The sequence below is a fragment of the Sarcophilus harrisii genome, chromosome 5 (assembly GCF_902635505.1).
Source record: "Sarcophilus harrisii chromosome 5, mSarHar1.11, whole genome shotgun sequence".
Taxonomy (NCBI): Eukaryota; Metazoa; Chordata; class Mammalia; order Dasyuromorphia; family Dasyuridae; genus Sarcophilus; species Sarcophilus harrisii.
In genome coordinates, this window is record NC_045430.1 from 171,994,464 (window position 1) to 172,066,552 (window position 72,089).

General features: G+C 32.3%; 1 pseudogene; it reads left to right on the top strand.

Moving 5' to 3' along the window:
• The first annotated feature begins 36,517 nt into the window (after positions 1 to 36,517).
• LOC100927185 lies at positions 36,518 to 43,621 on the top strand (annotated as a pseudogene).
• Positions 43,622 to 72,089: the final 28,468 nt, after the last annotated feature.

Below are 72,089 nucleotides of genomic sequence, written 5' to 3' on the forward strand. Positions count from 1 at the left end.
TAAGACTCTTGGGTGCAATTTTCACATGAAAGAAAATGGTCAAAGAAAAATGATCTATACAACATATTATACCTCAAAAAATGTTCCATTGGCTAGATAGCATAAGGGCTACAGCAGTGGGTCAGAAATTAGGAACACTTGAGTTCAAGTCCAGCCTCAGACACTTATTAGCTGTGTGATTCTCGTTAAGTCATTTAACCTCTATTTGCCTCAGTTCCTTTATGTATAAAATGGGGACTATAACAAGACATATCTCTAAGAGTTGTTGTGAGAATTAAGTGAGATAAATCTATAAAGCATTTAGTGCCATACTACTTAGTTCCCTCATTGTAGATGTGTTAGTTGACCTCATTCATCCCCAAATCCCATCTAGCTTTAATTCTAAAGTAGGATCTTATAGTATATTATTTGTTTCCACATGCTAGATTCTAAGAATTCTAAAGAGGAAAAAAGGAAATTCTTAAATAGTCAGTTAATTATTCACTTATATTTCTTCAACTTCAATATTATATAAAATCAAGTAAATATTAATGAATTTATGTGTTTTACCCACAAAAGAAAAGTAATGGAAATTGAAGAGTAGTCCTAAATTATTAAAACATTGTAGATAACTAGAAAGAATAATAATAATATGAATTAGTTCAGGGAAGAGGGTGGGGAGGACAGGAGAGAAAAATATTTGCAAAGCTCTCAGTGTCATTAAAAAGAGGATAGTCTTAATACTTTGGATTATTTAAATGAAATTTGGAAAGATCCCCAGATAAGCTGCCTCTAGCTTTAGGGGTTATTGCATTAAAAAGAGATGTTTTCATTTTCATACTTTTAATCTAATAGCTCCCTATGTAACTTTGATTTAATTATACTGCTTCAAAGTATGTGTAGGTTTTCCATTTTAGGTTATCCATTTTTTTAAATAATAGGGATGATTTAAAATGATAGATAAACCTGACCAATCATTTAACTCTTGCTTCTTTTCTTTTAAAAGTTCTATGATTATTAGTTTAAAATGATTCACTGACTTCTCTGAAGAAACAGGAATAATACTAAGATGTCCACATGGGCACATTGGAGGTATTCATTGGTGCTTGGTTAATTACTAACTTATTATAAAAAAAAAAATTTAATGGCATTTTTCAGTGCCATATTGTGTAAAAAATATAGTTAGAACTAATTAGTTAAAATAATGAAAGTACAGTATTCAACCAATTATCAGATTTTAAAGATAATTATAACTTCAGTAGAGCAAATTCAAATCTGTGTGACCATTTCACTGTATTCATTAGTTGCACTAATTGAAACTTTTATGTACTTTGAAATAGGTCTGTGTAAAGACATTTAGGAAATATATTCATAATTATTGTCCCCTATATCTTACCATTTTTATGCACTGCAATAATATCTGTTACTTTGTGTATATGTTGTGGGTACTTGAATGAATCTGTGTGTGTGTGTGTGTGTGTGTGTGTGTGTGTGTACATGCGGAAAATATTGTTAGCTTAACTGAACAAAGTGTTTTAGGAATACATTTTGTTTTATAGAGTTAAATTATTTTATAATAAACAAGCAAAAATATATGTACAATATAATTTGTACTTTTAAATTAATTATTGTAGTGTAAAAATGTGGTCTGCTGTGGAGATATTTTCAAAAGTTTTTAGTGAACTTTTCCCATTTTTATTAAAAATACTTTCAAAACAAATTATATACCTCTCATAAATATTTTATTACTATAAGCAAACATTATATATATATATATAGTTACTAGAATTGTCTTGATCACTTTTTTGTAAATTAATATTATCTTCAATTTTTTTCTACTATGAGGAACTATGAGGAAGTAGATAATTTTTGGTGACAAGTACAGCTACGGTACAAAATAGAAAATTTACTAGGTCTCCTATCTGGCAAGACTATGGAAGGCTTAAACAATTGTTTCCCTGTGTTGTACTACAAACATCATAATTAGATCTTAGTTTCAAATCACAGGAAAAAATTGTCATTGGATTGCATTTGCATAACTCAGGAACTGCTCACAATACTATCTAGCTATATTCTTTGAATGTCACATTCTAACACTTCCAGACACCATAACATATTAAAAATTGTTCTAGCCTAAACATATCTGTTGCCTGTCTTTCCTGATTCCACATAACAACAACTATTTAAGGACCAAAGTTCCTATAATTGGCATGAAATCTGTCATTCCCAGGGATAAAGCTACAAAGACCAGACTCAGTCAACAAGCATTTAAGGAATGTCCATAATGTTCTAAGCATATGGGACTTATATTCAAGAGTAGACAATCTCCCTATTAATTATGAAAATAGATGAGACAGGGACACACTTAGTCACAAGAAATATATAAATACAATAACAATAAACATACTTTGAGGGAGAAGGGTGGGTCCAGATTTGAAAAGTCTGAGGATCATCGGCTAAATAAGAATATTCTCAGGGAGATAGGTTTATGGAAGGAGAGCAGGCATATAATGTGGGGTTTATAAGAAAGAAAGTTGTTTATGGCATAGCTTTAAAAAAGGACTGGAGGTAGAAGTGTGAAAACTCAGCTGGCACAATAGGTTGAGACAAGATACAAAGAAGATTGTTATGGTTAGGTTAGAAAATATTAATTGAGATATAAATGGACATGACAGACTTCAGGGAGAAGCTTTTAAAATTAGATAAGAATTTTCCATTTCTTCAAAAGGACAATGGAAAACAATTTTAGAGCGAAAAGGAATGGGTTAATATATAGTTAGAAGAGACCATAAAGAAATTGGCTGGGATTCAGAAAATGATGGATTAACAAGTAGTACTTCATAGCATCAATGGATCATAGAAAACTAAGTCATTAACTAGAGAGAATGAGTTTTTAATCTGGAAGTCCATAAACTTTTAAATAGATAAGTAGATAGATAGACAGACAGACATATCTACATACACATTTATATATTTCAACAAAATTGGTTTCTCTTATAATCCTGGGTGATTTTGTTTTATGCATTTTAAAATACTGTTCTGAGAAGTCCATAGACTTCATCAAACTTGTAAAGAGGCCTATGACGCACATAAAAATGGTTAAAAACCCTGAGAAAAAGCAAAATTCAAAATCAACATCAATTAGAAAAAAGGTCAAGGATAAAGAAGAACCTCAAACAATTACATTAACATGACCTATTCAAACAAGACATTGATGCTGAAAAATGGAAAACAGGTAAAAGAAATATATTAATTTCAATATTCTTACATTTTTCCTTACAAATGTTTAATTGATATAAAAAGATTCTACATTCAAAGGGCAAAAAGAACTCAGAAATATCCTTAATTCTAAGCCCTTTATCCCCTTGGCAAATGAAGAGAGATGGTAGCGAAGAAAAGTAATCCTATTGAGATTACAAACAGATCTTGAAAGCACGTTGGAGAAAAATAGAGAATTGCCATTAAAACAGCAAAACTCAGTGGAAATGAAAAAAAAAATTCATGGAAATCTTGGCATGAGGTTTTGGGGAAGAAATGAGGATGGTGGTTAGATGTGAAAGGGAACAAATGTATCAATATTTCTATAACAATTTTCATCAGCAGTGACAGGGAATGCCAAGTCCCTAATGTGCCCCATGAAAAAATAAAAATGGCATTATGAAGTCAAGAGTAGTTGATCAAAGACAAGTTTATACCCTAAGGAAATCCAGGTAAGAAGAGACATACTTTTAAAAGTTAAGGGATGATTTCTACAAGACATTTCAAGAAGACAATAAAATGAGGGGAAAAATTGAAGGTAATACTAATTTACAAAAAGGCGAACAAGAGAATTCCAATAGAACATATTAATAAAATATTTATGAGAAGTTTCTAATTTGTTCTGAAAGTATTATTGGTAAAAATATGAAATGCTCACTAGAAAACTTTCACAAAATATTTTCTACAGCAGATTATATTTTTACACTAAAATAATTAACTTAAAATACAAATTATATTGCATATTTGTTGCTTGTTTACTGCAAAAATAATTTGGCTCAGAGCAAAATGTATTCCTAAAACACCTATCCAGTTAGACTAACAATATCTCCTTCATTGTGTTAATATAGGATTCCCTGATAAATTCAGGTATAGAGCTGACTTTGTAAAACAAGTCTCTGATTACTAACAACATATAAGGTATAATACAGTGAGAGGTATGCTGACCAGAAGTATTCACCATCCTTATGGAAGTCTATTCCAAAATCTAAATGAAAAAGGTATTGATTGCCCTTAGGTTGTGAAGTGTTTGTCGGTGACATCAGTCTGTCTGGCTTCATCAAGACAAGTGTTAGGGTCTCTTCAATGAGATCCATGCCAAAATGATGCATCCTTATAATCTATACAGGAAACACAAAGTAAAGAAAAAATGCCTTTGATAGGCAGCTGTATGGTCAATTCACTGAGTTTGTATGTAAGTAGCTATAGACTTAGAAAAACACTATAGATAGTCAATGTGTTGGGCTCAGAATTGAAGAAAAAGAAGAGAGAAATTGGAACTGCATCTAGAATTACAAGTTTCTAGTCAATAGTGCAAAAAATATGAGCATTCTTTTAATGATTCTCTAGACTATGACTCTTAAATCCCATAATATCCAAGGAATAACAGTAATAGGCAATAGAAAGATGCATTTTAGGTATGAGTGCAATATTATATATTTCCACTGATTGACCTATATTGAGGAAGTTAAGTTGATAGTTTAAACTTGAAATTAGGAAGACCTGAATTTTAATCATGATCCAGTTACTTACTATTTATATTCTGTAAGTCACTGTACTGTCTGTAACCATCTGTAAGTCACTTCACCTCTCTCAGTCTCAGTTTTCTCATCTATAAAATGGAAGTAATAATACCTCATAGGGAATTTGCAAGGATCAAATCAAAGGAAGTAATCCATAAGACACTTTACAAAACATATTATGTTTATATGTGTATCTAGCTATCTATATATTATGCTATTTGTATATATATATATATATATATGCAATACATATTACATATTATTATTATGGCATATAACTATTATTATTATATGCAGAAAGTGACATAAGAAATACCATGGAAAACATATAATGGGAAATGGAATTGATGTAGTCATATTGTGAGAGTAAGATATGAAAGAATTTCAGATTGTTTATTCAACTACGGCCCACAGATCTAGAGGAAGACTTTCTACAGAAGATCTAAGGAACAATGTGATTTGGAACCCCAAAGGAGATAGATAGCAAGTTATGCTAATGAAAGCAGTAAACTCAATCAATGAGATCATGGATTCCCTGAAGTAATAACTTCCTGACCAAATGTTAATTAATAGGATAATAAATAGTTTTCTATTTAAAAAATAATTCTTCAATAAACAAGACTTGACTATATCCACCCAGCACCAGAAGGAAACCAGCAGTGTGAAATCTCAGTCTCCTGTAGGGGAAGCTTGGGACAATCTCCCCTTTGTCCTAAGAGTAGATCTCAGTCTTTAAAAAAAGAGCAAACAAAGCAAAAAGAGCCCTGACAAAAGATAGCTGTCATGGAGACAGAGAATAGACTTCAAACCCTGGGGACACTAAAGGCAAACATTTTCAAAGGAAGGTTCAAAGAGTGATATAAGTTGCTTTCCAACTCAAAAGGGTATCTTGGAAAAATCCAAAAGGGATCTCAAAAGAAAATTAGAAGAAAAATGGGGAAAGAGATTGAGAGCTTTGGAAAAGGAAACAGAAATTGTCTGAAGAAAATTACTCTTTAAAAATAGATTTCATGAAATGGAAAAAGGAAACAACTCCTTAAAAAATAGATGACAAAATGAAAAAAAGAAAACAACTCCTTGAAAAACAGAATTGATAAAAGAGAAACTGAGAACAATTCCCTGAAATAGAATTGGTGAAATGGGAAAACATCCAATGGACAAAACAAGTCATTTAAAAATTCAATTGGCTAAATGCAAAACGAGGTAAGAAAGCTAACTGAAGAAAATCATTAAAAATTAGAATTGAACAAAGGGAAGTGAATGTCTCAATAAGGCATCAAGAATCAGTTAACAAAACCAAAGAAATGAAAAAAAAATAATAAAAAATGTAAAATAACTCATTGAAAAAACAACTAACCTGGAAAATAGATCCAGAGAGACAATCTAAAAATTATTGGATTACCTGAAAACCAAAATGAAAAAAGAGCCTAGACATCATCTTTAAAGAAATCATCAAGGAACTCTTCCTTGATGTCCTAGAACCAGAGGGTAAAATAATCATTGAAAGAATTCATGGATCATCTCCTGAAAGAGACACCAAAATGAAAACTACAAGGAATATGTAGCTAAATTACAGAAATATCAGATCAAAGAAAAAAATACTGCAAGCAGTCAGAAAGAAACAATGCAAATATCAAAGAACCATAATCAGGAATACCCAAGGCCTAGCAGTTTCCACTTTTTAAAAAAAGGAAGGGCCTGGAATATGATATTCTGGAGGGTAAAGGAGCTTGGAGTGTACCCGAGCATTAGCTATCCAGCAAAATTAAACATTATCTTTCAGGGGAAAAATGGACATTCCATGAAATAAAGGATTTTCATTTATTTTTGATGAAAAGACCAGAGCTGAATGGAAAATTTGATCATCAAATACAGAATTCAAGAGATGTGTAAAAAGATAAAAAGAGAAGAAAAAAACTTTTTTTAAAGGTTAAAATGTAACATCCTTATATGAAAAGACGATATGTTTAATTCTTGAGAACTATGTCTTTGTTAGGAGTTTAATTAGAGAGTATAGGTATAATTTGGCTTTATTATGATGATATAAAAAAGAAACTAATGGTAGAAAATGAATTGTACTGGAAGAAGGGGGAAGGAGAGTTAAAATGAGGTAAATTATGTCACATGAAGAAAAGAGATCAGATATATTTAGTTTGATAGAGAAACTTGTCTCATCTAATAGGGAAGTAGAAGGGGAAAATGAAAGGAAAGGGGAAGGCTATTAGAAGGGAGAACAGTAGTAGAAGAAGGAGATAAAAAGGAAGGAGGATCCATAAAAGGCCAGAGCAGATTGAGGGAGGTGATGGTCAAAAGCAAAATACTGGGAAGAATGGAAAGTGGGAAAGGAAGTAGAAACATATAACTTGGGGAAAATGAGTTGGCAGGAAACACAGAGTTAGCAATTTAAACTATGAATGTGAATGGGATGAATTCTACCATAAAATGGAAGCAGATAGCAGATTGAATTAAAAACCAGATTTCTACAATATGTTGTTTGCAAGAAACATTTAAAGCAGAGTGATATATACAGAGTAAAAGTAAAAGGCTGGAGCAGAATCTATTATGCTTCAGATGAATTTTCAAAAGGCAGGAGTAGTGATCATGATCTCAAATCAAGCAAAAGCAAAAATAGATCTAATTAAAAAAAGATATGGAAGGAAACTACATTTTGCTAAAAGATACCATAGATAATGAAATAATATCAAAACTAAATATATATACTCTAAGGGGTATAGTATCCAAATACCTAGAGGAGAAGTTAAGAGAGCTTCCAGAAAAAATAGACAACAAAACTATACTAGTGAGGGATCTCAACCTTGATCTATTAAAACTAGATAAATTGAATCACAAAATAAACAAAAAACAAGTTAAGGAGGTAAATAGAATTTTAGCTAAGTTAGATATGATAGACCTTTGTAGAAAATTGAATGGGAACAAAAATAAATATACTTTTTCTACTTGACAATACATGGAACCTACACAAAAATTGGCTATGTATTAGGGTATAAAAACCTCAAAATCAAATTCAAAAAGGCAGCAATAGTAAATGCATCTTTTGCAGATTGTGATGCAATAAAAATTATTACACATAGTAAAGGGCCAAGGGAACATACCAAAAATTAATTGGAAACTAAATAATCGCATCTTAAATAATGAATGGGTGAAACAACAAATCATAAATACAATCAATAATTTCATCTAAGAGAATGACAATAATGAGACAACATACCACAATTTTTGAGATGCAGTCAAGGCAATTGTTAGGCGAAATTTTATATCTCTGGATGCTTAATTGCATAAAATAGATAAAGAAAAGACCAATATATTGATGCAACTGAAAAAGCTATAAAAAGAAAAATTAAAAAACCTCAATTAAATAACCAAATTTGAAATTCCGAAAATAAAAGGAGAGGGTGAAGTTTCCACCAATGAAGAGGAAATTACAGCAATAATTAGGAGTGATTTTTTCCATTTGTGTGCCAATAAATCTAATAATCTAAGTGAAATGGATGAATACTTACAAAAATGCAGATTGCACTGATTACCAGAGGGGGAAATAAATTACTTAAATGGTCCCATTTTAGAATAAGAAATTTAACAAGGTATTAATCAACTCCCTAAGAAAAAAAATCTCCAGGTCTAGATGGATTTACAAGTGAATTCTACCAAATATTTAAAGAACAATTAATTACAATACTATACAAACTATTTGGAAAGAAGGAGTCCTACCAAATTCCTTTTATGACACAGATATGGTGCTGATACCTAAACTATGTGGGACTGAGCCAGAGAAAAAAATTACAAACCAATTTCCCTAATGAATATTGATGCAAAAACTTAAATAAAATATTATCAAAGAAAAAAATTAAAGCAAATTATCACCAGGACCAATTAGGATTTATACAAGGAATGAAGAGCTGGTCCAATATGAGGAAAAGTATTATGATAATTGAGAATATCAATAACCAAACTAAAAAAATCATTTTGCAGGAAAAAACATTTGACAAAATCCAGCACCCATTCCTATTAAAAACCACTAAAGAGTATAGGAATAAATGGAGTTTTCTTTAAGATGATCAGTAGCATCTACCTAAAACCATCAGCAAGCATAATATGCAAGAGGAATAAAATGGAAGAATTCCCAATAAGATCAGGGATGAAACAAAATTGTCCATTATTTGCCCACTGATTACTATTCAATATTGTTTTAAGTGTTAGTTTTGACAATAAGAGAAGAAAAGGATTAAAGGAATTAGAATAGGCATGGAGGAAACCAAATTATCACTTTTGCAGATGATATGATGGTATACTTAGAGAATCTTAGAGAATCAACTAAAAAACTTCTCGAAACAATTCACTGCTTTAGCAAAATTGAAGGATACAAAATAAATTCACATAAATAGTCAGCATTTTTACATATTACTAACAAAGTCCAACAGCAAGAGATACAAAGAGAAATTCCATTTAAAATAACTGTAGGAAATATGAAATATTTGGGAGTCAGGAACTATATGAACACAATTACAAAACACTTTTCACATAAAGAAAGTGAGATCTAAACAATAGGGAGAATATTATATGCTCATGGGTAAGTGGAGCTAATATAATTAAAATTATAATTCTACCTAAATAATCTACTTAGTGCCATACCAATCAAACTGGAAATAAATTATTTGATACAATAGAAAAAAATAATAAAATTCATCTGGAAAAACTAAAGATCAAGAATTTCAGGGGAATTAATGAAAAAAAAGGAAATGGAGGTCACCTAACTGTTGTGAGCCAAAACTATATTATATAGTTTTATCAGACCTAAAACTATATTATAAAGCAATGGTAATCAAAACCATTTGGCAGCAGCTAAGAAAAAGAATAGTCAATCAGTGGAATAAGTTAGGTTCACAAGACAAAAAAATCAATGACTGTAGTAATTTAGTGTTTGATAAACCCAAAGACCCCAATTTCTAGGATAAAAACTCACTATTTGACAAAAACTGCTGGAAAGTCAATAATTAGCATTGCAGAAACTAGATATTGACCCATGCCTAACAACACTTTATACCAAGATAAGGTCAAAATGGATTCATGATTTAGTCATAAAGAGTGATATTATAAGCAAATTAGAAGAACAAGGATAGTCTATCTTTCATATCTATAGAGAAGGAAGGAATTTATGGCAAAAGAAGAACTAGAGTTCATTATGAAATACAAAATGCATAATTTCAATTATATTAAATTAAAAAGCTTTTGTATGGCAAAAATGTCAATCCATTGATAATTTAGCATAAGCCATTCCTACTCCATGTTCTTATTTTTCATAACATTTTTTCTGAAGCCCTATTTCTTAGAATGATTATCTATCTCATCATTTAATCTTGACTTCATTTCACATAAAATGTCATCATTATCTGATAATGAAGATATACTTAAAGAATCCTATAGGATCAACTAAAAACTTCAGAAAAGGCTGATTTCAAAAAAACCTGGAAAGACTCACATAAAGTGAGCAGACTCAGTAGAACATTGTAACTAGTATCAACAACACTGTTTGATAATCAACTTTGATAGGCTTAGCTCTTCTCAATAATTCAGTGATCCAACAGACTTGAGTTGGAAAATGCTATGTACCTCCAGAGAACTATTGAAACAATGCAGATGGAAGCATATGATTTTCCACTTCTTTTTGTTTTATCTCGTTTTTTTCCCTTTTCTATTGTTTTTGTTCTGATTTTTCTTTCCCAACATGAATATGAAATATGTCAAAAATGATTGTGTATATATAACCTTGTTTGCTGTCTCGGGGAAGGATAAAGAGAGATGGAAGGAGAAAAAAAATTGGAACTCAAAATTTTACAAAAATTCATGTTGGAAACTATTTTTATTTGTAACTAGAAAAATAAAATACCATTAAAATGAAAAATAAAATTAAAAAGTCATCATTAAAAAAAACTTTAAAAATAAAAAGGTTTTGTACAAACAAAATCAATGCAGACAAGATTAGAAGGAACTGGGGAAAAGTTTTTTACAGCCAAGCTTTCTGATAAAGGGTTCATTTCTAAAATATATAGAGAATTGACTCAAATTTATAAGAGTCAAAGCCATTCTCCAATTTATAACTGGTCAAAGGATATGAACATTTTTCAGATGAAGATGTTAAAATTATTTTAGTCACATAAAATGTTATAAATCAATATTGATCAGAGAAATGCAAATTAAGACAACTGAAGTAGCACTACACATCTAAGATGACAGCAAAGGATAATGATAGGAGCATCTGGGTGGCTTAGTAAATAGAGCACCAGTCCTGGAGTCAGGAGGACTTGAGTTCAAATATGTCCTCAAACACTTAATACTTCTTAGCTGTGTGACCCTGGGCAAGTCATTTAAACCCAGTTGCCTGAGGGGGAAAAAAGGATAATGATAAATGTTGGAGGAGATGTGGGGAAAACTGGTACATATACATTGTTGGTGGAGTTGTGAATTGACCCAATCATTCTGAAGAGAAATTTGAAACTATGCCCAAAGGACTATCAAACTATGTATATCCTTTGAGAATAGTGTCTCTACTGAGTCTGTATCCCAAAGCAAAAGGGAAAAAGTATCTATGTGTGCAAGCAAAAATGTTTGTAGCAGCCATTTTTGTAATGGCAAAGAACTGGAAACTGAATGGATGCCCAGTTTGAGGAATGACTGAATAAGTTATGGTATATGAATATTATGGAATAATATTATTCTACAAGAAAAGACCTGGTGATATTTGCATGAACTGAAATGGAGTGAATAGAGAGAACATTGTACAGAGTAATAACAAGATTATATAATAATCAATTCTGATGGACATAACCCTTTTCAACAATAGTTATTCAGGCCAATTCCAATAAATTTGTGATGGAGAGAGCCATCTGAACCCAGAAAAAGGACTGGGGGGGACTGAATGTGCATCACTACATAGTATTTTGACCTTTTTTGTTGTTTGCTTGATTTTTTTCTTTCTCATTTTTTCCCTTTTTGATTTGATTTTCCTTATGCAGCATGATAATTATGGAGATATGTACAGAAAAATTATATATATTTAACATATATTGTATTGCTTGCATTCTAGGGGATGGTATGGTGGAAAAGAGGGAGAAAAATTGGAACACAGTGTTTTCCAGAGGTGAATGTTGTAAACTATTTTACATTTATTTTGAAAATAAAAAGCTTTTATTTAAAATATTTTTTTAAATTAAAAATCATATACCACAAAAATGAATTCCCTCCTTTTATTCTTAAAATAATGACTTAAGGAATTTTACTAACACTCATAACTATTGCTTCACCTAGCATTAAATAGTTTTCAGTTAAATTAAATTCAACAAACATTGATTAAGCCTCAGTATGTTTAAGACACTATCCTAGACCAAAGTTTCTTAAACTGTGGGTTGTGTTTCCCTATGGGTTTCTCGTACCTGAAAGTGGGGATTGTGAAAAATTTGACAGCAGTAAAAGGTATCAAATGTTCTCCCAAAATTTATTCCTTTATGTAAAAATAAACAAATACAACAATTTCATTAATATGCAAATGTGCTTTTATCTTTAATAAATGGTAAAATTACATGTACATCAAAATTGTTTTACCATAAATTTCTTTATGATTTATTATCAGTAAATGTTTCATTTGTATACCTATTTTATATATCTATATACTCAGGGTTGAATAAAAATTTCTCAGGCAAAAAGGAGTCACAAATAGAAAAAGTTTAAGAGGCCCTGTTCTAGATAATGGAAACAGAAAAGGAGGAAGAAAACACGGATTTATTAAGCTATTGCAATATTCTAGGCACTCAGCTAGGTGCTTTACATATATTATTTAATCTAATCCTTACAACAATCCTGGAAGACAGGTGCTATTATTTATCCCTTTTTCCAAACTATGGCATACAGAATTAGGTGACTTGCTCATAGTCACTTAGCCAGTAATTGTCTGAGGCTGGCTTTAGAACTTAGCTTTTTTGACTCTAAGCTCAGTGTACTATTACTCTACCTAGGGGCCCTGAAAGAGGAGGAAGATTCGCCATCTTAATAACTATATCCATGTATGTACATATATATCATGAAAAGAAAAACAAATCGGGAGGGCAGAAAAAAAAATTTCTATTTGCTGAGATTTTAAGGAAGTTAAGGATTTCCTTAGGAAAGATACAAATAATTTAGTATCTTATGCATAATACAGTGGAATCTTTAGTAGATGTTGGTTGAACAAATGGATGCATGGATGAATTTGACCAGAGGCCTATGAAATATGATCTTCCTGTTTTATTTTTCCTCACAGTAAGAAAATATGAAGCTTTTGCAATACTTGTGCTGGTAGCTTTCATTTCCCAGATTCTTAGACTTAATTGGTTTGTTGTGGCCCAGGAGCAGAAAAGGTGAAACATTCTAAAGGCTTCTGAGGTATGTATGAAGGATTTTAATAATTGCTGCCTGCCAACATAGCAACCCATGGACTATACTTTTTTCCATTTGTTTGGTTGAGAAAAGCAAGCAAAATGTTAATTACGTAAATGTTAGTTTTCCCTTGCTTCCACCAAAGTTCAGAGAAAAGTTCCCACTGCCACTACATTCTGTCCCCATTAGTTTCTTTTCTTCCACAGTGCTTCAACTTTTCACTAAGGAAAGTCGGGTCTTGATAGATGACTTATTTGGCAAAATAAACAGCCCACTGTTTGCAGACTGCCTGTCTTTTATGTCTGGGTAAGCTGGCTTTGCATTAGTATCCCACCATAATTTAGTATGTAGTTTATAGTGCTTCTAAATGACCTGCTTTCTCACTATATTGATCAGCTAAGTGTATTCCCACTGGCACAATAGAGATTTGAGGGGTTTTATTTCAGTGCCTGTAGATTTACAGTTACAGCAAAGGCAAATATTCCTTTAGTCCAGTATGGTGTAGCTCTTAAATGACCTCATTCCTGCTTTATTGGACTTTTCTAGTATTAAAAATGGCACAAAGCCTATTTTTCCACACAGTAGATAAGAAATGGCATTTTTTCCAGTAGACACTGAACCTAAGATCTTTGTATCCCCTTAGTTTATACCTGATTTATGCTTTTTCAGAGCACTAAGAAGTGGTTACCAAATTAGCTCTTTAATAATAATAATAATTCATCTGTTAGTATCCTAAGGTTTACAGAGCATGTGCATGCATTAGCTCATTTGCAGCTCACAGTAACCCTTTGAGGTAGGTGCTATTATTGTCTCCATTTTACACATGATTCCTTAGGCTCAGTAAGTTTAAGTGTATAACTTTTAAATGACATTGGTTGAATCTGAATTCAAGTTTCTCTGATGCTAAGTCCAGAATTTATTCAAAAGTGTCAAACTTGATGCCTAAGTCAGGGCATGAGGCTTGCAAAAACCCTGAGTGTGCAATAAAAATACAATACAAAATGGATAATTTTAATTTGTGGTTATGTTAGTCAATAAATGGTCCCCTAGACATTCTTTTCTATTGGAGTTTGATACTATACTACTCTAGAGAGTAGAGGAACTAAGTAGTCGACAGATAGAGTGCCATAGCTGGAATCAGAGAAACCTAAAATCAAATAGAAGTTTCAGTTGTGTGACCCTGGGCAAGTTTGCTTCATTCCTCATCTATAAAATGAGCTGGAGAAGGAAATAGCAAATCACTCCAGTGTGAGTGGAGCACAACAATAATAAAAAAACATTAAATGAAGTCATAAAGAGTAAGCTATAACTGAAAACAACTAAACAACAATAATCTCTAGAGAACTGAGGAGTGCTCATGAAAATCTCTCTCCTGCTTTTACTCTAAAGTAAGCAGAGTCAAATCTAAATCACAGTGGAAGCCAGCATTTGTTTTGTTTTGTTTTGTTTTGTTTTTTGGTAATGGTGTGAAGGAATGACTATACTGCCAATAAAGGCAATTGGACATTTATTGATTTGCTAGCCTTTAAGATAACTTGCACTTTGAGGTAAAACTGCAAAAACAGTTCTGATAAAAGTCTCAAGTATACCTTTCAGTCAAATAAATGTGACTTAGTTACATGATGACATGACTCCCTCTTAGCATAGCATTTGGAAAACATGGCCTCTAGTCTCAGTTTTTGGCTTTCCTATTTGCATGATATTGAGTATCTCACTCACCTTTGAATCAGGTAATCTATAAAACAGAAGTGAGATGATCTCTAAGGTCTCAAAATAAACAAAAACAGGAAATAGCAATTGTTCTGCTGTTCATCGTAGTCTCATTAATAGGTCTGATAGAAAATTACTACCAAGAAGATTCTCAGAAATGAATTTGTCATCTTCCATAGCATTTAGAACTTTGCAGCAAAAATTCAAGTATACCCTTAGACTTTTATCAACTGGTTTTAATTTTATTTTTATAACAAAATGATAAATTCAATCTCTGTTTTATGGGGCAGCCTTTTGTGTATTTGAATATAGTAATCATATTTCAAATCTATCTAGTCTTACATACTCAGTTCTGTCAAGCTTTCTTCAATGGGTCTTAGTGAAATGTGTTGCATATTTAAGCTGGAAGTAATAATTGAGGCAATAAAATTTTCCCATTTTACTGGTGAGGAAATCAAGATTTATAGAATTAAAATCATTTGCCCCAACATCACAGAGGTAGTAATAACACACCTGCAATTCAAGTCCAGACTTTCTGTCTCTAAATTCAATACCTTTTTCACTAAACTACAAAATCCTATCCCAGCAATGAATACAAATTAATTTGAATCAGAGAATCTTAAATACTGAAGGCAAATGAGATGTCATATAGTCAAACCTTTTACTCAGAGATGTAATATTTTGTTTTTTCAGTCACCTCCAACTCTTTTGTGACTCCATTGTTTTCAATGCAAAGTTACTAGAGTGGTTTTCCATTTCCTTCTACAGATATTTTATTAATCAGGAAACTGAGGCAAACAGTTAAGTTACTTGTCCAGGGCCATACAGATAGTTAAGTGTCTGAGAGCAGATTTGAACTTGTAGAGATATCTCTTCCTTACTTGAAGCACAGCACTATATCCATTGTTCCATCTAGCTGCTACATTCCAACATAATGATGTAATTCTTACTTTGCTACTCCTGATAGATGATCACTTAATTTTTCTTTTTTTCATATCCTCATTGACATTGAATTCCCAACATCATGAGATAGTCCATTTCAATGCTGAATGCGTTTTCCCTTTTATTGAGTTAAATGTATCACCATTAGACTTTCATCAACTGGTCAATCTCATTTTTATAACAAAATGATAAATTCAATCTCTGTTTTATATATTTAAACAGTTATCAATATTTCAAATCTATCTAGTCTAACATACTGAGTTCTGTCAATCATTCTTCAATAGGTTTTAGTAAAATGTGGTGTATATAGAAGGCATTCATTAATCATTTTATAAATGGATGAGAATGAAAGTTGCATTGTTGCTAATACTAATCATTGTCTTCTGTATGTGTTACAAAGAATTCAACAGAATATAAATGGGGTTACTCAAATGTTATTTGGTAAAAGCAAATTAAAGGACTATTACATCTCTTGATTCAGATTCTGATATTTTCCCTTTTTAGCCTTTTTTTAAAAAGTAATCATGCCTTACTATTTTTCTTATTTAGCTTCTGATCTATCTCCTAAAATTTTTTATATGAACTCCTGTCCAATTAACAATTCCTTTTTATCACACAAATAGTTAATTATTTGAATATAAATGCAAAACTTCACAATTATGCCTTATTTTTTTCTTTCTTTTATTTTTTTAAAATCATTATAACTTTTTATTGACAGAACCCATGCCTGGGTAATTTTTTACAACATTATCCCTTGCACTCACTTCTGTTCCAACTTTTCCCCTCCCTTCCTCCACCCTCTCCCCCAGATGACAAGCAGTCCTATAAATGTTAAATATGTCACAGTATTTCCTAGATACAATATATATGTGCAGAACCGAACAGTTCTCTTGTTGTACAGGAAGAGTTGGATTCAGAAGATAAAAATAACCCGGGAAGAAAAACAAAAATGCAAACAGTTTACATTCATTTCCCAGTGTTCTTTCTTTGGGTGTAGCTGCTTCTGTCCATCATTGATCAATTGAAACTGAGTTAGATCTTCTCTTTGTCAAACAAATCCACTTCCATCAGAATACATCCTCATACAGTATTGTTATTGAAGTATATAATGATCCCCTGGTTCTGCTCATTTCACTCAGCATCATCAGTTCATGTAAATCTCTCTCCAAGCCTCTCTGTATTCATCCTGTTGGTCATTTCCTACAGAACAATAATATTCCATAACATTCATATACCACAATTTACTCAACCCATTCTCCAATTGATGGGCATCCATTCATTTTCCAGCTTCTAGCCACTAAAAACAGGGCTGCCACAAACATTTTGGCACATACAGGTCCCTTTCCCTTCTTTAGTATCTCTTTGGGATATAAGCCCAGTAGTAACATTGCTGGATCAAAGGGTATGCACAGTTTGATAACTTTTTGGGCATAATTCCAGATTGCTCTCCAGAATGGTTGGATTTGTTCACAACTCCACCAACAATGCATCAGTGTCCCAGTTTTCCCGCATCCCCTCCAACATGCCTTATTATCTTAAAAGAACACAAGTTACTCACCAACATAATGGTTTTAGCCAAGATAAATAACTTGTGTTCTTTTAAAATCTTATTTTTCATGCATACTAAAGCAATTCTGAGAGTCCACCTAGTGTCCACCATGTTCACAAAGAAGACAAAAGAGGAAAATGAAAAATGTTAAGGGATTGTAAGAAAATCCCTTACAACTTTTTTTTTCAGGCATATGCATGGGTGAAATCTGTCAAATTGGACAAAATAAGGTCAAGCGAAGTTAGCAGAACTAGAAGAACAATTTGTACAGTGACTATAACATTATAAAGAAAAATAATATTGAAAGGCTTCTAAACCCTGAGCAGTGAAATGATGTAACACAAGTGCAACAGTCTGAAGATAAAATATGCTACACACATCTTACACTTGTTGGAGCAGAAGTGATAGCCTTAAAACTGTGGAAGAGTTGTACAAAGGTAGACAATGGCCAATGTGGGAACTTGCTTTTCTAAACAAAATATAGTTGTTGTAAGCTCTTGTTTTTGTTTATTATGCAAGAGAACAGGCAATGGGAAAGAGATAAATGCCAAAAATTTACAAATAACATCTAAAAAAGAAAATAATAAGACTTGCTCTTATTATTCAATTAGCATTTATTATCTTCTATGTGCTTGACATTGTGCTAGGTACTAAGAATAAAAATTTTTAAAAAAGAGACGATCCTTACCATCAACTAATAGTATATAGCATGTTTATAAATAAATAAATGTAGCAAACATGCAAAATAAATATAGGTAGTGAGTAGGAGCACTAACATTCTGATTGGAACCTGACTCAAGCTTAAAAGTGATGTTGGAATGAAATGGCTCATTCAGTAGTTAATATGAGAACATTTACTTAGCCATAGCAAAGGTAAGATATTCAATAAAAATATTAATCAAGGATATCCCAAGCTAGTTCTGCTGAATAAAGCTTCTTTGCTTATTATAGTCTACCAGTCTAGCATCTAAGAACTCCTTACCTTAAGTTCCTTCTGGCTATTTTGTGTTCAACCAACAAGAAAGTGATGTCAATTGCTTAAGTTCTTAGTGCCAGTCAAGTGTTGAGGATACTTTCTAATACCTTTTAACAGAGCAATAAAACTAAAAACTAAAACTAATCAAATTGGTGAGGCTAGAAGGTTAGGATATTGCTTCCACAACAACTCTGTATATTAGAAAAGAGCTCATTTGCAATTAGGCTGAACCTTGAAGAGAACTAGAGTTTTCAACAGGTGAAAGTAGGAAGAGAAAGAATTCCAGGCATGGTGGACAGCCTGTGTCAAGATGTGGAAGGCAGAGTTGGAACATTGAGTAAACTAAAAAAAAAATCAACACAACAAAACAGAATTAGCTCAGTTTGCCTGGATAATGAAGTGAATAAGACATAGTAATGTGCAATTTTACATGTTGATAATAATTTTAATTCATTAACTAAACTAAATTGCCTTTTAATTCAGGTTTATAGGTTATAACTATATAGACTATATAAGAAACTCAATACCTGTCTTTATACAGATGCTGCTTCATCACCTATAGTCAACACCATCAAAATGTTAGTATTATCACATTCATGTTAGTTTCCCACTTTTTCATAAATTGTAGGAATTAATAGAATACTTATATTTTTAACTAGACATTTTTATATTTATAGCAAATAACAAAAATAGTACCTGATTCAAATGAAATGAAACATTCCCTCTTTTGGAAGTTGGGGTAGGGGGAGATATTTAAGGAGTTCATTTCTTACCCATCTGTCCCTCATCTTCCAGTCCCCCATTTAGCATTCTTACTAACTAGATGCTAAGTTAAGTTGTTTTTATACTGCTAAAATGATGCAAATGCTGTTCATACTCTCTAAATTTAGCACCTTAGGAAAATCCCTGGTCACTCAAATTATAGTTTTGAGATCATATCTAGTTGTTAATAAATACAAAAATACTAAATTCAGAAAAAAGTCATCTAACCAAAATGCCAATTCTCCCCTTTAGAAGTTAACAGAATCCTTTATCCTTTGCTATGGTCATCACCAGAAAAATTATCAACATTTGAACTTAAAGACTTCCATCCTTAGTTACTAGTACAAACACATAATTCTTCTCAAATCTGGGCCCAAGAAGTTCACTGGCACCATGTGGTTTTAACAAGTAGTTTTCCTAAACTTTTTAGAGAAATGTATTCTATTCTTGGAACACAGCTGTCTATACAGAGAAGACAATGCAGAGTTTGTTAACAACTGGCACTAAGTCATTATTTAGAATGCATCCAGGATTCAAATGACACTTAGCAGGGGAAAGGCCATTTAAACTTTAAGAATTGGGCACTTCTGCCTGCTAGATTATCTCTAGCAGATCATGATGAGATAAGATCAATCAAAAAAGATAAGGAAAAGTGGCATTTATAAAAATCACAAGATGACTGCAGTAAAAGGAAGTGTGTTTTTCAACAACTAGGAGCATAGAATAAAAAGTTAAAATGATGAGATGTATTATTTCTAAAAAAGAACACAATGTAATCCTTAATTTGAAAAATACCTACCTCTAAATGAGGGAAGGGAAAGGAAACAAAAGGGAAAAAATGTGACTACCTTGTACCAGGTACTATGCTAAGCATCTTACATATATAAAAAATACAATTAAATCAATCAATTGAATTAACTTAATCAGTTCAAACTCTTTCTGCCACTTCTAAGTATATCTATATGCATCAACAAATATGCATTGTCATTCACTACACATACAGCAAGCTTGAATACAATGATACCAAAGTAGATGGCTTCATATTCAAATGGTTTTAATAATTTCTGGTATCATTTTAAGCATACCCACATATGTGCAAATAGAAGTCTGTTTTTCAAAACTTCATATGTATGATGGTATCATAGTTCTTATTTTCTCAATGGGAATGTATGATGCTCAAATGAATCTACATACAATTCAATCTAGATATTTCAAATCACTATTTAGACTTAGCCTAAAGATCTCAGAGGAAATTCATAACTGTTAGAGTAAAACTCTTTCTTAAGATGGCTTGCTATGTAGAAAACAGGCCTATTTCATTGTTCAAAATATTTTTCCCAGAACATTATTTCATAAAGGAACAAAACCTCATATGATATTAGTAATTAATTATCAAGGTCAGTGGAAGGAGGAATGTTAAATTTTTGCTATTTAGCTACATGGATCCCCAAAATCAGTAAAAGAGGGTCTAAATTTTGTAAAAAAGGACAAAAGATTTTTTTTTCAGATGATCTAGGACAGAGAAGATTCCTATAACTGTTAGAGATGAAAGAAAGCAATAACAAGCTTGACTTTGGATATCCCAGATGACAATCTTAGAAATGAGGCCCAGAGTGACCTTAAGCAATAGTGACCACAGTTTAATGAGGTTTAGAGCCTTCAGGGCAGAGAATAGATTTTTTTCTTAGTGCCAAGTATACATTTATAGATCAACAAAATAATAAAACAAGATAGATTCACACTAGTGCTATTCAGTATATCTGAAACATAAAAATTATAGGAAAAAGAGAAACTATTCAAATGGGACAAATAAAATAACAAAATAATGAAAAGCAGAAACAAGAGTTTAAAAGGAAAACACCTTTGTCTCAGAAAGAAAATGTAGCATTTGTTAAATGATAGAATAAAAGGAATGAGATGATGTTCATTAAAATGGCAAAAAAATTAAACTTATGAAAAAAATTCAAGATTAAACAAACCCCGAGTACAGCACAAAAGACCTTCATGGGAAGGCTGAATTTAAAATTAAACTAATGAGACAGAAAGAGAGAGAGTAAGCCTGGTAGAATGAGTGGGAATAAAAGGTTCTTTAACTCCTAACATGGAGAATAGATTCCCAAAGGATAATAAAGAAGATCTAATTATCCAAGGACAAGGATGCTTTGTAACCACAAAAAGAAACATTCTTTTTCACGTTCAGGAAGGATATGAGGGGGCAGATGTCCAAAATGCAAAGTTTTCTCAAAGTAAAAAGTGAAAGAATATTAAGAGAAAAAAACACATTAGGAAAATGATTTAGACACTTTAATTCTAGATAAATTACTCCAGAGATACAAGCTGCTTAATTATAGAATGGAAAAAAGAAATAAATCATAGAGTAATAAGAGTTTTTGAAGTATTGATTAAGCAACTAAGCATTTAATTTATTAGATACCATAAGGGATTAAAATTTAGAATGCACATAGATCTGAATTTCAGAGTATCTATAATAAAGGAAGAAGAGTGAAAAAACAGGAACAATAGGAAAGAAATATAAACAAGTAAAAGATACTAATGTATAAATTGTACATGTCAAAAAAATATAAAATAAATGATCAATAGGAGGCAGTATGATACAGTAAAAAGAATACTGGATTTGAAAGCAGAGTACCAGGCTTGAAGTCTTGAGTCTTTCATTTATAGTAGTATTGCCTTGAACAGGTCATTTAAAACCTTTGAATCTCATTTGTTTTACTCTATAAATAAGAATAAATAATATGACTGCTAATGTGCCTCCCAATTCTAAATTAGTGATTTTACTGATGCTAAATTAGTCAGGGAAAACAAATCTTAATCTAGCGGGTTACTAGTAAAGTCTACAAAGAGTCTGGAATATGCAATATAGAGTTAGAATAATAAAGAAAACAACATCTACATCACAAAGAGTCATATATTTCTCAAGACAATCCTGAGAAGTAAGTATTATGATTAGTACAATTTTACAGATGGGGAAACTGAAGCAGAGAGAGTTTAGATGCATCATCTGGGGTGATACAGCTAGTAAATATCTGAGGTAAATTTGTATTCAAGTCTTTCTAACTTGAGGTTCAGTACTCCATCCATTATGCCATTGAGAATTGTTCTAGTCTTCTTGGTGATGTTATTCACTCATTGTTGATTTGTTGTAAGCTTATAATCTTGATAAAACCCCCAATTTTTTTTACACGAATTGTTTTTAAGTTATATAACTCCATGTTTTTATTCATGGAATTAATATTCTGAATCAAAATGTAAGATTTTATATTTATCTTGTTCTCATCTGGATCTTTACCGATTATGATACTGTCAAAAACACATCAATTATTTCTTTTATCTTTGTGTCATTAAATTTGTTAAGAATGCCTTTAATGAATTCTTCTAGTTAGTGGAAAACATTCACACACACACACACACACACACACACACACACGCACATATGCACACCACTGAGAAAATTCTTTATTTGTGTGACTATTTCATGATCAAAAAGGCAGAGATGCTTCTTCTGCAAAGCAGAAACAGATGAAAATAAATGAAAGTGATCTTGACAGAGGACCCATGCTATCTTTGAGTTTGTAGTAGCCAAAAAAAAGAACATTGAACATAATTGTATGCATCTTATGTTTGAGGAAAAGTTTTCAACAAGTTCAGAAAAATGATATACATTTTCCCAAGGCCTGAGATTTTAAATAGGAAGAAGTCTCAAGAAATGCTCAAAACCTGAATAGAGTAGAAGTAGCTAAAGCTTCCATAAAGCCATAAAGTGCATCTTGGCAAGGTCTTGCAAAAGATGTGCACAAAGGGTGCCGAACTAAACAAATGGAATTTAATTTATGCTTACTCCAGACATAAATAAACCAGATTGGAAAGGGTAGAGGATGTAGTTTTTGGAGAATAATACTTCATGATAAATAAGGAAAGTATAAAAATTTACTAAATCAATTTATTTCTCTTTTCCCTACAAAGTATCTCAAGATGCCATGCATGTAAGTTTGCTTTCTTAACTTTAGTGTAACAGCTCTACCCTGACTTTATTCTATCTTTTTTTCTTTTATATCTTAATTTAATTCTTTTTTTTTTCTTATGATCAACTGATCACACAAGCTTTCGATTTTGGAGTCATGTCTTAGCCCTACTTTAGAAATCACTGGCAAAAAGATTTTTGATGTTCTTGATGTTCTTGGTTTCTTCTATAAGCATCTTTAGATGAAGATTATTTGAGTGATTATAGATTAAAATAGTGTTATCCAAAAAGAAGAGCATCTGAAGAACTTGCCATTTGCTAGTAATCTTTCATATTTAGACCTCATTCTGGAACATAAACAACAGTTGAAGTAAGAACAGTAGAAATTTTTTTTTTCAAAACATTGAGACCCATTTGACCAATCTAAACCCAGATTATTATCCCTTTAAAATTCATTTTCTCCATAATTTTTCCCCATTTCAACTACATCTTTGAATAAATCAAATCATAGATAATTCTATTCCACAACTTTTCTTAATTGTTTATTTTTGTTTTGTATTAATTTTGATCGTTGTTTTAACAACTGAGCAGTCTATCCAAACATAGACAGCTAATTTAGATAGGACTCCATTTCTTCTCAGTAAAAATAACATTAATGTATTTGTTTTTTTTCGCTATGCTATTTAGTGTTGTCTGTATCTGGTAATTTCTAACTCTTATTTTCAAAGAAAGCATTCATGAGTCTTGAAGTATGAGGTATCTGTTTCTTCTCTTTCTTGACTCCTGAACTGCTTTCCCCGCAACATATGTTTTCAATTTTGCATTGACATATCAAACATATGTTGATTTAATCTAGATTTTCATTAATTTTTTTGTAGAATTTCTCTAACTCCACTTCTATTCCAAGAGATATTGGTATGTAAGGTACAATTATTTTCTTGGTGGTCTTTTTTTAATAGCTATATATGAGTAGTACAATGTGAGACAGCCAAATATCCTATAAAATAATATTTTTTGTTGCCTTAGGTTTTGTGATTAAAACCAATTCTGAAAACTCCTTATTTCTTTTTTAAGAGGAACTCATTAAGACTCTCTGTTTTTTTTTATCTAACTTACAAATAAATGTGAATCAAGATTTAGATAATTCAAGCACTCCAAGTTTTCAATATACAATGTTAGATCCTTCCACAAAAAAATTTTAATCAGGAATTTCATATTGGCAAGTCTTAATGATATCTATGTTGTAGATATGCTGTTGAATATCTTACCCTCTCTTTTATCTAGAGCAATACATTTTGAAATACTAAAAGGAAGGGAGAGCAATTTACCAAAATTCACCAATATATTCACCAAATCTCATAGCATATATGATGTTCTCACCTATAACACTACAAAGATCAGATAGAGTTAGATATTCTCTTTTTTTTTTTTTCAGAACAAGATTAGTTCTTATATTTAAAGTGTTTAGTCTTGGGTTTGTATTTTTTTTCCATTTACATATTTGCAGTCATTGTGTATTTTTTTCTGGTCCTGCTCACTTTGCATCAATAAACATTTGGATATTTCTTTGAATTCTCTTCTGAAAAATTTCTCTGAATTCTTTATATGTATTATTTCTAACACAGCAATAATATTTGTGTGTGTATGTGTAACAATTTCTCTATAAAATCCCAATTCATAAACATAGATTTTGCTTTCCCATTTATTATTATCAAGAGTGTTGCTAAGATATTTTGGTACATATAAAATTTTTATTTCTTTCTTTGATATTTTTGGGTAGGTCCCTAGTTAGAGCATCTCTAGGGCAAGTGATATGAATAATTATGTTTTTAGTATAATTTTAAATTGATTTCTACAATGGTTGGTTCAATTCATGCCTTCATTTGTGTATTCCTGTGTTCCTGTCTTTCCATAGACCCTCCAATATCTCAATATCTCCAGTATCTCAAGCAAAATGAACTTCCTTAGCTGTACTTCATTTCTCCTAGGAACCCAACACCAATGGTTATTTGTGCCATGGCCTGAAAACCCAAATCTTATTCTCAAACATCATCTCTTTATAAAAAAGGATTTTATTAACATCTTTCATTTTTATATTATCTAGATTTTCCTCTATATCTCTTTCTCTACCTCTCCCCAAAACTCACATTTGTCTATCAAGGATTCTTATGAGTTTTTTAAATAAGAAATAATTTTTAAAGGAAATAAGAGGAAGAAGGAAAAATTTAAAAATTCAATCCACAGAAAAATAATTGACAGTAAATATGGTATTTCATACTAATAGACTTCTCATATTTGCAAATGTATGCAAAGAGTCTCTTCTCATTTATCTTCTTTGGGGCCAAGCATTGTTTGTAATCTTGCAACTACAGACTTTTATTGTTTTGTGGATGCTTTTCTTTCTATTCATATCATTGAGGACATCATGTATATTGTTTTGCTGTTTCTGCTTACTTTACAATAGTTCAGGTCTTTTTGTGTTATTCTGCATTCATTGAGTTCTTACAGTACAATAATATTATATTCATGGATCACAATTTGTTTAGCCATTCCTCAATTGATATTTCTAGTGTTTTGCTACCATAATATGTGCTAATGTAAATATTTTGGTGCATATGGAACCTTTCTTCTTGTCTATGACATCCTTGTGATATATATCTAATATGGAATCACTGGATCAAAGGAAAAAGACATTTGAATCATTTTATTTGAATAATTTCAAATTTTTTCATAGAATGGTAGCACTAATAAATGTATTTGCCTAGTTTTCTATAGCCCCTGTAGCATTAGTTTTTTAAACAAACCATTCCTGCTTTTTAAAGTCATCTTTGTCAATTTGCTAAGTATTAAGTAAAATGTTAGATTTATTTTGCTGTACATTTCTTTGGTTATTAGTTGTTGGAGTCCAACTCCTATAGTGAATTAAGGCTATGGAAATATACCCGGGCCCAGGCGGAGAATCTCTGGATTATGGACTCTTCAAAGTTTATTGAACAGGATCACGGCTATATATACCTCAAATGCTCATAGACTTGATACAAAGTACACTCTTTGAAGTTCCTATAGTTTTCTCTAACAAACAAGATCTAGTGAGATGTAAATGATTATGTCCTGGAACTTAGTTAATTAGATAGAGATGCAAATAGTAGAAATACACATCAGGGTAAACCTAATCATACCATTGTCTCAAGTATCTTTCTCCCAAATGCCTTTAGCCTCTATTATGAGCTCTTTTTCTTGTTCTAAATTCAAAGGTTTAATTTTAATCTAAAAGGTAGTGTTTGCATTTTGCTTCAGTCCCTAGATTATTAATTTATTATATTGACAAGCAGTCTCTATTATTTCTATAAAAAAGGGAGTTTTGGTGATCCAAGTTACTGTAAAATTCAAGATCTAGAATGGATTCTTACCCTCTACAATTAGTAATTTGGAGCATCCTTTCAATGGTTGTAATAGTTGATGGTCCTTTTATAGAATACTGTTTGCTCATATCCTTTGGCTACTTGTCTTTTGGGGGATGGCTTTTGAGATCATCTGAATCACCTGTTCAATGCTTCTTTTTTCTGGGATATCTACCTTCAATCAGGTGGTAGATTACCACTATTTCCCTAAAAACTTCTGTTTCTTTCCTTTCATTCCATTATTCCTAACAAAGTTTTCTAGGTTTTTTTGGTCATGTCATATATATATCAAACTATTATCATAATGCCTAACAAATGATACTACTAAAAGAAATTTAGAAAATGTTGCTAGGAATAATGAAATCATGATCGCCAAATAGCATTTACTTCTTATAATGTAAAATCATTTCAACATATGCTTTTCATATTTTATATATGACATAAATATATCTATCTATCTAAAATCTATCTAAAATCCTACTATGTTTTTCATCTAAAAAATAAATAAAGCTTGATTTTGTCTTTAAAGAAAGTAAACACCTGGTAGAATTATTGCAAGCAAGTTGTGCAAGGCAATGGAAAGCAATGAATATAATTCACCCATTATTTAAAAAGGCATTTACTACTACACTGCACATCAGACTTTACATCGATTTAGCCACTGGGCACTGATGGCTAATGATCTGGTTAAATGATAATGAGTTAAAGTTCACAAGTGGATTGGATTTTCTACCCCCCTCCAAAAAAACCTAATAATACATATTCTATTTGATTGAGGATAAATACAGGAAGGAAAATTTGGAAAATGCATAGAAAATGGAGAGGAAGGACTAGAAATTTCACCTTCCTCTATCCAGAAATGGAGAAATCTTCACATTTTTCTTAATTAGCAAAGATCTGTGTAAAATTTCTTTTCTTCCCCCATTTTAGCCAATGGTTTACAATAATGTCACAATCTGTGTTTACCCTCTCCTTGCTTTGCACCATCTGTATGCCTTATATTTCTCAGGAAGGGGGGGGAAACTCAATGAAAGATTATCTTTACCCCAGCTGCACTTTTTTCTCAGTTTATCTTGTTAAAGTATTATGCTAAAGCTTCCTTTCCCACTCTCCCACCAGGAATTGGCTCAAAATGGGTAGAAAAATATGTGGTACTATTTCCTCAGAATAATGCACTCGAGACAGAGACAGAAGAGAAAAAGTTTATTTTTCCTTTTGTATGAACTTTTTAAAGTGCTTGCAACATAAACTGTATAAGGAGAAACATAAAAAAATATAGGATATAAAATGAAGGAAAGGATTTTTCCTTCCTTTAAAAATCTCTGCTTTACCATCATTAGGATGATGATCTCACTCCATCTATCTTGCGGAGAAGAAACTTGCTCAAAAGAACAAAGATTCCAGAGAAGGCAAAAAGAATGATTCATGTTAATTCATGTAAAAGGACACAAATACATTATATTTTTCTCATCTGTTATATCATGCCTTTCTTTGTCACCCAACTGAGTAAGATCAATGATGTATTTAAATTTTTTAAAAATACAATGCATAAAAATGATCATGACTATTCAGGAAATGGCGCAAATTGCTCTAGAACTGATAGATAATAATAATAAAACTTTGGATTTGCCCAACTCTTTTTCTCTGAAAAGTTCAAAATGTGTATATATCAAAATATCTCTTTAAGATGGTAGAAAATTCAAAATAGGATGGTTTACCTCAAAAAGCAATGCTTTCTCTGTGATTGGAAGTATTCAAGCCAAGACTGGATGACCATTTGTAAATAATGTTAAAATATAGATTCATGGGCATGATGAGGAGTTGCATTTTGCAAATTCTAAGGTTCCTGCCAACTCAGAGATGCTATAATTCTATCATTCTAATCAGACACATATTGAATAAATGGGCCAATAAAATGATATTATTATGAAAAGTGATTATCAAATTCTTAAAAGATATGATATCCAAACCCCATTTAATAGTCATAGTATTTTGCAGTCTCTTAAATGAACCATTTGGCACATTCAATAAAACCCATTGAGGATCACCTTGCTTTATCATGCATTCAACTGAACTACTGCATGAACTATAGCTATGTTCACTTTCTTAATAGTAGTATATATTACTCCGAATAATTTCATGGATGTTTTTCTTATCCTCAAAACCCTAGACACCATAAGCAGTTTCACCAGATTTTTTTTTTCCAACAAAGAAAATCTAACTTTGTTGTGATTTTGTACTTTTTATTGCATCACCCATCACCAGATGGCTTGAAAATGATCAAAATTAGAAGCTGCTTAAGGCCATCCTAATTTCCCATTTCATTCACATTGTGATTTTCTGTGAGATTCTAGCCCAGAAATGGCTGACACCCAATTCCTTGGCAGCTTCCACATTGTATGACTGGGTTCCAGTTCTATGGGTCTTTCACTTTCTCCACAGCTCTTTTCAATGTGGAATTACAGATTTTTTAAAAGGAAAATCTTACTTGATTTGGTTTAAATGTATCATTGCTTTAAGAATGAGGTGTCAAAATTATATGGGTTTAGTGAAAAGAACTATTCCTTGGTTCCTTTGGAACTTATCTTCCCATTATGGATTTTCAGTAATGATTGAGTCAACCAACCTTCTTCAGGTAAGGGATTAAAGATTGTGAAGAAGGGGGAGCTTTTAATCATAGGTATGGAAAACCCCACAGTAAACATCCAAGGCAATTGAAATATTAACGAGTAGTCAAGCCTACTGCCCAGTTCTTATGACCTTTGTGGTATTCTACTACATGAGAATTTGTTCTACTACATTGCTATCTCAAACTACAAATAACCATATGAAACAAAAATTTAAAGCCATTGAATTACTTTTTCTCAAAGTTCATTCAGTTCTTCACTGAGCCAGAGATTCCTGTCTTTGTATATTACACTCACTACTATAAACTGTATGGTGCTTTCAGACTTTACTATCTTCAAATAATGAATATATAATGCATTACACAGGGTTCCCTCAAAGCACAGTAGTTCTTACAGAATTGAAGGAGAAAAAGTCTTTTGTAGAATAGGAAAATTATTTCCAGGGTTTCATGATTATTTAGTCACATGGCCCTGCAGCAGTGATTTCCAAAGGTTTTGTTCATAAGACAAATTCAACAGAGCAAGACATGTCACTATTCACTCCACCCAATCATTGCAGCTGATCACAATTTTTAAAAACTCCTCAAAAAAGAAGAATGGGATATGCTTTGGGTAAGATTCCAAGAAGAGACATTTTAGTGGTCCATTTAGATCCAAGAAAAAGTGATACAACTAACACTCACAGAGAACTTGGCTCATTACAATTTATTAATGGTGAAACAAAGGATTACAGTGATGACATGTGCTAATCTGTGGAATATCCATCACATTTGGAACACATGAAGAACATGCTGCAATACAAGTTAAGTCTGTCCAGAAGTTGCTCAGACTATGCCTTGATTTGGGTGGTACCTGAATGTTGAATCTTATACTGATCATATTCCTAAATACAAAGAAAGGAGGTACCTCTTACAAATATATCGGTCTAAAGTAAACATGTTCCAATTGACTTAAAATATTTTCATTAATAAACTAGATAAGGTTGCACGCAAGAGATGGTAAAAAAATTCCCTTTGGAGCTTAGGAATTATGCTTATTGATTGACAAATCACTCCAAAAGTCATTCTGCCTATTTCTAAGGATCTTCTGGGAAAAGGGCCTTGTCTGACCAGACTGCACCATATTTAAGAAAAGCGATTTCTTATTCAATAATTAAATTAAGCATTTATTACATGCTAAAGGGATGAAAGTCACTGCATTAGGTTATGTTAAATGCAAAGATAAATGAAATATAGTCCTGCCCTCATGCAACTTACATTATGGAGATGACATGTTTTTATATACAGAACCATAAAGCAAAGCAGCATATAGTACCTGTATAAGAGAGTTTCAAGTACTATATGAGGTCAGGAGAAGTTGTGACTCAACAGGTCCAAAACTAAACTCTTTTATTCTTAATCTCATTTTAAATCCAGACTTCCTTATTTTTTCAAAGACATTACCATCTTTCTAGTCACCCAAATTCATAACCTCAGTTCATCATGAACTCTTCTCTTTCATTACAAATATCCAATCAGTTCTAAAAATTCTACTTCTATAGCTCACACACTCCCCTTTCTTTCTACTTACATAGCCATCATTCTAGCTCAGATATTTAATCATTTCTCTGTACACCTGGAATCATTTTTTAATTGGTCTCCTTGCTTCAAGTCTCTGCTCCATCCAATCTAATCTTTATACAGCTTGCCAACCTGATTGGGGATTGTCTGATTATAGCTTTCCTTTATGTACCCCAGTGGCTCCCAATTGCCTCTAGCATCAGCTAGAAATCCTGTTGTTTTTTGTAATTCATCACTACTTCACTTTAACATTCATTTCCAATTTTTTTACACTTAACTTCTCTTCTTGATCTCTATGGGATGGCCAACTGGCTTTCTGACTGTCTCCTATTTCTGCACCATTGAACTTGCTGTCCTTACACGCAAAATTTTCTTCTTAGAATCTTTTGTTTTCTTCAGATCTCAGATCAATACCACCTTCTAGAGAAATCTTTCCTGTTTATTCCCATTGCTTATGCTCTATTTGACACAATTTTCCCTCATATTCATTTTGTTTGCATTTTATTTACATATATATGTGGTAGAATCTAAGATTTTTTTTTTAAAAAACTAGCTTGGTGTCTGGCAGTTAATAAATGCATCTATCTATATATCTAAAAGATCTTATATTAATATCATACTTTGAGGTTTCTAAAGAGCATTGCATACACTATGTCTTTTGAACCCTGTAGCAGCACTGTGATGTCGATATCATTATTTTCCCAGAGACAGAGACAGAGTGAAAGCAATAGCAATAGCAATTCCAAAGCATAGTGGGGGAACTTTCAGTGTAGAAAATTTCTCAGGTAACTTTAATTCATTCTTATTAGAGTCTTAAAATATTATCTGGGATAATTAAATGGTAAGTGATTTTCTCACAGTATTCATAGTATTCCAGAGATAGGATATAAACCTAATCCTTCTGTCTCCAAGAATGATTCCTTTTCATATATTATGCCATGTTTCCTCTCTCACTAATGTACTGCATACATTTATTTTTGTATACAATACAATATGCACACATGTATATTGTTCATAACAAAATAAACAATATAAAATAGCATGGAAGGTCAAAATAGAATCACAGAAAATTGAACTGAAAATCAATGGATTACTAATATTCCCCTTACCACATTCTAAAAATTATTTCTGATTCTCAATGCCTTTTCTTTCATCTCTGTTTAGTACCCTTCTTCTAAAGAAAAAAACAAGTGGTACTTCTTTGCTATCTCTTCTCATCTTGGTGAATACCCACCCTCAAGTCTTTACTCAGGTCTTATAGTAGTGTTGGATCCAATTTCCAGAGACCTTGATTTAGGCTGTACCCTTACAGAACGTTTTCACCTGTGTCTTCAACACAGACTCAGTAGAACTACATGTTTTTATATGACAGTCGCCAGTTTCATCTCCATATTATACAAATAAAAATAAAAAGTAGGAGACAGAAAGAGAGAGAGAGAGGCAGAAAGACAGTCAGAGAAAGAGAGAGAATGAATAGTTTGAGACAAAAACATTTTATCTTGTTAAAATCACTATTATGAATCATATTGTAGTATAAAGCTTTCCAATGAAGATGAATTCAGTGAAAATAGAGGTCTAGATACAACATACTTCACTTGAATCGTCTTTATCTTAATAAAAGGTATAGAAATCTTTTGTTTAAAATTTTTGTTTAAAATTGCTGATGAGGATCCTGTATTGATTTGAAAAATTCTCTGTTGTATTACTTGTACTCCTTCATTACATGACTGATATGTAGAGACTTCAGTATACTAACAAAAATAAACATTTATATATATATATATATATACTATGTAATTTTAGTCAGGAGAGATCAAAGTCTGCTTCCAACACTAACTGTGTAAATATCATCGATTCATTTAACCTTTTTCGCCTTAAGCTTCCTCATCTATAAAATGGGTGTTTCAAAGACTTACATTGTGTGTGTCTTATAGATTTCTTGTGAAGAAAGTACTTTGTAAATCCCAAAACATTTTAAAGTTGTGAATGAATCATATTAAAAGTAGTAGTAGCAAAAATCATTTTTAGCTCTCAATGAAGAAAGTTTTGGATTTAGAATCAGAAGACTGGCTTGAAATCATGGCTCTGCCATTTTCTATGTGACCTTAGGCAAGTCATCTAAACTCTGAGATCTAAGTTTTCTCACCCATAAAATGAGGGAGTTGGATTCAATAGTCTTTAAGATCCCTTATAGAACCAGATCTGTGATTATATTGTACAATGGTTTCAATTTAAAGGTAAATAAGAAGGATTCCATCAGTAACTTTCTTATGCAGAACATCACAATGTCTATCATGTCAAAAAATTGTAGTAGAAAAGAGATAGCTAGGGAATTATACTGTATGATTTAATGATGGGCGTGATTCAGAAAAGCAAAAAAAAAAATGGCAAAAATCACTTGGGATTTACAATACCAGATAATTTTTAAAATCCCTACCCTTTCACACTTTTTTCTGTATTATTGTAATCCATGTGATTAGTGGGTTTATTTTAAAATTAAACCATGCACAGATTTCTGTAAACTCTTTAGGTCTTCTCTTTTATAAAATAAATTGTTTCCCCACTCTATTTTGTGCTCATCAGATCATACTTACCATTTATCCAATGAACATTAAGATTCAAATTTTTATTAGATTTCTTTCTTATGGACTATGCTTTAAACTCAACTCACCCTGGCTCTCATTTGGCCAACAACAGGTCTCAAGCCAAGTGTCACTTGGTCACTATTTGGGCTCCAATTGGTGGAAAGTGAGTATAAATAGTATAAATAGCAATTGTTGCTTTGGGGGCCAGAAACCCTGAGGATCTTTCTATCTAGATTGATTTTTTTAATTAGGTAAAAGAAGTTTCTCTGCTTCATTTTAGTTTAATCAATTAATGGGCATTGTATCAGTCAAACTAAGACCTGTTTAAAAATACCTTAGCTTTTAAAAAAAGGCCAAGGATTCCCACTGTATCCAGGGCCATCTCTAGTTATCCTGATGTATCTCTGGCTACTGGACTCAGAAGGCTGTAGAGGAGAAAGTGAGACTGGTGACTGCACAATGCTCTCTTACCTAAATACAATTTACTTGTATGTCACAGAGCCACCCCCCTGATGTCATGGCCCACTTTGAGAATAAAGGACAAACAACAGTCTACTTCCAAATGTGATCTGGCTCAGAGTCTCCCTTCAGATTCTATAATCTGTGCCCCACCCCAAGAAAAAAACAAACACATGTAGAAACATGACCATTAATTCTTCAGAAAATAATGAATAAATGAATGAATAAAAATTATTAAACACTTGATATGTGTCAGTCACCAAGGGCTAGAAAATACAAACAAACTTTGGTTATTCCTGTTACCAAGAAACATATTCAAATGAGGACAAGAACATATATATAAAAGTGGTAGTGCATATACATACATCCAGAATTATATGTTCAGAACTAAAGAGCATGATACCTACACCTCCCCAAGAAAATCATTAGAAACAAAAATCTAATTTTAAAGAACTGATGAAATGGGCATGTCTATTATAAAAAATAAAAAAAAATGTAAATTCTAATGGGTGAAGAGGGTAGAAATCAGGGATTATCAGGAAAGCACTAAAAAGAACAGGAAAAGATGAGAGAAATCAATTATTCTATCTTTTCCCCTAACTCCTAGACTTATAACCAAAGATATGGTAATAGGAAAAATGAGAGAATTTTTGAGTTGAAAGAAACCTCAGTTATCTGCTAGTGACCCATATCTGAAGAAATATTCCAAATATTCCCTCTCCAACAAATTAGATGAGTTTGCATCAAGCTTTTGTTTAAAGAATTTGGTGAAGGAAAAACCAAGCACCATGTATGACAGACCAATCTCTTTCTGAATTGTTCTAATATTGGTGAGTGTTTTTCTTACACTAAGCCTAAATTTGTATCATTGCAAATGCACAAGTTGTGAGATAACATGGAAACCCTTCACCTCTTTCCAAATTAAAAGTTGCAAAACAAAAGCCTAACAGTTCTCTCTTGCCTAACTGGGAATGACAGTTCTGTTTTTCCCAGGCCAACACAGAAAAGGGATCCCTAATCTAAATTGCATTTTGAGTTAGCTTTGTAAGTTTCCATATTATAAATTTGTACTAGAAATAATAATTAGCAATTAAAGTTATACTATTAGTGTCAGAACAGGGCCAACTCGAGGATATTACCTGGTGCAACTAGTCACATAATAAAAATTGTCAAAAATTTCATGCAATGTTAAAGTTGGGAAAGACCTTACTGGATTCCAAGTCTAATCCGTTGCTCAAAATTTCTTGGAGAATTTATATCATAGCCAGTTGTTGAACTCAGATCTTTCTATGTTTTAATCCAGTGATCCTTCCAGAAGGACTTCCAGCCTCTCTGACATAACACAATGTTTAATTTCTGGTTATTCTATACTGTTCTTGCCCATTTGTACTACGTAAGTACTTTTAAAAAAAAGTTCAGAAAGGGTCCTTTAAAAGTATTTAATTTTTCAGAGAAAAACATTATTACAAAAAGCAGGGCATGTCTATTTATAATCAATCATCTGCTTAGTCCTCAGGGATTTTTGAATCTAAATGTCTTATTTCTCTAACAAAATATTCTATCAAATAAATTCCTCGTCCTTCAGATTCTCCTGAAAAACTATTCACTTCCCCAATTTAGTAAATTTTTGCCATTTTATTCTCAAGAAATGTTACCATTGAACAGAGATAGGAATGGAAGATTTTACTGGCTATAATGGAGAGCACTAAAGCCAATAGCTTTTCCCCAGTAAGAAAGGTCTACCTTCTTGTACCCTTTTAATGAATTGCTTTGCTATATTGAAAGCCTTTTGGGAAGAGACCTTGTCAGTTTCAATTCCAAGCAGCACTAAATATGCCATTGACCAAATGCAAATTGCCCTAATTATTCTTTCTAACTACTTAAACTGCCCCATTTTCTGACCTATGGATTAGGGTGGCATTCCATAAATAATCAAATGATATTCTCCTTGCATTTATGTAAGGGTCAGGATAATATGACTATCCTCTTGACAGGAGAAGCAATGGAAGATTTTCTCCCATGCACACTTTCAGATGTTGTTTTGATCCAGAAAGAACTAAAATGGAAGAACTTGATGGGTTAAATTTAATTTTTTTCTTCCTTGTAAGTGATACTATTTATGCAGTTCTTTGTCCCAATTCCCAATATACAGTATAATATAATGACTTGAAGTCAAGTTATGTGACTAGTTACATATACTTAATATCTGAATCTATTTCTTCATATATATGTAAAATAGTCAAAAAATGTTATTGATTCTAAATTATCTCACCAGTCATTATAATGAAATCACTTTGCAAACCTTAAATCATTATATTACGAATATTATGAATATTTTATAAATATAATTTTTATAAATACAAATATAAATATAACATGATGTTAGGACTAGTTAAAGACCTTCTCCATGGAGAAAACAGTCTGTATGCATTTATTAAGTACTTACAAGGTATCAGTACCAGGCACTATGCTACACACATGATGTGTAAAGAAATGTAAAAACACAGGCCCTGCTCAAAAGCAGTTCACATTCTGATAGTGAAGACAACATACAAATATCTATGTAGGCAGACAAAATGTATACAGAGTAGGTGCAAGGTGATGAGAAAAGAAAGCCTAGTATCTAAGGCTAGGAAAAGGTTCTCTTGTGGTAGACAGGGTTTGAAATGAGTTGTGAAAGAATACAAGGAAGCCAGGTAACAATATAGAGGCATCGAATTCCAGATTTGGGGAAAGAAGATAAATTGATTCTTGATCTATGGCAGGTTGGGATTAAGAATGATGCCGACTAAAAGGCAAGGTACTGCTTTCCCAGGAAAATCAGCTGGGACACTGGGTCTCTCTTTCCATCTGTGCAGCAGCTTCTTTTGTCTGGATACTGGGATGGGCTGTTCATCCTGTGCAAAAGAGGATGGTATTTCTGTACCTGAAAAAAATACACTCTCCTCCCCTCACCCTTTCCACAGCTGAAGAGGAGAAGGCATAATAGGAGTATCGGAGTCAATAGTGGGAACAAAAAGGCTGTCCTTCCCAAGTGACATATCATTTTGCCACTTTGTTTTGTTTTTTACTCTAGTAATCAGCAAAATATTGTTCTTTGGAGCACAGAACTTTATTACCAAGTGCTTTCAGTGAGTGAATGGGAAAAATTCCTGAAATCCCAACTCTGGTATATTCTTTAAATGAACTAGAGATCTTAGCAAGAGATGTCAAGTAAACTAGCTAAAGGAAAAGAAAGACATGCTTCCAACTATCTTGCTTTTTCTTGTCATTTTGTTTCCATGTACTTTTGTGTAAATATATTTGAAAGTTTTTCAAATAATTGCTAATTTGAGATTCAAAATTTATTAAGCCAAAATAGTGGTGTCAATCAACTATTATTAAGTACCGATTATATTTCAAGCACTGATGTTGGATGCCATTCCAGATACATTGTTATCATTATCATCACTATCAACAAGATAAAGTTTGCAAAACTCTTTAAATACTTAGGTATTTAAATGAGATTAGTCTCATTTGAGCCTTATAACAATTCAGTGAGATGGATGTCATTATTATCCCCATTATACAAATGAGGAAACTGGAGCTCAAAGATCAAGTCATCAGACCATTGTCAGATAACTGGGAAGTACCAGAGGAAAAAAAGAAAAAGGAACAAAAGTAGACAGAGACAGACAGAGACACAGGTAGTCAAAAAAGAGATATAGATTGGTAGAAGCACAGAGAGAAGATAGGACGAAATGCAAAGTTACAGGTAGAACAGTCAATTTTGGCAAGGAAAGAGGATACCTATTCCTCAAGAGACAGGAGAAAAGAAGGGGAAAATGGACAAAAATATAGAAGCAATACAATGTGAGGAGAAAAAGGGAATCCATGGTAGATAGATGGCAATATTTTTCTCAATAAATTAGGAGAAAAGCTATCCACTTAAGGAAAGGAATCAGAAGTACTGAGGATTAGAGGAAAGGGGAGAAGATTTGAAGTAGCCACTGAAGGAAGGAAAAGAAAGAGTTAGTCAGTGGAGAAAATTTGTCAACCAGTTCCATACATCATTAAAAGCCAGTCAGCACATGGTCAGCACAGTGGTATGGCTTTTCCTAGCAATGTTCAGCAGCTTACAATTATGAGTGAACAAATTGGATGATGAGTGTAAACTAGGAGTTGGTAATAACTATTTTCCTACAGATGGAAAATATATTGAACAAAATGTTTCTGAAATTTTGCAAATCTTAGGCTGGTTGGAAAATAATTTAAACCAAACTTAATTGGACTATAGACACTTAATGTGCTTCCATTGAGATCTTCATTATTCTGACTTCAATTGGAGGTCTGAGGAGAAGATTTAATTCAGAAGCAAGATAGCAAGAAGGGGAGGGAATAGGAAAAGTAATCAGCTAAACTTATATACGTTTCTCTGAAACTTTTCTGTAGCTTTTCCTAGAAGCTATGATTGAAGTAGATGAAAATGGATAGAAGTCAGTTTAGGTGACTTGGGAAAACTTCAATGAGCAATGGACAAATCGATTTATAGACAGAAGAGTAAGATAATTGGCTCCCTTAAGCATTATTCCATTATTCCACCAAATAACTAATGTGGAAGAAAACCGAAAATATATTACATATTACTTATTTGATTACCAAATATATTTTAAAATCAATCTGAAGTTGTAGAAGTATGAATGGAAGATTTGCAAATTTCTATTCTACTTTCTCATTTTACTTCCTAGTATCATCTGTGCAACATCAGGATAGTAAGTTAATTAGAGTTTTTGAGTGCATATGAAAATGCCTGCATTTCAACTAGAGACACCCTATCTTCCTTTTCTGATAGTTTTATGTACTCCATGATTATGTTTAAATCCTCATTGATTTAAAATTGCTGCATATGGTCTGGTGTAGAGGTCTCTTATTCCACCCCATTTCACAATCCATCTCTTTACAATTCATTTCTTAGCATCCCTCCCAACCTAAGCGGGGCCCAAATGTATTTTCCCCATTTAGACTTCCTCTGGCCCAATATATTAGGGGAATCAAAATAGAAAAAAAAATACACCAATCATAGCTTTCTTGCCTTCCTCTTAGGTAAGGAACAAAAGTAAGGAAACTTGTTATTTAAGATATTTAGATGAGGAAGTATGGGAATCTCAAAATGGGTGATTCATAATAAGAATACTAGTCATATTTGTCTTCTTACCTACATATTACATTGCTATATTATTTTTATCTGCCTCTTTTGTCTTCTTTTTGATATAACTTGCTGAATAAATGCCTAATGGAGGTATTAATAAGAATGACACCATATAAGGATCAGTTCTAGTATGCAAAGGCAAGATTAAAATAAGTGAGTTCCTTTTAATATATGGGATTGATGATATGATCTTCCAGAAAAAAACAACAACTGATCAAGATGGATCATGTAAGAACTCCAAAAGGGGCAAATATTGCTTAAATAAGAGATATAAACTGAGCAAAAGTCTCTAGTGGAATGTCATGGTGGTCCAAAATTTTCATCATTGACTGGGATAAAGAGATTATATTATTAGAACTAGAGATGACACAAAGCCAGATAATAAAGTTGGACAAAAGAATAATGATGCAAAATTATATCAACACTTTGGGAAAATAAACCAAGTCTAAAAATACCACATTTTATTATATAAACATAAAATTTTGTGTTTTTTCTTGAATTCAAAAGTCAACTACCTAAAATCTAATAAAATATATATGCAGTCAATGCCAAGGACTGGAGAAAACGACATATAAGAACACTATTGCTGGAGTTAAGGATTGGTCCAATCATACTGGAAGATAATTTGGAATTATGTAAGATAACTTACTAAACTTTTCATACCCTTTCCAGTGATTACATTACTTGTCATGTATGTCCAACAAGATTGAAGACAGAAAGACAGACAAAAATGCTGAATATGAAGAAAAATATTCATGACAGCACTTATTTTCATAGCAAAAATAATTAATCTGGAAGCAAAGTAAGTTCCCGACAACTGAAGAATAGCTGAACAAATTGTGGTTTAAAAATGTATTGGAATACTATTGCTCCAGAAGAAAATCTGAATAGGAAGAATTCATAGAAACACAAATTCATGTAAATTATTGCAGAAAACAGCAAGCTTAGGGAGGAAAACAATATCCCCAGGGGCAACAATGTAAATAAAACAAAACTAAGAGATAGTTAAAATCTGATTACTATAATTGTACTGACCAATCTTACTCAGTCCTAGAGAACTAATAAAACATACATCTCTCCTGTCATTAAAGATTCATGAAAGTATAACTCTGGAATGTGGTCAGACTGCCAGATTTATTCAAATACTTTTCTTTGTTACCAGAGAAGGTTCAAACAGTAATAACAATTAAAGAAAATAAAGGCATATATTATTATATCATTAAAGCAATCTTACATGATTTTATATATTCATGAGGGAAAAATGTTGGAAGAGAGTCATTAGTGTGGCATTTTGCTATACCAAATAAAGCAGTCCCATTTTTTTAAACAAACAATAAAAACTTGGAAATCCTGTATTCTCTGTATCTTTCAGGAGGCTGTGTGATTGGACAGAAGTATTTTTCTGTAGAATTATTATTTGTGAAGATCTGCCCATTCCCTTCTTATATTTGCAAAAAGGATGCACTAAATATGTGTAATGTTCTGCTTAGATTTCTGTAGGTCTTGGGATCAGCCTTCATTTCACGAGAGTAATACCATGAGAATAGCCAGGGATAAAGTCCAAATGTCTTTATTGTCTTCTTCCCAGTCTGTCTTCTTCACCTGGGGCTCTGCTAGCTTTCTGGAAGCCTTCAAATGGTCCTTGGTCTCAGTGGAGAAGTGAAGGACAGGCCAGCCAGCACGATGGTGGGAAATGGAATATCTCTCCTTGGCTTCAACACCTTGAGTTCCAGCCTCCAGTCCTCTGTCTTCTCTGAGTCTATCTCCGAGTCTGTTTGATTCCCCCTTCTAGGTCTGACTCTGACCTCTTAAATATTCTATTACAATTAAATCCATTCATCATACTGAGTAAATACTAATAATTATATCACTAGGAAGCTATTATTTGTTATAAGATTAATTCAATCATACTGAACTAGGGAACTATTAATCACTATGCTAAACTAGATAACCATTGTCTTATCAATTCCACTGAGTTAACACCTTGTGAGAAACCTTGTTTCAGAGTTCTAGCCCATTACAAATATGGGTGCATAGTTTTTCATAAAGATTTTTATCTTTATGAGATAAAATGAGAAATTTTAATGAGAAGATAGTAAATGAAAAGATAGTTACTTTGGTCAATCCTTATTGAGTTTTTTTTTTTTCCAACTGTCTTTTCTTTTGAAAGGCCAAGGGCAATATATTATGCTTCCCTCTTGCATGTTTTTACTGTCCCTTTCTTCTTTGGTATATCTTTAGAAATTAATACTTTGACATGCTAAATGGTGTAACATCTCCAGGATAAATATAAATATACTTAATCTAATCTAGATATCCTTCAATCAATCAATCAATAAGCATTCATTAAGTTCCTATTGTGTGCCAGGTACTAAATTAATTCAAGCATAGTAACTGGAATGAAAGCGTCTATACAATAGAACCATATAATAGAACGTTCCCTGGTCAGACCACTTTAGGAATATTTTGTTTTGTTCTTGGTGTTACATTTTAGGAGGAACATTGCAAACTGGATGACCAGAAAGAGTTGTTTAGTGGAAAGATGCTAGATTTAAATCCTCACTCTTACTACTTTCTACTGTATGATTTCTGAGCTACCTTCTGCTTATAAATATATTATCTAGGAGTAAGTGTTAATTAATACCTTTTCAATTACATATTCATTCAGAAAGCAGTTCCATATGGGAGATATACATTTGGAAATTATCTAAAGCAATTGAAGAAACAATTAGTGTCTTCACTAATTAGGCTATGAAGTGAATTAGGTTATGAAGGAGGAAAATATAGATAGAAGAGAAGAGAATCAAATTTGGTTCTTTGGGTACATCTATATCAAGGGTTTTGAAAAAGAATGAAGAATCAGTGAAGGAAACAAAGGAGAGGATATTAAAGAGCTAGGAATAGAATCAAAACATTTGACATCTCTAAAGCTAAGAGAGGTAAAAGTATGTCAAAGTGAATAGTCAGTAGTGCCAAAAGGCCCAAAGTGGTCAAGACAGGCTGAAAAAAAAAGCTCAATATATTTAGTGATTTGCATGTTATTGGTAATATTTGAGGGAAGAAGTTCAATGGAATGCTGGAAGGATAGGAAGAGGGAATTGCAATAAGGGGTTGAGTAGATAGTGAAAAAGTGGTTCTAGATGTAAAGAACTTTTTCAAGAAGTTCAGCACTGAAAGGAAGGAGACAAATGGCAAAAGTATCTGGAGAGGAAAAAAAGGTTAAGAGGATGCTATTTTAAGTTAGGAGAAAACTAAAATTTTGTTAGGAGATGGGAAAGACTCAGTGTAGAGGGAAAGATTAAAAATACATATATTGGGAACAATAGGCATTTTCAGCCCTTTTTTTCTACATGGAAACTCCTTAATGTTCTGGGGCTTGACATAATCAACACAATATTCACAAACAGGAACATCAGAGGATCTCACTGTCTACTTTCACTGTGTTTAGGACACCTTCCACAACACTGACATATTCCTTTGGTAAGCATCTCTCTTTTGTTTTATACTTGCTTTGATATTAGTAGTTGAAATGTTATTTATCAGCAGGATCTCTGATTGCATTCATTGAGAAATACTGTATTAACATACTTATGAATGATTTCTCATTGGAAGAGAGTCCTTAAGTGATGGTGTTCTAATCTGTGAATTCAAAGGCTTTTTCATTGTCAAAAACCACTAAATGTAATGGAATCTTGTTTTCTCTGTATCTTTCAGGTAATTAGGTGACTATAAAGATATATGGTATCTGTAGGAAATCTTTTGTGAATGCTGATAGGTTCATAGTTTTAAGGTTCCCATAATTTATGTACAGGTCATTTCCTATAATTATTTCATAGTTGTATTGTATGCTTTTTCCTCTTTTGGTTCATCTCATTCTTTCCTTCCTTGTTACCTGAATTGGATTTCTGTTTGACTTTGAGGGACCTGAGGGGCTAGGTGTACATTGTGGATGAGGGTGTTACCCATGGAGTCTAGATAGAGTAAGTGCCACACACAGGGTGAAGAAGTGAGTAGAGAGTGAGTTCATCATGGAGACTTGTGTCAAGCAAGGGATGGAGAACATTTCATTTTCCTTAGCCTACACTATTTATTAATAAATTTTTCTGTGAGACAAAATTAGAGGAATATGATACTTTCATAGCCATATCAGCAATTTATGTGGAAGATAAAGAAGAGCAGCACTTCAGGACAAGAGACAACATCAATGTCTCTTTCAGGTATTTAAATCCCAAGAATGAACCTTTGGTCTTAGACTCCTGATTCTGGAAACTGAGGCACAGCATTGTGCAATATTAATTACTAATGGTAAGAATTTTACATTTCTGGTTCTCCTTCTAGCATCTCAACAAATATCTGCTCAGCTCCACTGCCTTATTTCTTTAAAGAATCGGATGAGCTGTCTTAGAAGGGAGTAGACTCCCATCTCCCTGACAGCCTGGGAACTGCTGCAGGATAGCTATCATGGGGCATTGGGCCTTCAGTATTTCACCCAAGCGTATAACTGTAGCTCTGCTCTATCTTGTCCTGAAGTATTGTGGAGAGGGCATGCCTGCAGAAAAGCAGAAGACCTTACCAGGTCAGTCATTGATAATATTGTGTCTGACCTGATTCAGATTTATACAATGGATACAAGAAATCCCTTAATTGCTATAGGGCCATCCAAGGAGAAGAAAATATTTGCTTTGGCCGAGATCTAGAACCCCATGATGTTTAAAATCATAAGGAGCAGCTTTGTGTTAGTAAACAGGGAAGAAGTAAATTTGGGTTGCTTTCTGTTTGTTCTTTGGTATTTATGTGGTGGGACAGTGAATGAGTGATACTAGTCATTCCTCCTGAGCAGATTTGGAGCACACTATATTGGATACCAATAGGTCCAAATTGAAAAAGGAATGTAATATGTTCAATTGCCTTTTGTACCTTTAGGAATTTTTTGAAGATAAATCTCTTGAATTTCATGCAGATTGCATTTAGGCATCTCTTCATTAAAACAAAAGCCAAAATAGAACACTTGATTGTACCCTTTGAGATAGCTTTTCAAGTCATACATAAGCTCAACCTTCCAACACAAGTGAATAGTTATTTTATTTTACATAATAAAGATAAAGAAAAAATATTTTTGCAAAGCTGTGAAAATAGGCATATAATTTAAGAGTTTTCAATGGTCTCTGGACCATGCTGGGCTTGGATGGGTGATACTATCAATATTTTTTTTCATTTTGTGTTATCTTTCTCTCCCTGAAATACATTATAAAATATGATCATCTTTTAAACACAAATGTTCTTCCAGGAATCCTATATGTTCAAAATTTTGGAACATATTGATTTCTGAAGAATCATAGTTTTCCAATAATTTCTGGGGAAATGAGAGCTTAGACAGTGAGCAAAAGTATGCTTAATTTCACTGATGATCTATGTGCAAGAAATGGTGTTCTGTTTAAAGGAAAACTAAGATGGCTCAGTCATGTAGCAAGCATCAGAAAGTAACTGAAACTCATTATACGTGATGGACTGCTACCAACAAAATATAAAAAGAAGCAGAAAAAAGGCTTTTAATATACTAGTTCGATATATGGAGAGTCTTTATGGGAGACCAGGAAAAAGAAGACAATACATATAGGGTACTATCACCACCAATAGTAGGAGTACTCTCATAGGTGAGATCTTGGATGAGATCATGGATTGACTGAAGTGTTAGGAGAATATCAAAACACTTTTTACAAGAATCAAAGTCATATTGCCAACAGTTGGTTAAAATTAACAACTCATCCTAAGATTTTCACATATCATTTCCAAAACAAATTTGTTGCTTATATATTAAACATGTTTGATGGTCTTGTAATATTTTTTCATATTAAAAAAAAGAAAAATAATAAAACAGTAAGTGTCAGAGAAGGTAATGACCTGTATTAGTAAGAAGAGATTTCTCATATTAGTTTCCCATATTAGTGACATCACAAGTCCAGTCCTTATTCCTATTTCTATAAATTACTGCATCCCCCAAAGACACAAAGAAATAACTCAATAAGGAAATAATTTATTTGGGATCTATTGGGAATTGTTTCAACAACTCTGAGGTACCACCTCTTAGATTAACTAAGATTACAGGAAAAGATAATGAGGAATGTTGGATAGGATGTGGGAAAACTGGGACACTAATGCATTGTTGAAGGTGTTGTGAATTGATTCAACTATTCTGGAGAACCATTTGGGTCTAGGCCCAACGGGCTACAAATTGTGCTTATCCTTTGATTCAGCAGTGTTTTCACTGGCTTGTATCCCAAGTAAATCATAAAGAAGGGAAAGGACCCACATGTGTAAAAATGTTTATAGCAGCCCTTTTTATAGTAGCAAGAAACTGGAAACTGAGTGGATGCCCATCAAGTTAGAGAATGGCTGAATAAGTTGCGATATATGAATGTTATGAAATATTATTGTTCTATCGAAACAATCAACAGGATGATTTCAGAGACACTTGGAGAGACTTACATGAACTGATGTTAAGTGAAATGAGCAGAACCAGGAAATCATTATACACGGGAGCAGCAAGGTTTTAAGATGATCAGTTTTGATGGGCATAGTTCTCTTCAACAATAAGATGATTCAGGCCAGTTCCAATGGTCTTGTGATGAAGAGAGTGATCTGCAACCAGAGAGAGAACTGTGGAAATTGAGTGTGGATCACAACATAATATTTTCAATCTTTTTGTTGCTTTTTGCTCGCATTTTGTTTTCTTTCTCATTTTTTTATCTGATTTTTCTTGTACAATATATTTGTGGAAATATATATAAAAAGAATTGTGCATCTTTAACATATATTGGATTACTTACCATCTAGGGAGGAGGTAGGAAGAAGGGAGGGGAAAAGTTGGAATATACGGTTTTCTAAGGGTGAATGTTGAAAAGTAAACATGTATATGTTTTGAAAATAAAAAGCCTTAATAAAAAATAATTACTTCATGTAAAATTTGTGAGATAGAAAGAAATAATAGAAGATATGATGAGATTTTCTTTTTTATAGACTTTTTTTCAGAAAAGACTAAAAAATCTTTCTGGGGATGGCTAAAATGTAATCCTCCTTAAAAGTAAGGGAATTAAATGCCCCTCTCCCATGTCTCTTCCTTGAATACTGCCAAATTAATACCTGGAAGGCCAGCCATCATCTTTCTTTGACTGAAGCAACTTCCCCCTTTTGATAAAATGGGAAAGTAAGAATTACTGGTTTTTTTTTTTTTGAATACCAAAGTCAGCCAAAAACATACATTCCAACTGAAGCCTCTGTTTCCTGCACAACCTGTCAAAGATATTGCAAACAGAAGTGCCAAATCTGAGAGCCCATGAGATCTTTGTGATTAAAGCTCTGAATCTGCCATTGGCATGACAACAGCTTTCCACATCTGATACAGCAGAAGCTACCTCACCTTTCATTTCCATAATGAATTGGAGAAGTCATACAAGCTTGCATCCTACTGAGGATAATAGGGACAGTTTGGTCTAATGAAAGGAACACAGGCTGGGGAAGCAAGAATTTGGAGTTCTATTCCAGGCTCTATCTGTCTTGCCATATGGCACTGGGCAAGCACCTTCATCCATTATCTCAATGCACTTTATAATGATTCTGTATAAAAGTTCAGTTTGACTCAGTAAACATTTATTAAGTTTTATGTTCAAGAAGCTGTACTAAGTTCCCTGTGGGCACTTAAATCCCTGTGTGTGATTAAAAAGGTACTATCCCACCAAGAAATCTATAATTCAGTTAGATGATAACTGGATAAAAATGACAAATACACATACATGAATACAAATACACATAAATAATAAAACATGAAACAAAGTATATGAAATATGAAATATATAGGAAAGATACAAAATGCTATGAGAATTCCAAAAAGAAGAAATAATTTTGGGATGTCAGGGGTAACAAAACAAAATTTTTGTCATCCAAACTTTTTGGATCGCAAAAGTTTCATGGGATAGGTAGTACTTTAGCTATGACTTTATGAACGGAAAAGAATTGAGACAATAGCATTTAAGACATAAGGGATAAAGATAGGAAAGAATAAGACAATTTTTGGTCAATGTTTGATAAGGAAATATCAAAGAGATGTATCAGAGATATAAAATCTAAAGAACTGGGGCTCACTGGATGGACACCACTTAGGGTACAGGCCGAGGAATCTGGAAGACCTGGGTTTGATCCTGTTTCAAATACTTAGCTATACAATTCCAAATCACTTTGACTTTCTTTGTTTTCTCATTTGTAAAATGAGGATAATAAAAGCACTTGCTATAAGGATCAATCAAGATAACATGAAGTAAACTTTTTAAACTTTCCATTGCCATGTAAGTTCTAGGTAGAAAGAATTGGTGAAGCAGTTAAGAGAAATATCAAATTAGGAAGATAGATTTTGAAAAGATGATGAAGCCACTTTGGAGCACGTTAAGTTTGAGGTAATACTGAGACATAGAGGAAGTTGGAAAAAATTTCACAGGAAATCAGAATTAGAAGGGACTTCAAAGACTACTTACCCAATTTAAACTACCATAAGGGCTCCATCAAACACTGTATTCAAAGGCTCTTTCATTATAGGATTATCTCTTTGCTCCCAATTCCTTCACCTTTGAGCTTGTCTCTGGTGAAGACAATTCATTCTAAAGGTAACAGACAAAAATATAAGAATGGAAATTTGCAGGGGTGAGGTCCAGGACCTTGTGTGGGAATGAGCATGAGAAAAGAGAATTAAAGGTACATTATTTCAAGTGTTTGGTAAACTTGATTCTTGAAAATTACAAAAGATAGAATTCCTTAACAAGGAGATATTCAATACTTAAATATTTCAAAAATCCTGTGATTTCAGCAATATAGGGACTACCTCCACTGATGAAAATAAATAACCTATTCCATTCTCATGGGTGGTTTCAGGGATTGTAGTGTTCCCCTCTCCTTCTGAATTTAGGAAGTCTGGTATTTAGAAAGAGCTTAAAACTAAATATATATTTTCAGTTTCATAGAACTTACGGTCTGCTAGTGACAATAAAGAATCAACTCTAGACCATCTGGAGCATCAGAATAAGGCTTTGGTACAGGTTCATATTCATTTAGATATGGAATGTTTTGGCCATGATTAGGATTCATCCCCATGAACAGAAACAAATCTTTTTGGTCAAGACTCTATTGTTATCATTAAGTGGTATCTGAAATTGCTCATTGTGCCAATCCAAATCGTAACTCAAGAATGGACCAAATGAATGTATTTCAATTCAATTTAATTCAAGATACATTTATTAATGACCTACCATGACACTTAACTATTAAAAATTTTAAGTATCCAACCAGTACCTTAAAATGATAACAATCTGAATCCTAAGTTTTCATAGCATCCAATTTAACACTTTAAACAAAAATATTTGTCACAGCCTCTTTTTAGTCATATCCTAAGAAATACTGTTGACTAGTCATGTCAGAGATATGATGTAAGTTAATTAATTTAATTAGGAAGAAAATAAATAAAACTATCCAAAATAATAATATTTGTACTGTGATCTATAATTTAGGAAGTATTTCTTAAAAGCAGCTAGATGGTAAAGTGAATAGATCACTGGTCTTGAAGTCAGGAGAGCCTGAGTTCAAATCTGACCTCAGACACTTAATACTTACTAACTGTGTGATCCTGGGCAAGTAATTTAACCTCAATTGCCTAAGCACAAAAAAAAGGGGAAAAAAAGGAAATATTTCTTAAACAGATATCACTGTTCCCTGAACTCTTTGCACATTGCCTCTCCTACAGGTTTCAAGGGATAAAAAATAGACTTCAACAGTTAAGTCAACTATTATCTTCCCTATGAACCATTCCTGATTGTTTGAATCAGTAACATTATTTCCAGTTTTGGATCTCCTATGACTTGTTACTATTTAGTGTACTTGCCATATAATAGAAGTTATTGTTCAATTCATACTAAAATAAGGTCAGAATGGATACATGATTTGGGTATAATGGATGATATCATAAACAAATTAGGAGAACAAGAGATAATTTACCTATCAGATCTTTGAAGAGGGAGGGACTTATGACCAAAACAAAATTAGAGAATATTGTGAAAGGCAAAATGGACAACTTTGATTACACTAAATTAAATAGTTTTTGCACAAACAAAACCGACAGAAACAAGATAAAAAGAGAAGTAAAAAGCTGGGGAAAAATCTTTATATCCAGTATTTCTGAAAAAGGTCTCATTTCTAAAATATATAAAGAACTGTATCAAATTTATAAGAATACAACCATTCCCCAATTGATAAATGGTCAAAGGATATGAACAGATAATTTTCAGATGATGAAATTAAAGCCATTTATGGTTATGTGAAAAAATGCTCTAAATCACTATTGATTAGAGAAATGCAAATTAAAACAACTCTGAGATATGACCTTACATCTCTCATATTGGCTAAGATGACAGGAAAGTATAATGACAAATGTTGGAGGGGAAGTGGGAAAACTGAGACTGCATTGTTGGTGGAGTTGTGAAATGATTCAACTATTGTGGAGAGCAATCTGGAGATCTATGCCCAAAGAGCTATAAAATTTGGCATACCCTTTGATCCAAGTAGTGCCATTACTGGATCTGTATCTTGAGGAAATCATAAAGGAGGGAAAGGGACCCGCATGTGTAAAAATGTTTGTAGCAGCTCTTTTTGTGGTAGCAAAGAACTGGAAAAGGCATAGATACTCATCAATTGGGGAATGACTGAACAAGTTGTGGTACATGAAGATAATGGAATATTATTGTTCTATAAAAAATCATGAACAAGATGATTACAGAAAGACCTGGAAAGATTTACATGAACTGATGATGAACAAAACAAGTAGAACCCGGAATACATTGTATACAATAACAGCAAAAATGTGCAATGATCAATTATGAAAGGCTTGGTTCTTCCTAGTAGTTCACTGATCCAAAGTAATCCCAATGGATTTTGGACAGAAAATGCCATCTGCAATCAGAGAAAGAACTAAAGAGACTGAATGTAAATCAACACATGCTATGTTAACTTCTTTTTTCTGTTTTTTATCTCACACATGGTTTTTCCCATTTGCTCTGATTGTTCTCTCCTAACATAATTCATAATACAACGAGTATTAAAAATAAATAAACTAAAAAAAAGGAAATTCAGCAAGCTTAGCTTACCAATAGCTAGTAAGTATTAGATCAAACCCAGATCTTTTGATTCAGTGCCTTTCTAGGCACATGATGGTGTCATTGACACATGTAGACAGACAGAGATAGCTACGTGTTTTTGAAATAATTGCTTCAATAAAAAATATAATGAATGAACCATCTAGGTAGCATGTTAGATAGAGCACTGAACTTGGAGTCAGGGAAACCTAAGTTCAAATCTTTGTCTTAGAATATTCTACATTATATTATTATTGATAGTATATGTAGATAACAATATATATCATATTATTTTATGTTATTTTATATTTATTACATTATATTACATCATATAACATATACCATGTATATACATATATGTAATTTAATAATGTGTAATATAAAATGTTGTTGATTACATTTTTAAAAAGAAGTTATTGCTATTACCTAAATTTTAGAAGATCAAAATTAGAATTAAGCTTTGTAGGTCTTCTTGTCTTTCCCAATTTATAGATAAAACTAAAATCCTGAGAAGAATTAATTTGGGGGATGAAAATGCAAGGCATAATCAAAGAAGCTTTTGGAAACCAAAATGAATCCATTTTCCTATTGCTGTAGGATATTTTTGGCTTGTCCATACCATTTCTACTTTCTACTACTAGATTTCCTAGCCAATATATTTTCCAACTCAGTTCAACAACTCAAATGTTATTTCTTTCACAAAATAATTCCCAATCCCAATATTCTTTCCTCCCCATAGGGGCGAATAAAAACTTATATAGTACCACACAAAGCACTGTGCTAAGGACTTCACAAATATTATCTCATTTGATTCTTACAACAACCCTGTAAAGTGGGTGCTACTATTATCCCCACTTTTTTTTTACATTTTGCCACTGAGGAAACTGAGGTAAATAGAAGTTAAATGAATTATCTAGAGTCACATAGCAAGTAAATGTCTGAAGCTAGTTTTGAATTCAGTTCTTCCTGACTACAGGTACAGCATACTATCCATTGTACATTGCCACAACAGTGGAAAAAACTCTGAATTTAGAGTTGACTTATATTCAAATTCTTCTACTAGTCTTATTTTGCTAATTATAGAGACAATAACAACAACAACTACTACAATTACCACTACAACCATGGGACCTGAGCAATTTCTTCATTTGTAAAAAGTAGTATGTATTTCATGACCTTTAAATTCTTTTCAGGCTCTAAATCTATGATTCTATTATCTGGATAGCTCCTCATACCTGTTTTCTTACTATATTGTAAGCTACTTAAGGACAGAGTTTATATCTTAGTTTTATTTCTATCTCTATCTGGGATAGTATTCTGCCCTTTTTAACTTGGACTTGACTTGCAATTTCATTACTATGGGGAGCTCATAGTGAGCAAACTCTCTCTACCAAAGAAGACTGATATCTCTTCTTCAGGATACAATCAGTTGCCTGAAATATTCAGGGGCTAACTGGGTGTCACAGTGGATAGAGTGCCTAATACACTAAATTAAATGACTTTCACCTAGCCAATATGTGTCACACTTAAGACATGAACACAGAGCTTTCTCCTTTTAGGTCTACACTTTAGAATGCTTAGTTCATTGTCCGATTCTATGTGACATTGTCCATAGGGTTTTCTTGGCAAAGATATTAGAGTGGCTTGCTATTTCTTTCTCCAATCCATGTCCACTACCTCCCATTATATATTTATATGTAGTACTAAATTTAAAGGCTTTTCCTAGATAATATATATTTCTTATGTGAAGGCATCAAGTTGTCTTCTTTTTTTTACCTTGGATTTCTGATATTTAGCTTTTAAAAATTACTTCAAAATAATTTTTTTCCAGATTGTTAAGCATAAGGAATTATTTGCTGAATACATTATATGAAAGTGATGTTCTAGCTCTCTTCATAAGTGATTTTAAAGTTAAGTCCAATATTTAGACTTCTATTTTTTCCTCTAGCATATAAGCATGTTAAATACTTCAAATGTTATCTTCCTTTCATCAGAGATAATACATTCTTATATAATTCAAAATGCATTTTTACATCTGTCCTATGCTCAATCTATAGCAGGCCAAAAAATCTAGCACTTTTCCAAAGGCAAATCCCTTGGCACATAGGATTCATTAGAAAATAAATTCTTATTTGATTTAAGATAAAAGATATCTTCCTATCAAAATAACAAAAACAAAAATTCCATTATAATTAAAAATAACCTTTTCTTAAGATGAAATGTGGGAGTTGAGAGTTTGACTCTGGATCTTGAAGTAAGGGGTCAGGAACAGCCAAGTAGCTGGTTCTATCATCAACATGGCAATTTCCTCAAATTAACTGAACCAATCGATTATCTTAGCAACTTGCCATCTAACTTCTTGTAATCCAAATCACCCAAAAATGCATTTTCTGATGTTGGGTACTTGGTTCTGAATGACCTATACATCTGGAAAGAGTAAAGAACCCTTCTTTTAATTTTGTTCTTAACATTCATTGGTTGATTTATATTAAAAGGTGTTAAATATTTTAAAGACTCCAAATTGACCAAAACGATATATTTTGGTATACTCCTTCCTAGGATTTAACTCCTATATGACTATTATTATAAGTGAAATTGCTAGGTATTATCCATCCAAGTTTTTCTGGCTTTGAAATCTACATCTTCAGAGAACTGCTCCTAACCTGTAACCTTTTCTCTTAGAAAGATAAACTTAAGCCAAATGATGCGTTTTTTTTATTGCACCTTGCAAAAGTCAGGTTTCTGTCTTAAATGCTTCCTCCAAAGTGTCATTTATGGTTAAAATATTTTAGTGGTATGTGTTTTCCTTTCTTGTAAAAATGAGCTGCCAGTTGCTAACAGCTTGTATTATTTATTCATACAAATTCATAGAATTTTTTTTAAAAAACTGTTTTTAGAATAAAGATTTCTATTGAAGATTTTCAAAAGAAGTTTAGGAGAGGAATTCCCTTTCCTTACATATGCATAACCCTAAGCAAATAGATAACTTTTTCAATCATAGACATTTAGAATTAGAGTGGCCCTTCAACAATTCTGTCCTATTCTATTTACTTTTTTAAAAAATAACAGCTTCTTATTTTCGAACTATATGCAAAGATTGTGTTCAACATTCACCCTTGCAAAACCTTGTGTTCCACATATTTTTCTCCCTCTCTTCCTCCCACTCCTTGCCTTAGACAGCAAATAATCCCATATATGTTAAATGTGTAATTCTTCTATACATATTTCCACAATTATCATGCTGCACCGAAAAATCAGACTAAAAAGAAAAAAAAATGAGAAAGAAAACAAAAAAAACAAGCAAACTAGAGAAAAGGTGAAAATACTATTTATTTCAATAGACATTTAGTAAGACACATAGAACTGAACTATCTCCTAGGGATATGAATACAAAACCAAAAAATAATGCTTGTCCTGGGGGAGCTCACATTCTACTGAGAAGATTCAACAAATATATGGATAAGTAAAAGGAAGAAAATCTGGGGAGGGAGGGATTAGCATCTACTAGGGCATCAAGAAAGATTTCCCATCAGAAGTTCCAAAAAAGATTAAAAAGAAAGTAGTGATTCTAAGATGCAAAAGCACCGAAGGATGTATTAGAAGAATTCAAGCACCCTGGGCAAGGCATGGAGTAAGGGTATAGAATGCCATTTTCAAAATATAGTAAATAGTGAGGATTGGTTCTAATGTAGAATACAAGAACAGAAATAATGCTCAAAAAGCTTCTAAAGGTAGGCTGGAAGCATACTGTAAAGGGCTGATAAGTTTCTTCTATTAGAGGCAACAGGGAGTCAATGAAGTTTCTGGACAAAAGAGCGAAATGATAAGAACGGAGTTTTAAGTAAATTATTTTGACAGCCTTTGGGAGAAGGAGAGTGGAGAGAAGGGAGACACAGACAGTGGAAGAAAGATGTTCCAGTAGTGCAGATAAAAGGCAATGTGTGACTATGTGGAGTATGGAGAAGAGAATAGAGGAGAAGAAGGAAGAAGAATGATGCAGTGGATTTGGAGTCCAAAGACTGAGCTTGGAGCTTGCCTCTGACAACTGATATCCCAGGTGATCTTGGGCAAGTCACTTTACCTAGTTGAAAAAGTTATCTACTTTACTATTGCAGCATTATTCTATAGGTCAAATTAGTTAAAGAACATAAAATATTTTGCAAATCTTAAAGTACTCTAAAAATGCTATTATCATTGTTATTATTGTCATTATTACATGACATTTGTACTATTTGAATTTCCAGAATTTCTTCATATATTTTTGTGTAAATTCAATTCAGCATTGAATTATTGTATTATTACTCAATAATAAATGGTTATTGTGGTAATTTTTCATATAAAACAGCTATCATTCATATTATGTTTTAAGTTTATATTTCTTACCAGTTTTACCTTATTTGAACCTCACAACAAGCATGTGAAAGTGCCATTATTATCACCATTTTACAGATATGTAAACTTGTGGCAATCAGAGGTTAAATAATTTGCCCATGGTCACACATCTAAAAAGTATCTGAAGCAGAATGTGAGCACAGATTTTCCTGACTCCTGATCCAGTACTCTATCCACTGAACCACCTGGGTGCTCACTATAGATTCATTTTTTTTATTTGATCCTTATAGCAACCTGTGAGGTAGATAGATATTATAATTCCTGGTTTACAGATGAGGAAACTGAAGCTAAGAGAGTTTGACAGTTCTGTATAGTCACATAGTTAATGTCAGAAGTAATACATGAATCTGGTTCTCTCCTGACTCTAGGTCTGGCATTCTTCCCTTCTAAATCACACAACCTCTCTTTGTATATTGCATCTATCTTCTTGTATGAGATGACTTTCAGCTATCTCTATATGGCTCAGCTTATCCAAAACAATGTTTTCATCCCAAACTGACTTCTTCCTGCCAGCCTGCACATTTTCTGGTTCATTTCCCCCAATTATCTGTTGAGGCATGCTCCAAGATACAAATTAGAACTGGTAAAGCCTGAGTAAAATACGAAGACGTTAGCTTTAATTAAAAAAAAAAATAAAGTCCTGTCATTTTGCCAAAGTTAAATAGAAGCAATTTTGGGGTTATCCACTATTCTAGGTTATTTATGCCTCTGTGTTATGTCTAGTGAGGATCACTGAGAATTTATTACACAAAGTGGGATTTGTTTGGTAACAGTCAATACAGAAAAAAATAGCAGAGAACAAAATAGAGGAAAACACAGTAACAGGCCAAAAATGAATAAGCAGTTTGCAACAATGTAGTGCAATCACAGTGAATGCTATATCTGAAGTCCCTAGGCAAGGTATAGCCTACCTCTCAGAAAAATGGAGCTGTTACTTCCTATGTTTAAAAAAAATCATGAGGGATTTCAAATCCAAGTATTTTTATCCTCTTTTCTTTTTCCTGAGCAAGTCCAAATTTCTTTATAATTCTGCCAATTTCTTGATTCTGTCCATAAAGTTAAAACAGCAAATTCAGTTCAATTTATTTAAGTTTATTTCAATTCAACAAGTATGCATTAAACACTAACTATGGTACAATGTGGCTTTGCCTGAGAAGAATGTCACATCATCTGAAAGCACATACCTGCCGCTATATATTCCATAGGTCACAAGAGAAGAAATTCAGGCCAAATTCTATTACTGAAAAGATTTCTATATCACACTAAGGTTTCTGAACCCAATTACTGGAGAGATATTGGCTACTGGAGAAGTTTGGGCTGGATTGAATTTGGAAAATTTCATGTTTTCAATGACCCCAAATTCTCCTCACAACAAAAGCTCATGGCTATGTGTCATAGAAAACCCCAATATTTCCAAAGACTGTAAGTATTAAGGCACCCAAAAGGGAATAAAGAAGTCTGTGATAGGCATAAATAGGCTGTCATATATTAGCACAAAAACAATATAAAAGATATTGTAAGAGAGATAAATGATAGAGGGGGAAAAAGTGGGTTAATTAAATAGCTGGACTGTGGGATAACCAGTGAATGGCCAGGTGCTCTATTGCTATATACCCTATGTGAAAATTTCTAAAGTAAAGTCCCCAGGATCTTGGTCCCCCTACAGAAGGCTTATAAGAGGACATGGACAGAAAACACAAAATGACAGGCCATGAATACTTTGTAATTGACTTTATTCAAAGAAGTACCCATTGATATCAGTGAAATCATAAATCTATGGAAGGAGGAAAATCTTTAAGTATCTAAAATTCTATTAAAAGAAAGGATTTATACAGTCCTGCAATATAGGTCCAAGGTGATACTAATTAGAGGCCTGAGAAAGGTTCATGGTAACCAAATGGCCATATTGAGGGGGGAAAAAGTTATATGAAGTGGAGAATTTGCAGGAGAAAAATGTCATTCTGTCCCTTTGGAAGCATGTTAGGCATGGGGGACAGAGAGTGAGTTTCAAGGTCTAAAAGGCATAAATTTGAGTCCTAGGTGTATGATCATGGACAAATTACCAAATCTCTTAGTAGCCCAGGAAAATCTCTAAGACTATTAATTACAGAGCAGATAAACCTGCGTTCATAGAGGAAATTACCTTATTGACAGTTCTGGGTACCAATGAAATCAACAATTTGCCCTGACTCTCCCCTAATAATGTGTTTGACTGGCTTCAATTATTCATAAATGTTGTCCTCTCCAGCATTGAACTGTGGCTATGAACTCTTTATGGTTCTTCCTCTTCCTTGAACTTGGTGACTGTTTACTTGACTTAGCATAACATTTTTTTTATTCATAGGATTTGATTTTTCTTCAGACCCATTAATTGCCCTTAATCACTAGTTTATGTCAATCTTATCTCTTCTAGGGTGTGGGAATCTACAAGAATATGAGATTTCACATGTACTGCCTTAATCACCAGTCAATTTAAATCATTTCAATTTAACAACCATTTAAACCATTTAGTCATTTAATGATCAATTTAATTTAATAATCATTTACTATTTAAATTAAGTAGGACACCATACTAGGTACAAGACTGACAAAAACAAATATTCCCTATCTTAAGGGAACTTAACCTTATGTTATATTATCTCTTCTGATTATAAGTACAGATTTGGTGACAATAGACTTCACCAAGAGTTCTCCCCACAATGCTTTGATCTGAAAGTAATCAATAAACTAAGGCACTTTATATTATTAGTTAGATGTGGAATTAATCCAACTCAATTTACATTTATAGTCTATTATTTACACATTTATGATGTACCTGGCACTGTGCTAGGAACTGGAATAGAAAGATGAAAACAAAAACAATTCTTTTCATTAAGAAGCTATAAGACACCTTCGAAATCATCTTGTCTAAACTGATTTTTGAGTTTAGGAAGCAGGGATTCAGAGGGGTGCCATACCTTTCCATAGTCAAAATGTTAGTGGGTGGCAGATTCAATCTAGATTTCCTGTCTGTCAGAGCAGGGTTCTTTGCACCATCCCATAAAGATATGGCCTTTGTGCCTCTATTGGAAATATTAATATGACTGTAGTGAAACAATAATATTCTCCCTTGTTGGGCTTCTTCAGGATTTTATTTCTCATCCTCTACCATTCTCATGAAAATCAGACATCTGAATAAGCATAATGAATATAATATAAGCAGAAAAAAAGGAGGAAATGCATTTAGCCCAAACCAAAAGGGGTGATGGGAAGACATGAACCAAGAGAAAGAAATAGTCATATACTCTGTATAGTTGAGGTACCATCATTTAGTTGGAAGAAAATGTGCTATATAAATCAATGTGAGACAGCATAATCCAAACCTTGTGTGTTCTCTTTCCTCTAAGAGCAAATACTATATATGTTTTCAACATGTAGAAAATTATTTTAATGTCAATCCAAGAAAATAAAAATGAAAATTCAGGGAAAATAGAGTAATTGTACAGCCAGACAATTTCTATGTGGCTTTTTTAAGAAGCAAAATCTATTGATGTTTGGTTGAAAGCTTAATTAGCTTCCAGATTCAATTATATAGTCATGATGTTGGCTCAGTCTGGTTTATGAATTTTAAAAAAATTTCCAGCACTGAATTTTTTTTTATCAAATTTGTAGATATTTGTTTCAGAAGTGTTGAAAACTTCCTGGGTACAATCATTGTTTTCAGATAACTGCTCAAAGGCCAGTTATATAATTCACAATAGAAGGCTTTCAGTTGATAATGGACGCCAGTTTGTCTAAAGTACTATCTGTGACTGGTAGAGACAAAGTATTTTAGATAGGTCTAGACATTCTTCTCAGGTGTCAATGATATAGGTTTCCAACCATAAAGAGTTAGTGTGTCTTAGCGAATAGTAATAGTACACTGAGTGTAGAGACAGGAAGAACTGAGTTCCTCCCACTTTTGACATGGTAGTTATATGGACAAAGTTTCCTCATCTGTCCAGCATTGAACCATGAAATCTTTATTGGCTCTTCCTGTTTCCTTGGATTTCCTTACTATTTTCTTGACTTGGCATGATAATCCATTTCATAAGATTTAAACTTTCTTGACATTTGTTATTCACCCTTAATTATTCACTTGTCAAGGTTATGGGGCTTAGATGATATAATTAATGTATGTTAAATGCCTTATAAACTTTAAAATATTATCTAAAATCAGTTAACATCATGCTCCACAAAAAGATTCTAGATAGGCGTCGAACACAACAAATAAAGATTGTTTAATTATACCTCCTCCTATTACATTCAGTTCTCTGAAAAAGTTACTATGTAAGTATTTAATAAACAAGTTGAAATTAGAAGGTAACTTTTTTAATCGTCTGAGTTCATTTAGTGACGCTCAACATGTAAAGTATCATTTTATCAGATGACTATGGTTGAATAATCTTAAACACAGCAAAGTAATATCTTTTCTTTATACTTTAAGGCATATTTAAGTGAATACTGGAATAGAGTTGAAGTCAGTCAAATTCTGCCTCTTTCACCTACTAGCTATGTATTTCTGTGCACATCAGTTGTTCCTTTTGGGCCTCAGTATTTTCACCTGTAAAGTGGAGTTAATAATTTTATAATACATATTACATAGGCTATTTTGAAGCTCAAATGTGATAATGTGTAAAAAGAAGTTTACAAATATTAAAGCTTTATGTAAATGCCAGTTGTTTCTAGATAAAATGTATAGCGGTGATATGCTTTATTTTTTACAATTCATGATTACATAGTAACATAGTAACTCTGGAATCAGGAAACCCATTTCTGTCCCATTTCTGACACTGTGTAATCTCAGGCACCTCTTGCGACTTTGGGTAAAAGGAGGAAGATGCTCTTTGATGTTCCTCTAAGGTTCTAAGACTATCAAAAGCACATGCATTGTTGAGTCTCAAAAACTAATGTTGGAAAAATAGTTTTATTAGGGGTTTAGTTAACCTTGCATAATATTCTGATAAAATACATCTGAAATTCTTCTTAACTTTAGGGTGTGATATAATAGAAAGATCCAGGACTGAGAAAAAAGGTCTGGATTCAAATACTGCTTCAGACAGCTGCTAGCTGTGTAACTATGGATCAATTGTTTAAGCTTTCTTATCTGTAAAATGCTAAAACAAACAAACAAAGAAATAATCCTCACGAAGTTGTGAAGAAAATGAATCAGGAAGATGGAGAATTAATCAGGAGATCATCTGGATTTCTCAAATTCACCCATAAATAATTTAAAATAATAATACAAATTGAACTTCAGAGTGGCAGAAATTATTAAAAGTCGGGATAAGGTAAGACTGTTTATCCCACCCAAGTCAACTTAAGAGGATGGTAGGAAAATCTGACCTCCTGGGTGATAGTCTTGGCCAGGCAGAAACAGCTGAATCAATATCAAGCTCTCCTGAAGTTTAGCTTTGGAGACCATTCATTGCAGCTGACATTGCACCTGAACTGGATGCAGTGCCCAAGAACCCAGATGCTGCCGGGCAGTGGCTATGCAGAAGAGGACCAAGTAATTCCAGGTAAATGCAATCCCAAGAAGATGGGACCCCACCTACTTGTGGTCACTTCAGTGGCCACAGCTGGTCTTAAATTATAGAATATGGCAAGATTCCCCTCAAAAACAAACAAACAAACAAACAAAAACAAAGACCCATCCCTATGGTGTTTAGAAAACAAAAGCATGAAAAACCTGAAACCTGACATATTATCTCTCACAGCTGGGAAGCAGAGTTTGATCACAACTAATATTCAAGAAATAAGCAATTAAAAAATAAGTAGGCAATAGAAAAGAACATGACCTTGGGTAGTTACAATGATGCTAAAGAAGATCAGGATTCAAACTCAAAACAATGAAGTCAAAACTACTGCTTGTAAAACTTGAAAAAAAATGCAAAATGGTCACAACTCCCAAAAAGAGTCCTAAAAGAGCTTTAAAATGACTTAATCAAATAACAGAAGCTGAAGAAATATTAGGGGGAAAATGAGTAATGCAAGAAAATCATTAGGAAAAGAAAGACAATTGGGTTAAAAAAGAAAGAAAGAAAAGATAACATAGATAATGAAGTTATGTCAATATTAAATCTATATGCCCAAATGCTTTAGCATCTAAATTTTTAAAGGAAAAGCCAAATGAATTATAGTGGAAAATAAATAGCAAAACTCTAAAGTGAGGATCTTTAATGTTTCCCTCTCAGAACTAAATTAATCTAAACAAAAAAGAGAAAGAATTAGAGATAAATAGAATCATAGCTAACCTAGATATGATAGATATCTGGAGAGAAATGAATAGGAATAGAAAGAATATACCTTTTTTTCCCATTGGTAATGGTTGACCATATATGGCCAGAAAAACTTTATGGTTAAATGTAGAAAAGCAGTAATAGTAAATGCATCCTTTTCATATCATAATATAATAAAGTTATATTTAATAAGGGAACATGAAAACATAGATTAAAAATTAATTGGAAATTAAATAAACTAATCTTAAAAGATGAGTCATAGATGTCATATAAAGTCATAGAAACAATAAGTTTATTAAATAAAAAGGAAATAATGAGACAAGAGAAAAATTTATATCACTAAATACTAATGTTAATAAAATAGAGAAAGTGCAAACCAATGAATTGGGTACACATTAAAAAAATTAGAAAAAAAATCCATAATTAAATATCAAATTTGAAGGAAGTCATTGCATTAATAAATAAAACTGGGAGTTGATTGATGAAAATAATCAAGAAAATAGACAAACCATTGATTAATATGATTTTTAAAATAAAAAATATGAATTTCTAATGTAAAACATGAAAAGAATTAATATGCCACTGGCAAAGATGAAATTAAAACAATTATCAGGATCTATTTTACCAAATTATACAACAATAAATTTAAAAATTTAAGTGTATTGGATGAATATTTACAAAATATATTAAAACCTATATATTTAAAAATATATAAAACAATTAAAAATTGACTAATTTCAATGTAAATATATTATTTGGAATAATTTAGGCAAAGATAGAGTCCTACCAAACTCTTTTAATGAAACAAACACATTGTTGGTACCTAAACCAGAAAGAAAAAAGCAGAGAAATAAAATTATAGATCAATTTCATTAATGAATTGACAAAATTAATTAATTAATTAAATGAATTAATAAAATGAATAATGAATTAATGAAAATTCTAAATGAAATACTACATAGGATATTACAAAAATTATATACTGTGCCCTAGTGGGATTTTTATTAGGAATATAGAGGTGGTTTCACATAAGAAAACTATTAACATAATTATATATCATTAACAAATAAATCATGTGATTATTTCAATAGATTCACAAATACTTTTGACAAAATAAAACATTAATTTCTATTTTTTAAAAAGTTGAAAGCATAGGTTTAAGTGGATTTTTCCTTTCAATAATAAAAATAATCTACCTAAAACTATCATCAATTTGTTATTTGGAATTTGAAATGACCAAAAACTAGAAGTCTTCTCAGTAATCAGGTATTAAAAAAAAAGATTCCCATTATCACCAATATTATTCAATATTGTATTAAAAGTGCTAGCAATGGCAAAAAGGAAGAAAAAGGAATTGAACAAATCAGAATGGGCAATGGGGTAATAAAACTATTTCTTTTTGCAGATGATATACCTGGCAAATCTAGGGATTCAACTAAAAAACTAATTGAAATGATAATTTTTAACAAAGTAACAGGATATAAAATAAATCTATATTCATCAGTATTTATACATATCACCCACAAAACCCTTAAAGAAGTAGTAAAAGATTCACCACTTAAAATAATTGAAGAAAAGATAAAATACCTGTCAAGATAAATCCAGGAACTTCATGAATATAATTATGAAACACTTTTTACACAAATAAAGCTGGATTTAAGTAACTGGTTCATGGGTTGGCAAATATGTTCATGTTGTTACATTGCCTAGCTATACAGGGAGATATCATAAGTAAATTAGAAGAATATGGAACGTATTACCTATCAGGCTTATGAACAGAAGAACTTATGAATAAATAAGAGATAGAGAACATTGTGAGATGTAAAATGGATAATTTTGGTTACATTAAATTAAATAGTTTTTGTACAAATAAAACAATTGTGCCTAGATTAGAAAGAAAGCAAAAGATTGGGTACATAGGCAATTTTATAGACAGTTTCTTGGATAAAAGTCTCGTATCTTAAATATATAGAGAACTTTGTCAAATGTATAAGAATAAGGATCATTTCCCAATTGATAAATGGTCATTTGGGTATGAATAGGCAGTTTTTGGATAAAGCAATTAAGGCTATATATGATTATATAAAATGATCTAAATCATTATTGATTAGAAAAATGCAAAGTAAAACAACTTTGAGATATTACATCATAGCTATTAGATTGGCTAAAATGATAAAAGGGAAAAATGACAAATTTTGGAGGGGATGTGGCAAAATTGAGACACTAATGCACTGTTGTTGAAACTGTGAACTGATCAAAACATCTTGGAGAGCAATCTAGAATTATGCCTAAAGAGTTATAAAACTGAGTAAATCCCTTGATCCATATATACCATTATTAGGTATGTTTCCAAAGTGATCAGGGAAAAAAGGAAAAGAATTCATACAGTCTTCAAAATATATTATTTCAAGTTTTCAACATTCACTTTATAAGATTTTAAGTCACAAATTTTTCTCCTTCCCTCTCTCCTTTCTCCTTTCCTAAAGACAGCAAGTAATAAGGTATATGTTATACATGTATAATCATATTAATTGTATTTCTACATGTTGTGAAAGAAGAATCAGAACAAAAGGAAACCATGAGAAAGAAAAAAAAAACAAAAGTGAAAATAGTGTACACTTCTATCTGTGTTCAGACACCACAATTCTTTATCTGGTTGTAGATAGTATTTTCCATCATGAATCTAATAATTGTCTTGAATCACTGTATTGCTGAGAAGAGTTAAGTGTAATAGCCTTTTATTTACAGGATATATGCATGGGTAACTTTACAGCACTAACAATTGCCAAACCTCTTGTTCCAATTTTTCACCTCTTACCCCCTACCCCCTCCCCCAGACGGCAGGATGACCAGTAGATGTTAAGTATATTAAAATATAAATTAGATACACAATAAGTATACATGACCAAAACGTTATTTTGCTGTACAAAAAGAATCAGACTCTGAAATATTGTACAATTAGCTTGTGAAGGAAATCAAAAATGCATGTGGGCATAAATATAGGGATTGGGAATTCAATGTAATGGTTTTTAGTCATCTCCCAGAGTTCTTTCTCTGGGTATAGCTAGTTCAGTTCATTACTGCTCCATTGGAAATGATTTGGTTGATCTCGTTTCTGAGGATGGCCAGGTCCATCAGAACTGGTCATCATATAGGATTGTTGTTGAAGTATATAATGATCTCCTGGTCCTGCTCATTTCACTCAGCATCAGTTCGTGTAAGTCTCTCCAGGCCTTTCTGAAATTATCCTGTTGGTCATTTCTTACAGAACAGTAATATTCCATAATATTCATATACCACAATTTATTCAGCCATTCTCCAACTGATGGACATCCACTCAGTTTCCAATTTCTAGCCACTACAAAAAGGGCTGCCACAAACATTCGTGCACATACAGGTCCCTTTCCCTTCTTTATAATCTCTTTGGGATATAAGCCCAGTAGTAACACTGCTGGATCAAAGGGTATGCACAGTTTGATAACTTTTTGAGCATAGTTCCAAACTACTCTCCAAAATGGTTGGATTCGTTCACAACTCCACCAACAATGCATCAATGTCCCAGTTTTCCCGCATCCCCTCCAACAATCATCATTATTTTTTCCTGTCATCTTAGCCAATCTGACAGGTGTGTAGTGGTATCTTAGAGTTGTCTTAATTTGCATTTCTCATTAATAATGACTTGGAGCATCTTTTCATATGACTAGAAATAGTTTCAATTTCTTCATCTGAGAATTGTCTGTTCATATCCTTTGACCATTTTTCAATTGGAGAATGGCTTGATTTTTTATAAATTAGAGTTAATTCTTTATATATTTTGGAAATGAGGCCTTTATCAGAACCTTTGACTGTAAAAATATTTTCCAGTTTATTGCTTCCCTTCTAATCTTGTCTGCATTAGTTTTGTTTGTACAAAAACTTTTCAGTTTGGTATAATCGAAATTTTCTATTTTGTGATCAGTAATGATCTCTAGTTCTTCTTTGGTCATAAAGACCTTCCCCTTCCACAGGTCTGAGAGATGAGTTAAGTGTATCATAGGTGATCTACAATGTTCTGGGTATGCTCATTTCACTCAGTATCAATTCATATAAGTCTTCCCAGAATTTTCTGAAATCTACTTGTTCATAATTTCTTATAGCATAATAGTATTCCATTACATTCATATATCAGAATTTGTGCAACCATTCCCCAGTTGATGTACATCCCATTAATTTATAATTCTTTGCTACCACAAAAATAGCTGTTATAAATATTTTTGTACCTATGGGTCCTTTTCCCTTCTTATGATCTCTGTGGGATACCGATCTAATAGTGGCATTGCTGGATTAAAGGGTATGCGTAGTCTTATAGTTCTTTGGGCATAGCTCCAAATTTTTCCTCTGAATGATTGGATCAGTTTATTACTCTCCACTAGCACTGCATTAGTACCCCAATTTTCCCACATCTTCTCCAATATTCATCATTTTCCTTTTCCATCATCATATTAGTCTGATAGGTGAAGTGGTAACTCAGAATTGTTTTAAGTTGAATTTTTCTGATAGGGAGTGATTTAGAACACTTTTATATAACTTTAAATAGCTTTAATTTCTTCATCCCTGCTTCTTCATATATTTTGACCATTTATTAATTAGGAAATGAATCATATTCTTATAAATTTGACCAGTTCTCTTTATATTATAGAAATGAGGTCTTTATCAGGAAAATTGGCTATAAAAATTGTTTATCAGCTTTCTGCTTTCTTTCTAATCTGGGTTGCATTGGCATTGTTTGTATTTAATTTAACATAATAAAAATTATCGCTTTTGCATTTTATAATGTTCTCTATCTCTTATTTGTCATAAATTCTTTCCTTCTACATATAGATCTGAAAGGTAAGCTATTACATGCTCTCCTAATTTACTTATGGTATCCTTTATATTTAAGTCATGTAGCTATTTTGATGTTATCTTGATATAAAGGGATTTTAATTAATTCCTAGCTTCTACTATACTATTTTGTTAAAGACCATGCCTAAGTGAAAGGGCAGGTCAATTCTCCAAAAGCCTCCACATCTGTAAATCATAACACTTGAAAGAATTGCAAAGCAGTCTTTAGTTACACAGATGTTCCTTGTGGATTGGGAATGAAATAAATTGGAGGCAAGAGAGAAGAGGAGAGAAGTTAGACAACCCAATAGCCTCTCAGTCGAGAGATCAGACAATGCATTGCCTCTCAGTCTCTTTGTATCATCATCATCCTCTTACATGAAGAGATCCATTCTATAGGTCTGAGTTAGACTTCCTTATCATAACATATGGCACCTGAATGTGGGACACAAGAATCACAAGAAACAAAGAAGCTGTAATGCATGAGAGCTGTTCTTGAGTAGGATCCCAGAGTTCCTTCAGTAACCCGCAGGGAAGGAAAGAGAGAAGAGACCTGGTAAGACTTTTTTAGTCAGGGTAATTAAATGGGCCAACACGTTAAAGGGCTGTCAAGCTGGGAGACTGATGAGAGACTTATGGAAAAAAAAACTGTTCTGACTATAGTCTTCTTCTCTGTTTGAAAGTTTGCCTTCATGACATCTCACTAAGGCTAATTCATAGTTGTGGAGGCTCTTGGAGAATTGACCTGACCCTTCACTTAGGCATGGTCCTTAACACTATTTTCCAACTTTTCCAGCAGTTTTTGTCAAATAATAAGGTCTCATCCCTGAAGCTAGGATTTGCATTTCTCTAACAATAGATTGCTATCGCCAATAAATATTGTGTCTTGTATACCTAATCTATTCCAGTGATTCACCACTCTATTTCTTAGTCGGTACCAAATAGTTTTGATGCTTATTGCTTTGTAATATAGTTTTAGATCTAGTATAGCTAAGCTACTTTCTTTTGAATTTTTTTAAAATCCCTTGATATTTTTAATCATTTGTTCCTCCAGATTAATTTTTTGTTATGATTTTTTCTAGCTATATAAAATAATTTTGTTAGTTTGATTGATATGGCACTGAATAATTAAAACAATTAAATAGAAGTGTCAGGTTTTTATTATTAGTTCTACCTATACATGAGCAATTAACATTTTTCCAATTCTTTAGAGCTGATCTTATTTGTGTGAAAATAATTTTGTAATTGTGTTCATATAATTCCTGGTCTTGTCTTGGCAAAATTATTGTCTACAATTGTTTTAAATGGAATTTATCTTTCTATCTCTTTATGCTGGACTTTGGTTGTAATATATAGAAATGTTGATGATTTGTATGGGTTTATTTTATATCCTTAAACTGCTAAAGTTGTGAATTATTTCAAGAAGTTTTTAGTTGATTCCCTAAGATTTTCTTAATATCACATCATCCAGGGCTCCTCCTGTTCCTCCTCCTGTTCCTCCTCCTGTTCCTCCTCCTGTTCCTCCTCCTGTTCCTCCTCCTGTTCCTCCTCCTGTTCCTCCTCCAATATAGTTTCTTAAGGAGTTTGTTGATGGTTTGTTTAGTTTCTTTTTTCTAAAATAGGGTTATTTAAGTATTTTATTTCCTCTTCTCTTAATCTGGGAAACTTAGATTTTTTTTAAAATAAATATTAATTTTTTCACTTAGATTGTCAGATTTATTGGCATACAGTCAGGCAAAATAGCTCCTAATTATGCTTTAATTTTCACTTCATTGGTGGTGAATTCACCTTTTTCATTTTTTACACTAATAATTTGATTTTCTTCCTTCTTTTAAAAAATTTAATTGATCAAAGATTTGTCTACTTTATATATATTTGATTTAATGTTGTTTCTGAGGTAACCTGGGGATAGCTCATTCAGTTTCCTGGCTTCTCTCAACCATCTTGGCTCTACCTTGAACCAATATGTTCTAAAATATTTATATCAACTCTCTTTGTAGTGGCAAAGCACAGGAAACTGAGAGAATGTCCATCACTTGGGGAATGGCTAAACAAGTTGCGGTGTATTGTTGTGATGGAATATTATTGTGCTGTAAAAATGAAGCACAGATTGATTTTAGAAAAATGTGAAAACACTTTCATGAAGTAAGAAGAGTGAAATGAGTAAAATCAAGGATATATTTTATATAGTAATAGACTTTTTGGGGGGAAAATACTTTTGAACAACTAAATTATTTTGAGTATTATAAACACTCAAAGGACTTACATGAAGGATCTGTGAAGGCACATGCTATCCATCTCCAGAGAATATGTACTATTGCAGAGTACTATGCATACTTCTATTAATCAGTTTTTCTCCAGAGAAATAGAAGTATGCATAGTACGGTTCTATAAACACTTATGTGCATGCACACGTACACATAAATAAATATACAAATGTGCTATATGGTAGCTTTCTCTTGTGTGGGATGAGGAGAAAGGGAGGAAGACAATTCAGAACTTAAAATGTTAGAAAAAGTAAAGAAAATTATGCATACAAGCATGTATGTGTGTGTATATGTGTGTATGAAGAATCAAAGAAGGGGGAGGTGGCCAGTGAAGACTTTAACAAGAAGGTAGAGATTTGGATTGGGCCCTGAAGGACAATACAAAGTGGAACTCTAACCAGTAAGTTCAGGTATATTATCAATTATAATTATATGCCAATTCTTGCTACAATATATTAGCGAATCATAATGGATGTTGTTCAAGCTCCACTATAATAAAGCAAAATAAAAAAAAAATTGTAAATATGGAAGCTCAAAAGAAGTATGAGCCATTATTATTATTTTTTAAATTTCACTTGTTTTAGTTAGCCAAAATCCACCTTTTCATTCTTACAATCTCTCCAGTTGAGACTAAAGAAAAACAAAACCCATAAAAATCATAAATAATGAATTAAAAGAAATTTCAACATTAATTTTATATGAGCCATTTTTTAAAAAAATTAAATATAATAGTCATTGTTATAACATTGGTGTTGGAACACAAGTAAAACAATTACTTCTGCTATAGATTATCTTATATCACTCCTTCCTTGTAGTTAATAATATTGCAGAAGATATGATTTAATCTATACTGTATCTAATTCATGTAATAACAAAGCATGTTAAATTAGGCACATCCCAGTTTATTCTTCATGTCTTCCTATGCATAGAAGGAAAAAAAAAAAAGATAACACCAATTGTTTTTAGTTACTGAGTTATGGACTAGATTTTTGTTTTTTCTTGACAATGGAGTCTGATGAGAACAGTCTAGATCCCATCCTCAATATAAATTCTATGAACTTAAACAAAATCCAGTAATAACTGTTCATAGATTAGAGGTGACATTATACAGAGGTATTAGCTTGTTTGCAAGTCATATATTAATCATTTCTTATGTATCAGGCACTATTCTGAATGTAGGGAATAAAGGAAAGTCACAATTAGATCTTGCTTTCCAGGAATCTACACCCTAGTAAGGAAGACTATCCACATAAATTGTTATATGCAATTTAAAATACAGAGTAGCCTTAAAAGAGAAGGCCCTAGCTGTGGGGAGTAGGAAAGGACATCTGAAGGAAATGGTAGTTGAACCTGAGTATTAAAGGAAGCTCAGGATCATAAGAAATATGTAAGAATTGGGGTAGAGGAGGATATGAAAAAAAAATGCATTTTTTGTATGAGGAATAGCCAAGAAAATGGAGCCAAAAGTTGAAGTGTTCTTTATAAGAAATAGTAAGTAAACAATATGATAATATCATATAGTGTGTGTGGATCAAGTATAGTGTTAAAGAACTATAGATGGGAAATCCCCATATTGTAAAGAACAAAACATAAAGTAAACTTAGAAATTGATATTTTAATGTATTGACTGATAGACACTAATATTGGATTAGGATTATGACATGTTCAGACCTATGTTTTGGGGAAATCACTTTGGCCCCAGTGTGGAAGATGGATTAGAGTAGGAAGAAAAATGAGGTAGGGAGACCATTTGAAAACAAATTTAGCATTCCAGGTAAGAGAAAGGCCTGACCAAGAAAGTTGACTATGTAAGTAGAAAGAAGGGGATGTGTGTGTTTGTGTGTGCGTGTGTGTGTATATGATACCTAACAATTCTAGATGCTGTTAGAGTCCTCCACATTTCATCATTTCAGGGGAAAATATGTGATTACTCTACCTTAGTTACAATTTTATCATGACCAATGTCACTTCATAAAGATGTTATTAATATATTATTTTTAAAATACCCTTTATTATAATCTAAAAACCTGCTGAGACATTATTTGGCCCATCTCCTACTTTTCACATCGCTCCTTTGAAACTAACTTCCTTTTATTATGAATATTATATATAATTATATATTATTATAATGTTGTATAATATAATATATAAATATAATTATTTATGATATATTATATATACATATAATAATTTATTATTATTATAAAAATAATTTATTATTTCATTTACTGCCATTTGTAAAACCAATTAGTGACATTAATCAAAGCATACTTGTGCAATAAAATATATCATGGTTCATGAATACATAGTTTCCTACAAACATGAAAGAGCATTAACTCAGACTGGTTCAAATTAGCATATTTACCTCCCCCCCCCCATCATTTTCTATATGATTTTAAAATATCCAATCCTTCTAATTTAAGGGGAGGTTTTGAAGGGAGAGGGAAAAAACTGACTCATAGTTGAGTCTAGCATTTAGAAAATATTGAATATCCGGACCTCTTTAGCATTGTTTCAACTCTGGCAGATATTCCCTTAGTTCAGGATCTTATAGTTTTTCACCTAGAATATTATAAAGGCATCCTCATTGATCCTCTCTACCTTGAATCTCTCTTCATTCTAGTCCCCATTGATGCCAAACTGATTTTTCTTAAGTTCTGCTCTAATCAAGTCAGTCTCCTATTGAATAAATTCTAGTGAATCCCTAATAAATCTAAGATAAAATATGAACTCCTCTGTTCATTTAAAACTCTTCACAAATTGATTCCATATGATATGGTCTCACTGTATATTGCTCAAACAATACAACCAAATTGGACTTGTCTCTTTTTCTTAAACATATTATTTTATCTCCCATCCCCATGCCTTTGCACTGGGCATCTCCCAGTCCCTAAAATTCCCTCCTTAGCTTAAGCACCAGTTTCTACCTTAAATTTTTTCTGAACTCCACAATTGCTAGTGCCTTACCTCCAATGATGTGGTGGAGTCAACTCAAACTAGCTAAGGAGAGGTGACTGCTAAATTTTCAGTTTAGCTTCCATCCTTTGAAAAACAAATTAGGCTTTGATTTATTGTTTTGTTGATTGCTTAGCCTTAAGAAATGATTGAAAAATGTGAATAATTCAGATTAAACTTTAACGATTTTTTGTATATATTGTTTTCCAGATAGATGCTTGTTAAAAATGTACCAACATACTTCCCAAATTTCATTCTATTTATCTATTTTGTATTTATTCTGTTTTCATTGATTTGTGCAAGTGTACACATTACTTCTCTCTTCCAAGAGAACAGATCCTTTAGAGGAGTAATTGTTTTACTGTGTTCATATCTCTAGGAATAGATAACAATGCTAGCCTTGTTGATTGTCTGACTATATATATGTAACAAATTATTGTGAAGAATGAAGGTAATGTTGATGTAACTAGATGGGTAACCTTTCATCCCTACAAGTAATTTTTCTGTGTTTCAATTTCATTTTTCAGATACAGAGTTGGAGAGAAAGAAGAAATTAGCTGATGATTATGCTATTTATTCCTGATAGTGATATATCACTATGGAATTTTATTCAATATTAACTATATTTATTCTTTATCTACACTAGGCCTCAAACACTTTTTATTAATTGAACTTAAGGAATACATTTTTATGCTTATGCTTACTTTTTTTTCCAATTCCTTTGTCTTTTAAATTTAGGTAAAATCATACGGTGTACAAAAAGGGTAATCCAAAAAAATGTATCATTAGAATCTGAATTCATGAAATATAGAAGAACTCATTGGTACCTCCTTTAATAATTATTTATTTAATTTAATAATTATTATCTGATTATTAGATTCCTTAGTAGTCCTCAACTTTTTAAGCTCTTCTTTTCCTTAGCTATTGCTAAGAAAACAGCATTTTCCTCATTTGTTCTCTATAGCATGGATGTATATGACTTAACAGCCCTAAGACTGTAAGCATATATAAGGAGAAATCTTTGTTTTTTGTCACTAATTTAATAATTGATTGTTTATGAGGGAATCTTTTCTATCTTCTTTTTGGTCTAAAGCTCTGAACTTAAACATGTCACTGTTCTTAAATATCATTAAGTTCTTCATATGCTTATCATTCTTTTAGTCAACTCAAAATATTTTCCCTAAAATTTCTTCTCTGTAATGTTATATTCAGTTATTTTCATTACACCTTTACTGCCTCCTGAATCAAATCTCTTTTAAA